Raw genomic sequence first — 70795 nt, 5'->3', positions numbered from 1 at the left:
ATGTTTGCCTCTAGACCTCCCCAGTCTTCTTAGTCCTCCTCCTCACCTAAATGCCTGTGGTCCCTTATTTATTTTTTTGGAGTAATCTCTGGGCCCAAAGTAGGACTCAAACTCACGACCCTACCCCCATCCCCACCCACAGATGGAGAGTCACATGCTCTAGGGGCTCAGCCAGCCAGGTGTCTTGCTTGTAGTCTTTTAAGGGTTCCCTAGCACCTAACACTGTGCCTGGCACATGTAGGCACTCAGAAAATGTGTGTAACGGGACATGAAAAAGAACTTTCAAATAAAATATGTGATCATCTACCTAGGTTGCTTAAGATGGAGGTCAACAGGATTACCTGATCCCCCATTTTTTCAATTATTTCGACTGTGATGCCTTTTTCAGTTCGAGAAACTAAGGCATCAAAATGCATCTTATCAAAGGGAAAAAACTGGTGGAAGGTTTCCAGAAGGCCCCTGTCTACGCCCCTTTCCCTCTGGCTCCAACATTTCGTAAACGACTTGGTGTTTGTGTGTGTGCGGTAAGAGAAAAGGTAGGAAAATAGCTCTAGGGGAACGAGGATATCATCTCAGGGCCTGTTTTACTCTTTAACCTGATAATAAATCTCTTTAAAGCTCCCAAGGTATTCGGAATATCCTGTCCATGGCAAGGTCTTCGCACTGTCGTGAAAGAAATTCAAGTTTAATAGGTGGACTGAGCGTTGAGATCCCAAAGGCACAGCCTTGCTCTTTCCGACCATTTGTTAATTATGAGGCTAAATCTGCGAACTCTCTCAGATGGGTATGCTGAATAATAGGAGGGAGAGTGCGGGAAGAGGCAGGACCGTACCGAGAAAAGCTCGGCAGTTCCAGAACTCAGCACAACAATCAAAGGATAAAGTGGTAATTAGGCCTGATTATCATGCAAGGCAGCCCCGGTTAAATTGGAATGTAGCCGGAGAGACGAAAGGCTGGTTGGAGAGTTTGCTATGCAGGAGACGTGCTTTGATGTCTGCAGGGAAGGTTGTGTTTCATTCAGCCTTCCAACCAAAAAAATGTTGCAGGAGCAATATGAAACCTTCTAAGATGCAGCAGACGGCAAGCAGAAGTGGAGAGCAAGTGGCTGGGTCCGAGTTCTCCCGTGAGTGTGTGTGTGTGTGTGTGTGTGTGTGTGTGTGTACTTATATGCTGCTTTTCTCAGATTTACTGCTCCAGCCTCTTGGAGATGTCAGAAGACAGGAAAACAGAAAGGAATACACTCTCCAACTATTAACTCACCGTCCTTGGCTTGGCAGGTTCTTAGGACAGGGGAGAGAATGTGTCGAAGCTTGGGGCAGCCTTGTTACCTGCTGTGGGGAGAAAAGCAAGAGGAAATGGAGGTAAATGACTCTGTGTGTCCCGGAGAGGCCCTGAACTATGCTGACAGATGCAGATGGAGTCATCTGAGGCTGCCAGCTACCGCAGCCTTTACACCAACTGATGTAGGAAGAAGAAAATGAGCCAAGAAAGTAGGTTAATCTCCCAGAGAAACACAAAATAGGTAGCAGGTACCATTTTTACACCTTTCACTCTGTAGTTGCTTCCAACCCAGAGCTGTGAAGCCCAAGGAATTCCTTTTGTGTCCTTACCTTACCTTTTAGGGGTATCTCTGATCTAATAATGTTGTTTCTGTACCCAGGCTCGTTGCTCAGCTAGATGCACTCCCCAAACCAAGCCACAACTTTCATTTCCACGCAAGGGATTTTCAGTACAACTTGGTATTGGGAGATGATCAACTCTGTACTAAATCACGGACAGGAAAACAATAGTCAGGTTTGTAGTAAGATGTCATATTATCGCCTTACTTATTCACGGGGTGTTCACCAGAGGAAGTGAGATGTGAAATCTTGATGTTGCTTTAAGACAGTGCGTGAAAATACAGAAATCCGACGTGGAAGACTAAATGCAGATTCTTTTTCTCACAGGTTTCCTCTCACCACTATGCTCTACCATCCAGCCACACAGTTCAATATTTCTTTTCAAAAGGGATGGAGTAAGTTGCTGATCATGTTATCTTGAAGGAACCGAAAGAGCGTGTATTACATATCCAACACATTGCTTCTTCGGTTTATCTCAGATTTTTCCTCTGCTTTTGCAATAAACAATCCACAAAATCAGCTGTTTTTGCTGTGATTTCTTCTGTACTTCAGTTTACTGTTAAGAACTGTATAAAATAGGGATTCCTGGGTGTCTCAGCGGTTTGGCGCCTGCCTTTGGCCCAGGGTGCGAGCCTGGAGTCCCGGGATCAAGTCCTGCATCAGGCTCCCAGCATGGAGCCTGCTTCTCCCTCCTCCTGAATCTCTGCCTCTCTTTCTCGCTATGCCTATCATAAATAAATAAGTAAATTTTGGGATCCCTGGGTGGTGCAGTGGTTTAGCGCCTGCCTTTGGCCCAGGGCGCGATCCTGGAGACCTGGGATCGAATCCCACGTCGGGCTCCCGGTGCATGGAGCCTGCTTCTCCTCCCTCTGCCTGTGTCTCTGCCTCTCTCTCTCTCTGTGACTAACATAAATAAAATAAAATTCTTAAAAAAAAAAAAAAAAGTAAATTTTTTTTCAAAAAAAAAAAAAAAGAACTGTATAAAATAATAATGATGCAGACTTAACCATACAGGAAAGAGACCATGAATAACTACAGGTACAACCCTATTGTTTCTATTTTTTTTTTAAATTTTTATTTATTTATGATAGTCACAGAGAGAGAGAGAGAGAGAGAGAGGCAGAGACATAGGCAGAGGGAGAAGCGGCTCCATGCACCAGGAGCCCAACGTGGGATTCGATCCTGGGTCTCCAGGATCGCGCCCTGGGCCAAAGGCAGGCGCTAAACCGCTGCACCACCCAGGGATCCCCCTATTGCTTCTCTAACTTTTTTTTTTTTTTTTGCTTCTATCACTATTGACATTGCAACAATACTTTAAAATCGTGTAAGTGAAGGATGGATGCTTTGATGTAACAAGCTGTCCCCCTCCCCGCCCCCCTCCCCCGCCACCGCCCAGAGTGTCACTTGATTTAGGAGAAACTCTACTACACCCCTTCTATAAAATTCCCTGAAATTACTCTTGTGTGCAGCATAAATTTAGCATAAATAAATTGCACAAGATTGAAAATACCCTTTCAGCTATCTTATGTCGTATAATAAATGAAAATGAATTGTGGAGTTTTGTTTTTACTCAGCATTAAAAGAAAAGAGAGGGGACAGGGAGGAAGAAAGAGTCTTAGCAGCTGTGTGTGTGTGTGTGTGTGTGTGTGTGTGTGTGTGTGTTTAATAAGAAAATAGCATTCCCCAGAATTTCCAGTAAAACCCTTAAGATTTAGGCAGTTCATCCCTAAAGTATGTGTGGGATGCTGGGAGCTCCCTGGCTTTTCCAGGCAACCCCACCCCCCAAAAAAAACACCCCACAAAAAAACAAAAGCAGATGGGTTGCATCTGAACGAATCAAAATCCCCAGGGGCCAGAGCTCTCTGCTCTAAATGCTAATAGAGTGAGTAATCAGAAACCTACATTTGGTAAATTATTTATCTTATCTCTGGAACTCAGCAAAGCATAGAAGACAGCAACTTCTGTAGAAAGATGTTGTTAGTCAAGAACTCCAGCTGGAATTTGTACTTTTACTAGAAAAGGGAAAAGTTCAGAGACTAGTGTGGCTCATGAAGCAAGACTTTTTTTTTTTTTTAAATGACCAAAAGCAAAGCCAAGGAAAACTGACATCACAGTTCTGTGGAACAGGTCTGGTTCATGTTTTGTCTAATGGGCTTTACGTTCCATCTGTATTAGGGTAATGGCAAAGCAAACCAATAGATATTAAGGATCGTTGAAGAGTGGGGAATAGGTTCCCACACTCCCCATCTCAGCTGTTCCCTTCACAAAGAGCCAGAGTAACTAGAAGCAGTGGCTCTGAAACTTGAGCTTCCTGCTTCAGAATCACCTGGAGAGCTTTTAAAACTCAGATTACCAGGCCTCACCCTCAGAATTTCTGATTCCGTAGGCTTGCTGGGGTGGGGCCTGATAATTTGCATTTCTGCACTTCCTGAGCAAATCTCCAGGTCTGCTACTGCTGGCTCAGGTACCATATTTTGAGAAGCACTGGCCTGGAAGGTGGAGTCTTTCTGCAATCTGGTTTGGTTCCTGTAGAATGTAAGCACCCTTCCTCAAATGAAATATGTAGATTTGCAAGTATAAAGGCTAGGATTGAGATTTTGACAGTGGAATTAACACTAGTAATGAATCCTAGCCCTTTCACTTATCTTACAAAATATGTTATCTTGATAAATCAATTCCATCCATGATGAACATACTGATAGCATATACACTTGCTTTGTGTCCTCCGTAGTCCCAAGTACTTTGGGGTTCAGTAGAATTGAGCAAATAAAAAAGTAAAGGCTTGGGGTACGTGGGTGGCTAAGTTGGTTAAGTGCCTGCTTTCAGCTCTGGTTATGATCCCAGTGTCCTGGGATCAAGCACCTCATTGGACTCTCTGCTGAGCGAAGGGTCTGCTTTTTCCTCTCCCTCTGCCTCTCCCCCTGCTTGTGCTCTCTCTCTCTCTCAAATAAATAAAATCTTAAAAAAAAAAAAGTAAAGGTTTCATTTGAAAAAATATGGTTGTATAATTCACATTCATACTTATAAACATTTTAAGTTTTGTTTTGTCTCCGTACAATTTTAACAGTTTATCCACACTGTGAACTCAATTCCAATAGATTGAGTCGTGCAATCATAGGAACTCAAACAATTTCTTTGCCTTTGCTTCTTTCCTTCACACAACAAATATATTTGGAGCACATATTGTAGGTATGAATAACATACAACAAAAATAGAATACAGGGTATTGAATCTAAGGGGAGATGAGACCAAATGATACAAAGCACGTGGGTTAAAGGAATTCGCCACCAAGTGTGATAGCCAGGTAATGCTTTTTATAGAAGGAGGCACTTGAGTGATTGTGTTCAAAATCCTTCTATGGCTTTTAGTCAGTCTTCAGATAATATTCATCCTCGACAGAATGGCACAAGCAAATGGTTATGATCACCTATGGTTACCTGTTCAGTTAGATTCCTCTCTACTCCTTTTACCTCCCAGGGGCCACACTCAGCAACAAAGGAAAAGTCTATGATAATCTGAAGCACCTGGCTACCCCCACAGAAGGGCATGTGACTTGTTCTCATGGTCATGAGTTTGAGCTCCCTATTGGGTGCAGTGATTACATAAATGAATAAATAATTTTTTTAAGTTTTAAAAAAAGTCTGTGATAATGTAACTTTCAGATGTAACTGCAATTAACAAGTGGTCCTCTACTAAGCGCCTCCCACTTTCTCAAATGGGGGCAGACTAAAGAGCTCTTCCAAAGGAGTGTTTTAGGGGGCAACTGGAGATGACTGCCTCATGATCCTTTGAACTTCGCTTAAATGACCAGGCAGTTGTGTACACAACGAGTTTCACCATCCTCACTTTGTGTGCTTTTTGTGGACAGCATGATCCAACTGAAAAAAAACAAAACAAAACCATTTTTCTTTAACCTCAAGGTAATGCAAACCATACTTCTATTTTAAGTTTCTAAAATTTTGGACCCTGCTTACGATATGGTGGGGTTTTTTTTTTTTTCTGTCATGCAAATTCGTGACTCTGGGTGTTTACAATGCTGTTCCTTCTTGCTGAAATTTGAATTTCCCTATCCTGTCCTTTGACTGTTCAACTCTTCTCTTCCTATTTATGTTTCAAAACCCACATCAGGTGCTACCTCCACTCTGAAGGCTTCCTGGACCCTGGAGATAAGGTCTAGAGGGTGTCATAACTTTCTTTGCAGACTATGTCTTAACTCTAGTCACTGCAGAATAAGTGTTTGTGTGAGAGGTGCTTATTAAATGTGAAGAAATGAGCCAAAACGGAGAGAAGCAATGTATACATAAAGAAAGATGGGAAAATGCAACTCTCACTCTGGGGACCACAAGTTCCATCCTGCCCTTACCCTCTCCTCACATCATCGGAAAAGAAAGATATGCAATTATGAGCAGAAGACCTCAGAATGTTTGAGTCTTAGTTTCCTCATCTGTATAACTGGGATAATGACAATACCTGCCTCATGGAGTGGTGGAGTTGGATGTGGGGAAAGTGTTTATAAGGCACTTAGCACTGTTCTTGGCACATAGGAAGAGCTCAATAAATGTTAGCCATTATTTACTCTATTAGATGAATTCCATACTTTCATGGGGGACTCAAATGGCTTAACTAAACCGATATTTCATAGGTACCTTAAGTAAGTAATTGGGATCACACCTATTACCCAAATTAGACCCAAGATATAGGTGGCACTTTGGGGCTTTTCTTGTTACTGATGAGTCTGAGAGTGAACAGTTCAACAGTGAGATCTCCTGAACTGAGACTACTCCAAAGATGCGGGTGGGAGAAGGAAGTGGTAGTGCATGATCTCTGTCTCCAATCCAAAATGGCATCATGGAAAGAAATAGCTTTGTTTCAAGTTCTCCAGGAGGCATGATTAAGACCAAATGAAGGGGTGATGCCTGGGTGGCTCAGTGGTTGAGCATCTGCCTTTAGTTCAGATCTGATACTGGAGTCCCAGGATGGAGTCCTGCATTGGGCTCCTTGCAGGGGACCTGCTTCTCCTTGTGCCTGTGTCTACCTCTCTCTTTGCATCTCTCACAAATAAACAAAATCTTAAAAAAAAAAAAAAAAAAAAAAAAAGACCAAATGAAGAGAAGTTACAGAGAAATCAATTTTCATTTAACATTTAAAGGCTTCCCAATGAGTATAGCTGTATGGCACAGGCTGCCGTGTGAGGTAGTAAACTCCTTTTTAGCAGAGGTAACCAGGGGCTGGATAATTAAAAAGGATGCTCTAGGACCCTCAGCTTTAAGATTCTTTATCTTATCTTATCTTATTTTATTTTATTTTATTTTTTGTTTATTCATGAGAGACACAGAAAGAAAGGCAGAGGCATAGGCAGAAGGAGAAGCAGGCTCCCTGCGGAAGCTCTGTGCAGAACTCATCCCAGCACCCCAGTATCACGGTCTGAGCCAAGGGCAGATGCTCAACCACTAAGCCATCCAGGTGGCCCCCCTTTTTTATATTAAGATTCTTGATTCAGTAATATGAAAGACTGTTAAGTTTCTGTCCCAACCATGAACTTGAGAGTTCAAAGACTTGGCTTAAAATCTCATTTCCCATTGGACTGTGGGATAGTTGCTTCAGTTTTGCCTCAGTTTCTTTATCTGAAATGGGAATCACAACCCTTATTTTCCTCAGTGTCAGAGGATTAGATCTTTTTAAACTTGTAAATACTTTAGCATGGCTAATATAGTTCACACCTGATTAAAAAAAAACAGCTATTTTTATGATTAGGCTCAATGTTCTCTCATGTGTGTGCTCATATAAATTCATATCGGTGTCTAGGATCTTTTTACCTGTGAAGCTTAACTGTCTATTACCAGTCCTTTCTTGGTGTTTGCATGTCCCAACCCACTCATTTTGGCTAATCTAGGCACTAGTCATTCAACCATCCCCAGAGATGAGGTAGAGAAGAGTTCACCTCTAGGCCCAGGAAATGAGTGCTTTCTGGGTAAGTTCCAGAGTAAATGGCCTTTCCTTTACATGACATAAATAGTCCAGTCACTGTTTCCAAGCTCTATTAAGAAGAGGAATAGACCTGTTTCCTCTAGTGTTCCATGAGTGCTGATAACTGGATGCCAAGGAGTTGGCTAGATCATGTGGGATAGGCAGCTGTCTACATGGTGTAATTTGAGGGGTTTGAGGAAATCCCCCTGCTTAAAATATCTTCCCACAATGGCTGGGACACATGCTTGAAATGTATGACTTACACTTCCCAATAAGGTGCTGCTGAAATCAATTGTTATCCAGGAGTAGACTGATGTTCAACCATTATCATTCTTTAGCACCTCAGTTTAAATTAACTTATCAGATTAGTTAGTTGAGTATCCCAAAGATAAGCAGGCACAAGACAAAATAAGTTTTAATGAGGGAAGCTGATCCCAAAGGGTCTGAAGTATGGGGCACTGGACCACTCATGTGAGGGGCTGTGAGGATGGTTGCAACAGTTTGGGACAGCAAGGGAGGGCTGAGGGGGAAAGGCAAGAGAGGTGAAATGTAGATGGGGTTGGAGAGGCTCCAAATGCTATCCCAGGATTTCTCTATTTTGAGTATTACTTCAGCTGAAGACATTTTTGTTATTTATTTGTAAAGATTTTTTTAAAAATATTTTATTTATTTATTCATGAGAGACACAGAATGAGAGAGAGAGAGGCATAGACACAGGAAGAGCTAGAAGCAGGCTCCATGCAGGGAGCCTGATATGGGACTCAATCCAGGGTCCCCAGGATCACACCCTGGGCTGAAGGTGGCCTTAGACTGCTGAGCCCCCCCGGGCTGCCCTGAAGATTTTATTTTTAAGTAACCATTACACCTAACATGGGGTTCGAACTCACAGCCCCCAAGACCAAGAGTCACATGCTCCACTGACTAAATCAGCCAGGTGCTCCAAAGACATTAAAAACAAAAAACAGGGATCCCTGGGTGGCGCAGCGGTTTAGCGCCTGCCTTTGGCCCAGGGCAGGATCCTGGGGACCGGGGATTGAATCCCACGTCGGGCTCCCGCTGCATGGAGCCTGCTTCTCTCTCTGCCTCTCTCTCTCTCTCTCTCTGTGACTATCATAAATAAAAATTAAAAAAAAAAACACACACAACAAACTTTTTTTCTTTAGGATTCTTTTCTTTTTTTTAAGATTTATTATTATTATTATTCATGACGGGGGGAGAGAGAGAGAGAGAGAGAGAGAGAGAGAGAGAGAGAGAATGACAGGCAGAGGGAGAAGCAGGCTCCATGCAGGGAGCTCGATGCAGACTCGATCTAAGGTCTCCAGGATCACATCCCAGGCCAAGGGCGGTGCTAAACCCCTGGGCTACCCTAGGATGGTTTTCTTAGGTTATTTCTGCAATATGAAATTCTCAGATTAAAAATTAAAACTCTGGGGATACTTGACTGGCTCGGTGGGTGGAGCATATGTCTCTTGGTGTCTGGGTGCTGAGTTTGAGCTCCAAGTGGGGTGCAGAGATTACTTAAAAATAAAAATTTTAAGGGCGCCTGGGTGGCTCAGTCGGGTTAAGCATCTGCCTTTGGCTCAGGTCATGATCCCGGAGTCCTGGGATCAAGCCCCACATCGGGCTCCCTGCTTGGTGGGGAGCCTGGTTCTCCTTCTCCCTCTGCTGCTCTTTCTGCGTGACCTTGTTCTCTCTGTGTCAAATAAATAAATAAAATCTTAAAAAAAAAAAAAAAAGATAAAATCTGGTGATCCCTGGGTGGCTCAGCAGTTGAGCATCTGCCTTCCACCCAGGGCATGATCCTGGAGCCCTGGGATCGAGTCCCCACTTCAGGCTCCCTGCATAGAGCCTGCTTCTCCCTCTGCCTGTCTCTGCCTCTCTCTCGTGTGTCTCTCATGAATAACTAAATAAATTCTTTAACAAAATAAGATAGGGATCCCTGGGTGGCGCAGCGGTTTGGTGCCTGCCTTTGGCCCAGGGTGTGATCCTGGAGACCCGGGATAGAGTCCCATGTTGGGCTCCCGGTGCATGGAGCCTGCTTCTCCCTCTGCCTGTGTCTCTGCCTCTCTCTCTCTCTCTCTCTCTGTGTGACTATCATTAAAAAAAAAAAAAAAAAAGATAAAATCTTTAAAATAAATGAAATTTTTTTTTTTTTTTAAATTTTTTTATTTATTTATGATAGTCCCAGAGAGAGAGAAAGAGAGGCAGAGACACAGGCGGAGGAAGAAGCAGGCTCCATGCACCGGGAGCCCGATGTGGGATTCGATCCCGGGTCTCCAGGATCGCGCCCTGGGCCAAAGGCAGGCGCCAAACCGCTGCGCCACCCAGGGATCCCAATAAATGAAATTTTGATTGCATGATGCCAAAATGCTATAGAACCATCAGTTCTATTTAAGTGTACTTGGGCTAAAATGTCTTTGTATAATCTACATAATTGTCCTTGCAGAAGGCCATTCATTCATTCAACCAAAAGTTGTTGAGGTCACAGTAGATCCCAGATGCCATTTAGGCACTGCACACAAAACAAAATCAGCAATACCTACCTTCATACAGTCTACTTACTCATCAATTTGAGACAATTTAACTATTCCTGGGTGTTGCCTCTTTTGACTGCATTCCAGACATTCTTATCCTTTTATTCCTCATGACTCTTCAAATTGTTTCTCTTGAAAAAATACTTAATCTGTCATTTTATATCTTCTAAAGAGGCATCATAGTACTATGTTTGTTAAACTGATTCAAGCGTTACAGTAAAATTCTACTGTAATTCTATCTCTCAGAGAAGGCCAATCTGAATTATTTGGTTAATTATCATTTTTAAGTCACCATATACTGAGTGCCTACGATATACTTGCCAATTATTGAATTATGTCTAGGAGGGAGCTATTATGAGCCCCAAATTACAGACAAGGAAACTGAGTCTTTAGAGGTTAAGATTACACAACTTCTAAGTGGCTGAGTCAGGACTGAAACCCATCTCCGTCTGACTCCAAAATCTGTGCTCATATTGAGCATGAAAGAGTAATTTCTTAAACAAACACTCTAATGGTTAACATCTAAAGATGGTTATAGAGTCATCTAAAAATAAGATTGTTTTGTCATAGGCTTGGATGGGAGTTCCTGGATTTCAGAGCTAGTATTTTTGTAAATTTTTTTACAAAGCATATTAGTTGAGAGGCGTCTGGCTGGCTTAGTCAGTAGAGCGTGCAACTCTTGATCTCAGGGTTGTAAGTTCAAGCCCCACGGTGGGGGTAGGTTTTCCTTAAAAAATAAATTTAATTTAATTTTTAAAAAAAGGAATTAGTTGTCTAGGGCTGTCATAACAAACTACCATAATCTGGTGACTTAAGCAACAAAAATTCATTTTTCTTACGATTCTGGAGACTAGAAGTCTGAGATCAAGGTGTTGACGGTGTTGGTTTCTTTTAAAGCCTTTTTTGGCTTGTAGATGGCCCTCTTCCCTTTGTCTTCATGTGGTCTTCTTTCTGTGCCTAGGTCCTTAACTCTTCTTAGAAGGACACTAGTCATATTGGACTAAGGCTTACCCACATGGCCTCATTTTACATAATTACCTCTTTGAAGATCCTATCTCCAAATACACATTCTGAGGTACCAGGAGGTTAGGAGCTCAACATGTGAATTTTGATGTGGGGGAGACACTATTCAGGTCATAACATAAGATGAACTAAAGGTACTAATCATTACATGAAAAGAGGTGGGTAATGGTATGCTTACCATGCCTTTTATCTTGCCTTTCCGTGTTCACTCCTATAGTTGTTTAAGAAATATTTATAAACACCCACTATGCTCATAAATTGGTACTAAGCTAAGAAAAATAAAACTGTGGAGGACATGGTCCCTGCCTTCAAGGAACTCTCAATCTCTCTGAAGAACCATTTAGAGACCAGAGGTTCTCGAGCTCAAAAACCCATCAGTGTCACCAGGAAGGCTTATTAAAATACAGATCACTAAACCCCGCCCCTAGAGTTTCTGATTCAGTGAGTCCAGAGTGGGCCCAACACTTTGCATTTTTACCAAGTTTCCAGGTGCTGCTGGTCTGGAGAGACCACACACTTTCAGAACTACTGAGCAAGACATATCAAGATCACACGTGATGTATATGATTGAGGTGGCACAGGTGCTCAGAGGGCATGGAGGAGGGGCCATTTTCTGTTTTCATGCTAAAACAGCTGAGGAGACAACTGGGAAAGTCCCTTTGCACCTGAAAATTAGAAAAAGTTTTAGCATTCAGACCTTGACCTTGGAAACATATTATGGTAAGAAGCAGTGCATTGTCTATACCATTAATTTGCTAGTTGGTAAGTATTACCTGTTATTACTAATTATATCTCTATAAGAAAAGGGAAAGTGTTTGGGAGTAGCAATCAAACCCAAGCCTTATCTTTGCTCTGAAAATGCTATGGGAACTTTGGCAAAGTTCTTGTCTCTGAGATTTGGTTTTGGTCATCTATAAAAGCAAAAAATCAAATGGGTAGGTATTTAAGTTTCCCTACAGTTCAATCTTTATGATTCTCTATCTTGCTTTATCAGTATAAAAAGATCCTGTTTAGGAGCTAGGACCATGCTTTTTGTCTCTGTGCATCTTGGTAATACTTAACACAGTACCTAGAACATAGTAGCTGTTCAGCAAATGTCCATTGACTAATTGAATCACTCAATACCAATGCAAGACACAAGAGATTCTTGTCTCACTGCTATAAAGATGATAGCTTCCCCATTACCCTAAGGCTAACCCTTACCACACAAGCTTAGCTGCCAGAAGCTCTGGTTTTCAGCAGCTATTCCTCTTTGCACAGGGTTAACTTTCAATGTTTCAATCCCCATTCATTTCTCTTGGGCACAATATTGAAGGAAATTATCCACTGATTTCGTTGTCTTTCCATTCATTACCTTGTTTCCTGATTTTATTTAATCTGGCTCATGTCACTCAGTGCTCTGAGCATTACCTCTAACACACAAAGAGCTACCCCTAACATTGTCTATCCTCTTAATCAATATATGTTCCATGAATTATGGCTTGTGCCTCTCTCACCTGTGGACCTTGGACAAGTTATAAAAATTCCTGGGTATAATAATTAAGGGGATTAAAGAAAAAATATATGTGCCATATGAATATTTATGATACATAATATGTGTGCGCCATATACATGGCATATGCAGTGATTAATTAGAATAGTGCTTAGTACATAGTAAATGCTCAATTAATATTCGATGTTACTTCCATAAATTTGATGATTGTACCTACTTCTTTAAGCCTTTAGTTTACGAACCTACAATCTTATTTATAAAAGTACTTTTCTGAGAGGGCACTGGGGTGGCTCAGTCAGACATTCAACTCTTGGTTTGAGCTCAGGTTGTGATCTCAGGGTTGTGGGATGGAGTCCTGAGCCCTACACTGGGCTCCGTGTTCATCAGGCAGTCTGCTTGAGATTCTCTCCCTCTCTCTCTGCCCCTCTTCCATGCTCTCTCTAAAGTGAGTGGACAGATCTTTAGGGAAAAAGATGGTTTTCTAAGAAAGGCAAAAATGTAGTCTGAAGTCTATATTCTCCAAAGAGCAAATAGTCATTTGTCTTTTCATTATTATACATAGTAATACAGTATAATACATAATAAAGGAGTACCTGGGTGGCTCAGTTTGTTAACTGTCTGCCTTTGGTTCACATCATGATCCTGGGGTCATTGGGATCAAGCCCTGTATCAGGTTCCCTGTTCAGTGGGGAACCTGCTTCTCCCTCTCCCTCTGCCCCTTCTCCAGCTCGTTCTTTCTCACAAGCACTCTCAAATAAATGAGTAAAATCTTAAAAAAAAAAAAAAAAGTAAAATGTGCCAAGGGCAAAGATTAAGGCAGGGGAAATTCACAGGATCTTATGTGTTCTCTTTTGGGTTTAATTCAACTTAGTTTTTTTTTTTTTTTTTTTTTTTTTTTTAAGATTTGATTCATTTATTCATGAGAGACACACAGAGAGAGAGACATAGACAGAGGGAAAAGTAGGCTTCTCACAAGGACCCCAATGTGGGACTCAATCTCAGGACTCCGGGATCATAACCTGAGCCAAAGGCAGATGCTCAACCTTGCTGAGCCACACAGGCGCCCCCAATTTAGTTTTACAGGGGCACCCGGTGGCTCAGCAGGTTAAGTGTCTGCCTTTGGCTCAGGTCATGATTCTGGGGTCCCCAAATTGAGTTCCACATCAGGCTTTCTGCTCAGCAGGGAGTCTGCTGCTACCTCTCCCTCTGCTCCTCCCCTACCTCATGCTCTCTCTCTCTCTCTCTTGCTCACTCTCTCTCTAAGAAAAATTAGTTTAAAAAACTTGTCTGTTTAGTGCCTCCCAAAGGGAGCTTCATGGTCTTAAAAAGTTTACAATATAGTCTTTGCACTTGAAGAGCTATGGTTTCATTGGGGAAACAGATTCTTTCATGGCAGACAGTCAAGGCCTGCTGCTCCGTTTTTTTGTTTTTTTTTTTTTTAAGATTTTATTTATTTATTCTTGAGAGACACAGAGAAAGAGGCAGAGACACAGACAGAGGGAGAAGCAGGCTCCTTGCAGGGAGCCTGATGCAGGACTTGATCTTTGGACTGGGATCACGCCCTGAGCTGAAGGCAGATGCTCACTGCTGAGCCACCCAGACGTCCCATGGCTTGCTGCTTTTAAAGATGACGCTATGGGTATGCCTTGGTAGCTCAGTGGTTTAGTGCTTGTCTTTGGCCCAGGGCGTGATCCTGGAGTCCCTGGATTGAGTCCCACATCGGGCTCCCTGCGTGGAGCCTGTTCCTCCCTCTGCTTATGTTTCTGCCTCTCTCTCTCTCTGTGTTTCTCAAGAATAAATAAATATTTTAAAAAAGATGATGCTATGACGACAATCAATGCTTAGATAAAAGAATATGATTATGTCATATTACTAGTACACATAATTGGTGTGAGTTTAAAAACTATTGGCTAGAAGATCAAGAAAAACTGCAAGAAGTCCAAATGGATTTGAGTCAGTTAGAAAGGACAGGCTGAACTTGAGGATATGTATGTAATTTGGGCAAAGTATGCTATCCACATTGTCTTTACAGCTCTGCACAAGAGGACTAGCTATTGGCCAATATAACTCCCACTCATAAGAGTGACTTCAGAGATAACCCTAATGACTGCCTATGATATGTTTGATTCTCATTTAGTCAGTGAGTAGCTATCTAATAAAGTAGCATCACCGAACACAGAAGCAAGCTTAACCTATCCAGGAGAAAGTAACATAATTTCTGTAAAGACAACAAAGCTGGGTTACCTGGGTGATGCAGTCAGTTGAGCAACCAGCTCTTGGTTTGGCTCAGGCCCTGATCTCAGGGTCATGTGAGTGAGCCCTGAGTCAGCCTCCACGTTGAGTGTGGAGTCTGCTTAAGACTTTCTCTCCCTCTTCCTCTGTCCCACCCCCCATTTGTGCTCTCCACTTCTCTAAAATAAATAAATAAATAAATAAATAAATAAATAAATAAATAAATAAATTTTTTTTAAAAAGGGGGGTGGCAACACAGTTCATCCTAGAGTGAATGAGACTGTACTTAGACATTAAAAAGAATCTTCGGACGACTGGGTGGCTCAGTCAGAAAAAACAAGATTCTTTTTTTTTTTTTTTTTTTAAGATTTTATTTATTTATTCATGAGAGACACACAGAGAGAGGGAGAGGCAGAGACACAGGTAGAAGGAGAAGCAGGTTCCCTGCAGGGAGCCCAATGTGGGACTTGATCCCAGGACTCTGGGATCACGCCCTGGGCGGACGGCAGGCACTCAACAGCTGAGCCACTCAGGTGTCCCTAAAAAGAATCATTGACAAAATTATACATTGAAGGCCATAAAAAATGGTTCCATGTTTGTAGTATGCTGGTTCTGGCTGTGGTGAGCTGTTCATGTTTGTTTTAGTAGCACCCAACCCAGAAAAGAGAACTAAGACAGACTTGGAAAAGAGGAAGTATATGTTGAAAATGTAAGTTTCTCCAAATTATCAAGTGGATTTCATCCAATCATGTTAATGCATGTCTTCTTTGTCATTTGGATCTTGAACACCCTATGTGTTAACCACAGCATTATTATTCCTAAATTGTTAGCTTCAAGACATGATTTCAATACTTTGTTCTTCAGTAAAGACTGATGGGTGGCTCAGTCTGTTAAGCATCTGCCTTTAGGTTGGTCATGATCCCAGGGTCCTGGGATCAAGCCCTGCATCCAGGTCTCTGCTCTGCAGGGAGCCTGCTTCTCTCTCTCCCTCGGCCTGCTGCTCCCCCTGCTTGTGCTCTCCATGTCTGTGTCAAATAAAAAAAAAAAAAAAGACTGAACTAAAACCTACATCTTTTTCATTTCTCTTTCAAATTTTGTGTCATATTAGGAGGCCCTACTGATTTCTCCTTTTGGCTTCCTGCTTTTGATTTATTTAAAGAAACTTTCCTTTTGTGTGTGTGTGTGTGTGTGTGTGTGTTTGTTTATTTGAGAGAGAGACAGAGAGTATGAACAGGAGGAGCAGAGGGAGAGGGAGAGAATCTCAAGCAGACTCTGCTCTGAGCGCAGAGCCCAAAGCAGGGTTGATGCCATGACCCTGAGATCATGACCTGAGCCGAAACCAAGAGCTGGCAGCTTGATTGACTGTGCCACCCAGGCACCCCTTATTTATTTAAAGAAACTTCTATTAGTTCATTTCTCACATTATAGGGAATGCAAAAGAACATAATACAAAGCATCTTTTGCTCCAATTCTTGACATTACTCAGCCCATTCCCTCTCTCCTTTCTACCTGTTCATATCTCACTTATCCTTTAAGGTCCACATTGAGTTCTGCTTCCTCATGGAGCCTTCCTTGACTTCTGCATCCTCTAAACCCTGTCCCTGTGGATGTTGCTCTCAGAACTTAATCATAGAATACCTTGTTAAATCTCTTAAACTCATCTCATATTCCTTGGAAAAGTGGAATGTCTTGGTGAGTAGGAGACAGCTCTACCACACAGCCTTGGGCAAATTATTTCTCTTAGTTTGTTTATCTGTAAACCACTGGAGGTAGTAAAACTGCCCATGCTGTAAGATTTGTATGAGGATCCACATAAAGTGCTTAAAAAATGCCTAAGACATCTTTGATGCTCAGTTAATGTTGGCTCCTACCACAGTGTCTCTTCTGCCCCTTTTACCAGACCCATGCTCAGCGCTTAGCCTCTATGTCCAATGAAAGGATGGTTTCTGCTCTTAGTATGTTTATAATCTAGTTGTAGAGACTGAACACATACAGAAAAGTAAAGCCGTTTTCTATTAAATGACAAATGAGATATACAATAAACACATGTTTTCACTGGCATCTTTTTGATTGCCTAACGAGAAGTGTCACAAAATCTTTTTGAGCATTTTTTCTTCACTTACTTAGATGCACTCTGTGGCTTTTCCAAGTTTTCAGGTCAGCAATTAAAAAAAATTTTTTTTACCTTATTTATTTATTTATTTATTTATGAGCCACAGAGAGAGAGAGAGCGAGCAACAGACATAGACACAGGCAGAGGGAAAAGCAGGCTCCATGCAAGGGCCTGACCTGGGACTGATCCTGGGTCTCCAGGATCATGCTCTGGGCTGAAGGCGGCGCTAAACCGCTGAGCCACCGGGGCTGCCCTCAGGTCAGCAATTTATTTTGAAAGATGGCAGGCAATCCCCTCACTCCCCTCACCAACATCCTAATACATGACATTCTTTCCCTCTTTCTGTCACACAGACTCACACACACACACGATGGCCCCTTTTCTTTATCAGTTACAACACTCAGGTTTTTTTTTTTTTTTTTTTTAAGTATTTTATTTATTTATTCATGAGAGACACAGAGAGAGGCAGAGACACAGGCAGAGAAGTAGGCTCCACGCAGGGAGCCTGATGCGGGACTCGATCCTGGGACTCCAGGATCATGCCCTGGGCCGAAAGCAGATACTCAACCGCTAAGCCACCCAGGCGGCCCTCACTCAGGGTTTTTATTCATATGCCTGGTCCTTTTGTTCTGAGACATACATTTTTATAACAGTCTCCAAGCTTCCTGTAGTCTTTTTTTTTTTTTTTTAACTTTTTAAATTTATTTATGTTAGTCACACAGAGAGAGAGAGGCAGAGACATAGGCAGAGGGAGAAGCAGGCTCCATGCACCGGGAGCCCGACGTGGGATTCGATCCCGGGTCTCCAGGATTGCGCTCTGGGCGGAAGGCAGGCGCCAAACCGCTGCGCCACCCAGGGATCCCCTCCTGTAGTCTTTATGTATTCTTCGTTATTCTTTTTTGTTTTTACCTATCCAATAAGTATCCAGGAACTGTAAAATCTTTGTGTACAGTGCCTTCAATAAATATTGATTATTTTTACTCAAATTTTCAGTGCTGAATGTGTAAAATTCCAAAAATAAATCTAGGTTATTTTTCTTTAAAAAAAAAAAAAAAGAATTGGTAATGAACTTAAATATACTTTGCCAGATAATAAAAACACTTTTTCTTCGGCTTTGCTGAGGAAACTGAAAACCAAGATATTTATAAACTTGAAACAAATGTCACATCTTATCAAGGACAAGAACCAGTTCTAACTTGACTATATAGATTCCTTGACCATTCTGAAGTTGAGACACTGGATTTCCTAGCTGTCCACCACTACACTACACCACTGTGACAACTTTAAAAAGAGGTTCACTTCAGTCTTTTAAAATTTAGACTGTTTTGTGTCTTACAGTTTGTAGTGGATTTTTATGCATATTCCACACATAGGAACTATATGTGAAAAAATTTTTTTAAAGATTTTATTTATTTATTTATTCATGAGAGAAAGGCAGAGACACAGGCAGTGAGAGAAGCAGGCTCCACGCAGGGAGCCCGACGCGGGACTCGATCCCGAGTCTCCAGGAGCACCCCCTGGGCGGAAGGCAGGAACTAAACCGCTGAGCCATCCAGGGATCCCCTATATGTGAAATTTAAATTTTTCTAAGCAACTTTACAACTATTGAGATAATTGGGAGTTTTTTGTTTTGTTTTCTTAAAATATTTTATTTATTTATTCATGAGAGACAGCGAGAGAGGCAGACACAGGTAGAGGGAGAAGCAGGCTCCATGCAGGGGGCCCGATGCGGGGCCTGATCCCATGACCTGTGGATCAGGACCTGAGAAGGCCGATGCTCAACCACTGAGCCACCCAGGTGCCCTGATTGGAGTTATTTTTAAGGTATAGGAAGCGGTTGGCTTTCTCCAAATTTTCTTTCTTTTTATTTCACCAAAACAAAGAGAGAGTAAAATAAAAAATAATGAATGTTTCACAGTTAAACTTAAAAAAAAAATACAGTAATTTGTACGCCTGAAACTAATGTAACATTGTCTGCCAACCATACTTCAATTAAAAAAAAAAAATACAGTAATTCTTTTTTAGGAGAGAAATAAGAGATGCAGTTCCAAATTATTTCCACCCAATTAATTGCAAATAGCTTATAGAGAAAATGCTATACGGACCTACTTATTATATGAGTGCATCAACTAGACTCAGAGGTACTTTATAAAAGGGTACAGGCATCCCTTTCAAACTTACTTCTTCTAAACTTCTGGGATTACAGAAATTGCTTAAATCATTCTTTTGACAAGGACTTGATTAAATCTGTATCAGGTGGAATATGGAAACCATCTAAGGATTAATATGGCTATTGTTCAAATTAACATCAACAAATTCTTTCCTTTCCAGAGAATTATAAGCATGATTATGGCCTTTATCTTTCCAAAAGCACTTGTCATTTAATTATTAGCGTGATTTTTCCAATTCTTTTTGTTAGATCCTTTGAACAGCAAAGGCAGTGATTGTTTTTATTAAAACTACATTTTGATGAATAAAAACATCAAGTTCCCTACCCTTGAAGAATAACTTTTAACACAAAACATACTTGAATGTTTAATAATTATCTTTAAAAGCAGTTTTAAGTAAATAAAAGCTCTTTGCCAAGCAAGGTCCATGTTTTGTAACTTCCAGCTGTGAAGCAGCCACCATATAAAGCAGACATATTAAATGTTAATCACTTTAGCTCTGCCTAATTAAATATTTAGCCCTACAAAGATCTAGAGAAAGTGAAAAAGGTTGAACTTGATTTAATGTATACAATTATTTTGGATCACATTCTCTCCCTGGATGATTACAATCAAGTGATGTACCTAGTATTTCAACTTTGGAGCCTCCAAAAAGGTGCAAGACCATTCCAAAATCATTATTGTCATAATCACAATCATCATTATTGCTATCACAGCTAATATTTATTAGAAGTTTAGTCTGTGCTAGGCTACGTGCTTTACATGCAGACTTTTATTTGCTCCTTACAACAGCCCTATGAGGTGGGTACTATTATCTTCATTCAGAGTCTAAAGCTTAGAAAGGTTAAGTAACTAAAAAAAAAAAGGTTAAGTAACTTGATGAATGACACATAAGTAGGTGCCAGATCCCAGATTTGAAATCAAACTAACTCGTTAAACCCCTTGCTCCAGATCGAACTCCAATAAAAAAATATACAAAAAAACCCCCTTGCTCCTCCTAATCTTGCTTTTTTTTTTTTTGCTATTTTTTTTTTGCACTAACCTTTCTTTTATTTTGCCCAAGCCCTCTTAATTCACTTAAATTTGGTATAAAATGACTTTAATCATGACCTTTTTGTTGTGACTCATTTTGGTCTTCCCCTCCAGTAACGCACATTGTTCAAGAGATGCTGGACAACAGAAGAATATGTGTCAAGGAATAGGGCAGCAAGGTATAAATAATTGATAAGTTAATTAACGAAGAGATTTTAAGAAGTAAAAAGCCAAACACATGATTGCCGGATGAGCAGAGTGGACAGTGAAGAATCCTTGGAGTCATCTAACAGTCGGGTCCTCCTGAAGGCTAGGAAAGCTTTAAATAAAAGTGAAGAGGGGAGGGCATCCTCAGAACAGGCTGACTGCCTCTGCAAAGGCAGTGTCTGGAAAGCGATAGGTGAGTGGGAGCATGTGGAGAAGCAGGACTTGAAGGAGAGAAGGTAAAGAGCATTGGAAGTGCTGGGTCCCCTCCTTTTACCCTTGTTGTCTTACTCAGTACCAAGGAAAGTTTGAGATCTTGATTAATGGGAAATCTTTAAATACTCTGGGTTGATTTGGGGCCGTTTCATCTCTTCCTCCTTTAGCTGTTGTGTGACCCCGTGTCATCCGACTTACGTTTCATTTTCCCATCTGTGAAAAGGGAATCCTCCTTCTCTTGGGTTTTCTCCTAGTCATCAAAAATGAAGAGTTAGGCCCCAGGACACCAACAAAAAGAAAATGCAGTATTTTATAAGACAGGTTCACAAAAGCTGTGAAATACGGGGGCAACATCTTTCCGCAACAGGCACCGCAGAAAACTTTTAATGAAATATTCACATTCATTAACGACCACAGCTCTAGCAGACCCTGGAACCTCATTTCTCTTTACGTGGTAGGAACTTGGAAACGATGAAAATGGGACGCAGTTAGCTTTCAAGGGCTCAGGCCACTGACAGCTCAATTTATGGATTACACAGAATTTTAATTTACTCATTTCACACGTCGTTATCAACTCTACGTGAAGTTTAAAAGGACAAAGGATGGAAGTGGACTTGGCCAGTTTTCCGTGTTATTTCCACGGTGGGGCAGAGAGTGTGTGTGTGTGTGTGGGGGGGGCGATCTCCTTTGAGACAAGACTCGGTGCGGCCAATAATTGCTAGTATTGCCAGACTGGTAATAACAGGCTGATGAAAGGTGAATACAACGTGAAAACTCTGATTAAACCAAGCGCACCCTCCCACCCTCGTTCTCCTCTCTCCCGCCCTCACAGAAGCGGCTGAGACAGCATCTGGCATCATAATACCAACATTTGTTTCGTGATTCCTCCTCACCGGGCGCTCTCCGCACACATCACTTCTGAGGGAGCGGGATTCACTGGTCCTTCCCTGCGTTTTTCACACGACCGGCGGCTTGAGAATCTGGGGGCTGATTTTTTTTTTCACCGGCTGCAGGAACCGCGATCTGGAACCCCCCCGCCCCGCCCCGCCCCAGCCGAGCTCCCCCCGTTTCGTTCCAGGCCTGTGACACCTCCACGCCCTCGGCGAAGCCGCCGTGACTCACAGCGCGCGGCTCCTGCGCCCCCCACGCGCCCCCCCCCGCGCACGCCCCGAGGAGGGCCCGAGCCGAGCCCGCAGCGCCTCCGGAACCCGCCCCGGCCGACTCGGAGGTCTCGGGCTGAGTCACACACAAGGACCACCCTCGTCGGCACCCCCCGGCCCTCACACCCCGGCGCGCCCGCCGCTCTCCCCGCCTGACACACCGACGCCCGTCGTCTCTGCGCAACTTGCTATGCTCCAGCTCGAGCCGTGACCCAAAAACCTCCGAGAAACAGAGAGCCGCAGAGCCGGCCTCGGGCGGCCTTTGATGGCTTTGTTATTGTTTGGGTTTGAATCGATACGCCCCTCCCCATCCTTCCTCCCTCCCTCGCGGCTCGACACCCAGCTCGCACCTCCCCTCACGCCCCGCGCCCCTCCCCCTCCATTTTGGCGCCTTTTCCTTCCCGCCACGTCGTGGCGGCGTAGAGACCATTCTGACCGCGAGAGCGGGGCGGGGCGGGGGCGGGGCGCGCCGCGTTATGCAGATCAGTCGGCTCGTGGTTGGCTGGAGGCGCGCCGGCGGGGGCGGGGCCGGGGCGCGGCGACGGAGCGCGCGGGGCGGGGGCCGAGGGGAGTCGCCCCGTCCCGCCGCCTCCCCACCCCCTCTCCTCCCTCCGCCGGCCCGGCAGCCCGGCTCCCCGCCTAGGCCTCCCGGAGAGGCCCCGCCCCATCCCCGCCCGCCCGCGCGCCCCCCCACCCGCCGGCGCGCTCCGCCCCTTTACTCCTGGCGGCTGGGCGAGCCGGGCGTCTGCTGCAGCGGCCGCGGTGGCGGAGGAGGCCCGAGAGGACTTGGCGGCAGCGGCGGCGGCGGCGGCGGCGGCGGCACCGGCAGCAGCAGCAGCAGCTACGAGCTCCCAGTGCCGCGGCGCTGCCGCACGAGCCCCACGAGCCGCCCACCCTGCCGCCCTCGGCGCTGCCTGACCTCGCCGGCGTGTCCGCCCGCCGCCAGCCCCGGCAGCGCCCCCAGTCGTCCTCCGACTCGCCCTCGGCCTTCCGCGCCAGCCGCAGCCGCAGCCGCAACGCCGCCCGCAGCCTCAGCCCCAGCCGTAGGCACAGCCCCCGGCGCAACCCCAGCCCCGGCCCCTGCCGCAGCTCCTCCAGGCACAGCCCCTTCGCCGCCACCCTGGAGGTTGGGATGCTCTTGTCCAAAATCAACTCGCTTGCCCACCTGCGCGCCGCGCCCTGCAACGACCTGCACGCCACCAAGCTGGCGCCCGGTGAGCGTCCCCCCGGACTGGGAGGGCGAGGCGGCCGGACCCCCAGGGTGGGCGCTGGGAGCTCGCGGGCCGCCGCTGAGTCCCCCGTGCCTCCCCCTCTCCTAGGCAAGGAGAAGGAGCCCCTGGAGTCGCAGTACCAGGTGGGCCCGCTACTGGGCAGCGGCGGCTTCGGCTCGGTCTACTCAGGCATCCGTGTCGCCGACAACTTGCCGGTGAGCGGGCGCCCCGCCGCGGGGAGGGTGCACTGGGCGGGGGTCTGGGGGCGCCCGGGTGTGTTTCGGCCCCGGCGAGGGGATCTCATGGAGACTCTTCGGGGGGGATGGTTTCAGGTGGCCATCAAGCACGTGGAGAAGGACCGGATTTCCGACTGGGGCGAGCTGGTGAGTGCCCTGGAGGGAGCGACCCCTAGGATGGGTGGGGTGAGGGGCCCCCTCCGACTCGCGCGCTCACGCAGCCCCCTCGCCTCTGCAGCCCAATGGCACCCGGGTGCCCATGGAAGTGGTCCTGCTGAAGAAGGTGAGCTCGGGCTTCTCCGGCGTCATTAGGCTGCTGGACTGGTTCGAGAGGCCCGACAGTTTCGTCTTGATCCTGGAGAGGCCCGAGCCGGTGCAAGATCTCTTCGACTTTATCACGGAAAGGGGGGCCCTGCAGGAGGAGCTGGCCCGCAGCTTTTTCTGGCAGGTGCTGGAGGCTGTGCGGCACTGCCACAACTGCGGAGTGCTCCACCGCGACATCAAGGACGAGAACATTCTCATCGACCTCAATCGCGGCGAGCTCAAGCTCATCGACTTCGGGTCGGGGGCGCTGCTCAAGGACACGGTCTACACGGACTTCGATGGTGAGCCAGCCAGTTCCGGGCGGGAGTTGCCGGGGAGGGAGCTGCCCAGGTGACTCGGCCTTGCCTGGAGGCCTCGGCCGGCTTCCCTCTCCGGCCCTTTGTAAAGGTCATCGGGCCGTCTGGCTCGATGCTGGCAGGGGTGGGGCGAGGGAGAGCTTCCCAGCGTAGTAAAGCCGGAGATTTCCAGCCAGCTGAACCTGTCATGCTTCTGGCATGATTTTATTTTTTAAGTGGAATTCAGTGGGTTCCAAGCTTTCCCGATGAATAAGAGGTTGTGGGCAACCCGCCGTAGCCCAGATTTCTGAAGTCTGACCCAGTTTCCCCGCCAGTAAAAGGATAGGGTGGGGGGAAAGGGAGGAGAGAGCTGGAGAGATGAAAATCTGATGCCGGTTTTGTAATTTTTGTTTTGTGTTCCAAAGGAGTTTTCTGTAAGGTTAGTTTGTAGAGCTGCAGTTTTTTTTTTTTTTTCTCCCCTTTGATCTAGGGACGGATAAAGGAATAGAAAAACAGTAGTTTACACGAAATTATTTTGTAGTGTGTCGCCTTTTTTTTATTTATTTTTTTGGCGTTGCGGGGTGAGAGTGGGGATGAATGTTGTGAAAGAAGATCTCTTGCTGGTTTGAAAATTAGTTGGGTGTCTCCGCAGAGAGGATGAAAACCTATCCTAGGGAGGGGCTTGAAGCGGGTTCTTTCTGAAAAGATGGAATTGGGAGCCTGAGATCAAAGCAAAGGAGGGTGGGTCATCATCTGAGCGGCTTAACCTAACAAACGACAGCCTTTCAAAACTTGTGACTGGGGCTTGTGGTTTGTGTTTATTTGCCCTTGGAGGACGCTGGGTTGGGCTGCATTTTTTTGTATTTAACAGTTAATGGCTGGCCGGGTCCTCCCTTGTTTTTTCCTCCGAGTCTTTGCTGCCCCCTGGTGAGCACAAGCGGGATGGCCCTGACCCTTTTTTTTTTTTTACAACCCAAAGTTTGTAAACAGGAATCACGTGGTCTGAAACCCGCTCTGCAGCTCTACCTTTGCTGCGAGGGGAAGAGAGGGTGTGGGTGTCTGCCTCTGCACGCATAGGGTGGGGAGGAAGGCCTCCCGAAGGGCACCCTGACTTAAGATAGAGTTTATTGGGTAAGGGCCCTCGAGTGGGTCCTAGGTGAGACTAGAATCTCACCCAGGCTCCAGCCACGTTAATGCATTTTAAGGATAGTCTGTGGGATACTTCCCTTGCTTGTGCAGACATTCATCCATTCATCCCATTGTGGGTGGTCCTACCACATACCCGCCTCAGGCTTTGGGTTTGTGGCCAGCCCTGTTTGTTTCTTGGAGCAGTTTGTAAAGAATTTTGATTTATGGTCTGCTGGTAGAGAGGTGGGTGGGTAATGCTTTGGGTTGGAAGAGATGCTGTAAGCCACTCATCCACTCCTTTTAGCCTGGGGGTGGAGGGATGGAGTTAGCCCAGCTCTTGTCCTGGGAGAAGTGGAGTGGTGTTTTTTGTTTTAAGGAGTCACTCAGTATTACTCAGTATGTTAGTTGCTTTGTTTTATTTTTGCCAAAAGTGTGTTTTCCTTTTCAATTCCCCCGGCTCACAGGGACCCGAGTGTATAGTCCTCCAGAGTGGATCCGCTACCATCGCTACCATGGCAGGTCGGCCGCCGTCTGGTCTCTGGGGATCTTGCTGTATGACATGGTCTGTGGAGATATTCCTTTTGAGCATGATGAGGAGATCATCCGGGGCCAAGTTTTCTTCAGGCAGAGGGTCTCTTCAGGTAACTTTTGGGAAGCTCTTTTGTTGAGAAGCAGGAGTCAAAGAGTCTTCAGGGGGGACAGTTTGAATTTTGGAGAGCTCCACCTCCCCAGGGGATGCCCCACAGTCCTTGCTTATTAGTAGAGTCCTGGGCCCATGACTGGAGAACTGGCTCTCAGGAATTGAATGATTTGCACTGAGCATTCTTTGAGAGGTCAGTAGAAGAGCATGTGTGAGAATATTAAGAAAAGACCATGTCTTTTCGTTGAAAGTTTTTTTTTTTTTTTTTTTTGAAAGTTTTTTTTTTTTTTGAAAGTACGAGCAGTCCTGACTCCTCAACTCTCCTGGCTGGTGAAAAGTTGAGGGTTCTTTCAGCCTTCTCCCTTAAGGCAGACTCTCTAAATATTGTGGTTCCAGTGACCTCATTGTGGGTGGTGTTCATATTTGTAAGTTGTAGGTGAATTGAATCACCTCATCATGCTCACTGATGTCTCATCAAAATCCCTTGTCATCATTCTTCCTATTTCTAGTGAGTGGGTGTCGTGGGAAAGGCCTCAGCTATTGAAGTCTGAAAACCACAGGTTTAAGAGGGGAGCTGTTTTTTTTTTTTTTTTTAAGCTCAAACCAGATTAGAGGATCCAGATCTTAGTTAATACCTTACCATTGAAAAGTAGAGTTCTAGAAGGTTCCTAGTCTCCTTTGGGTCCCTGGGAAGCAAATTAGCAAGACCTTTGCATTGCAAAAACAAGTTGAGTCATTCATAACCTCTGTATCTCCTGCTTTCTGCAGAGTGTCAGCATCTCATTAGGTGGTGCTTGGCCCTGAGACCATCAGATCGGCCATCCTTCGAAGAAATCCAGAACCACCCATGGATGCAAGATGTCCTCCTGCCCCAGGAAACAGCTGAGATCCATCTGCACAGCCTGTCACCAGGGCCCAGCAAATAGCAGCTTTTCTGGCAGGTTCTCCCCTCCCCATCAGATGCTCGTCAGATGCTAGAGGGAGGGGAAGCGTCTGTTTCCAGCTTCCTGAGTACCAGTGACACTTCTCGCCAAGCAGGACAGTGCTTGATAACAGGAACAACATATACAACTCATTCCAGACCCCAGGCCCCTGGAGGTTGCCTCCCAACATGGGGGGGAAGGAGACTCCACTCCAGGTGTCCTAGACCTCAACTCTTCCCGTAGATGCTCTGTTCTTCTCACAGATGTCCAGCGTCCCTGGACTCTGCAAAATCCTGGGGGTGGGGGGAGGGGGGGTCAGAACCCTGCCATGGAATTGTTCCCTTCATCACGAGTTCTGCCGAATGCCGCGATGGGTCGGGTAGGGGGAAAACGGGTTGGGGTGGGATATAGGACTAGCACCATTTTAAGTCCCTGTCACCTCTTCCGACTCTTCTGAGTGCCTTCTGTGGGGACTCCGGCTGTGCTGGGAGAAATACTTGAACTTGCCTCTTTTACCTGCTGCTTCTCCAAAAATCTGCCTGGGTTTGGTTCCCTATTTTTCTCTCCTGTCCCCCTCCCCCATCCTTCATATGAAAGGTGCCATTGGAAGAGGCTACAGGGCCAAATGCTGAGCCACCTGCCCTTTTCTGCCTCCTTTAGTAAAACTCCCGAGTGAACTGGTCTTCCTTTTTGGTTTTTACTTAACTGTTTCAAAGCTAAGACCTCACACACACACACACACACACACACACACACACACAAAATGCACAAACAATGCAAATCAACAGAAAAAAACTGTAAATGTGTGTACAGTTGGCATGGTAGTGTACAAAAGGATTGTAGTTGATCTAATCTTTTTTAATTTTGCCTTTAAGTTATTTTACCTGTTTCATTTTTGTTTCGTTTTTTTTTTTGTTCTTGGGTTTTTTTTTTTTTTTTTGAAAGATGCGCATTCTAACCTGGAGGTCAACGTTATGTATTTATTTATTTATTTATTTGGTTCCTTTTCCTGCTCCAAGCTTCCACAGCTGCTGCCATAGTTTTCTTTCCTCCTTTCCTCCTCTGACTTGGGGACCTTTGGGCGAGGGCTTGCTCTGAACGTAGGGTGACGGGACTCAGGCGGGACAGCTGCTACAGATCCCTGACTGCTGCAGGGGCCCCTCACCAACTTTCACCAGAGTGGGGATGGGTTCCGTGGGGTGTGGGGGAGGGGCATCGCTGACTAGTGTACATAGGATAGATATATGAAAAGCAGTTCTGGATGGTGTGCCTTCCGGATCCTCTCTGGGGCTGTGTTTTGAGCAGTATGTAGCCTGCTGGTTTTATCTGAGTGAAATACTGTACAGGGGAATAAAAGAGATCTTATTTTTTTTTTTTTTTATACTTGGCGTTTTTTGAATAAAAACCTTTTGTCTTAACTCCGTGGCTTCGAAGTGTCCGTGCAGAGGGCTCACTTGATTTAACTCTTGGGAAGTGCCTAGATCCTATCCTGGGAGAAAAGAGAACTTGAAGCCTCAACCTGGTTTCCTTCCACAGGACTCACGGAATAGCCACCCTTCTGAAGTAAGGATGTGGACAAAATTTGGCCTGAGAGCTCCAACCTCTATTCCCTGATGGCAACTTCTAGAGCTGCACTAACGCAGCATGTGTGACTGGTTGCCTGGTTGCGCTAGTCACATTTCACGGGAGAACCGCTTGTGACTAGGGGCAGTGGAACTATAGAACATTTCCATCATCGCGGAAAGTTCTATCAGACGGCTGACCCAGAGATAGCAAACAGGTCTGTTGCTAAACTGACAATGGAAGCTTTTTTCCAGCGGTCTTTCCCACCAGCGTAACGTGTTAAGCTTACTGAAAAACCAGATACCTGTATTACTCTTCAGTTCCCCATTCAAGTTCCCTTCACTTTTTGTGTGGGGTTGAGTCATGAGTAGCAGATGGGTGGAAATGTTTTTTTTTTTTTTACCTAAGCAGCCTTGGGTTTTCCCCACCAATGTGCTCTACACAGAGCTTATGATGGGGGGTAGATGAAATGTAGCCGTGCCATCTTCCTGCTTGTGCTGGGATTAATGTTTTTAAATCTGTGGTTTCTTTACAGGAGTCTGCTTAAGCCCCTTCCTTGTTCTTTTTTGTTACAGTCATTTAATTTTTTTTAAGTCAACTACCCCTGACATGGGGCTCGAACTCTCAGAGACCAAGAGTCACAAACTCTACCAATCCAGCCGGGGTGGGGCTGCTGTGAGAGTTGAGTTTAAATTGGATGGTGGAACCTATGAACCCATTTGGGATACATGGTGTAAAGTCATCCTGATAGGCAGCACGCTGGAGCCTGTGCTGCTAATTTGCATATTAAGTATTAGTAAATGTTGGTTTGTTTTTTCTAAATAAGCATCAGCAGCAGTTCTAACATTATTCCTTCCTCATGGGTCATCTTTGCTCCTTCCCCTCAATGCACACACACACCCTTTGGACACTGGTTAGATGCTGTCTTGTCCAGTTGCTCGAGGGGCCAGGCCACGACACTTCTCCCTTGATGTCTGTCCTTAAGTTTGGACCAGATCCCAAGCCCTAGCTCAGCGCCCTTGTGGCTGCGGGATAGAAAGGAAGGATTTCTGGGTTTGGGGGGCTGATTTCTTGAGTTCCTCTTTTCTCCCTACCCCCACCCAAACTCTCAATCTCGTGGAGCATGAGTGTTGTATGCCTCATCCTTTCCAGTAAAGTTGACATTTGAACACAAGTTGCTCCAAACTTCTAATGAAATCTTGCAAAGCCCCACCCACCTCTGCCTTGAAGTGAACTTCTGGCAGTTTCCCCATCCTCTATTGACGTTGTTCCAGGGGTGATGGAAGACAGTGTCTTTTTGAAGAAATACTGTGCTCCTTTTGGATGCAGGATATTAGGGGTTGTATGGGAAGGGTCGAAGCACGTTTAATCTCTTCTCACAGGCAGCTGATGATCTAATGTGGAAAGGGAGTCGATGACTAATACCACTGTATGGCCACAGGAATTCGGGGGGCGTGATAAGGGGAGTGATGGTTATAAACATCAGCTTGGGGACTCAGCCTTGAGCTTTGATTACCACCATGGCTTGGGTCCTTCAGACAAGTTCCTAGAGCCTGTGAGACTAATTTCTAAATAGAGGTATTCCTTGACTGGATTTTTAGGAAGATAGGATTAAATAACAGGTGTGCTACTTGCGAACAAACACGACCATCTGCTGCTTAGGGATGCATATAGATGTGGTGAAAGTACTGAAACAGAGTGGGCAATAGATTTCCAGAGCTAGAACAGTGGTCATTACCTCTGGGGAGGAGGAAGGGAAGCTATGATTTGGGGATGGGTATCTGCACAGAGGCCTTTGACTATCTGGGCAATGCTTTATTTCAGAGGCTAGTTGATAAAGACTAAGGTGTTCACATTCTTTCTGTTGTTGTTGTTGTTGTTTTAAAGTAGGCTCAAAGCCCAACGTGGGGCTTAAACTCATGACTCTGAGATCAACAACTGAGCCAACTAGGCACCCTGTTTTATTCTTTGTATCTTTTTGGTTTGTCTTAAATATTCCCTGATAATTTTTTTAAAATTTTAATTTAATTTATGTTTAAAAGTAAACCCTACACCCAGTGTCAGGCTTGAACTCATGACCCTGAGGTCAAGAGTGTTGTGTTCTACCAACTGAGGTAGCAAGGGATCCCCATGAGAAATTTTAAAAAGTAACAAACAGATTTGTGTTTATCACATAGGAGGCAGGAGGTGCGGTTATTACTGCCCTTGACTAGGTGATCTGGGAAAATTTCAGAGAAGAAGCACCATTTCAACTGGCCGTGAAGGATAAGCCTTTGTTCATCTGCAGATTGAGCTAAGAAATCCAGAGAGGCTAATTTTCCCCCTATTCAACCAAGGATCAGCAGACTATGGCCAACTGACCGAGTCTGACACAGCACCTGGGTTTGTACAGCCTGCAAGCTAAGACTGGGTTTTTTGTTTTTAAGAGGAACAAAAAAACTGTTTTTTTGTTTTTAAGATTTTATTTATTTATTCATGAGAGACACACACAGAAAGAGGCAGAGACACAGGCAGAGGGAAAAGCAGGCTCCTCGCAGGGCACCCGATGTGGGACACGATCCCGGGACCCCGGGATCATGCCATGAGCAAAAGGCAGACGCTTAACCGCTGAGCCACCCAGGCATCCCAAGACTGGGCTTTATATTTTTTAAGTGGTCGAAAAAAGATTGAACGAGGAGTAATATTTTATAACATGTAAAGATTATATGAAATGTAATTATCAGCACTCATAAATAAAGCTCATCTGTTTATATGTCCTCTAAGGCCGCTTTTGTGCTACAATGGCAGAGTTGAGTAGTTGTGACAAAGTCCTTGTGTTTGGCAAAGGGAAAAATAATTCACTATCTGGCCCTTACAGAAAAAGTTTGCTAACCCCTGCAGTCGACCTACATGTTTCATAACATTTAGGGATAAAAGCTGACATTCATTTATTACCTCCTGTGTGCCGTGCGCTGTTCTTTGTGCTAATCTTACAACTCTCCATGAGGTAGATCCTATTTATCCCCATTTTACACATGAGGAAAACTGAGGTGTGGAGCGTCCAGTACCATGTCAGAGGTCACGCACCTAAGAACTGGCCAGGTCAGAGTTTGTACCCAAGCAGTCCATGTTCATTACCACTCTGATACAGTGCCACTTAAAAGATGTTTGTGTGGGTTAGTCATCTCAAGTTCCCTTCAGGATCCAGGATCTGGAAGTCAAGACGGTCTTTCCCCAGACTTCAGAGAGTCGGGGAAGCCGTTCCATTCTGTAGAAATACTTATTGTTGGCTCTAGTTTGCTATGCTTCACTTGAGCCAGGCTGAAGAGGAAGAGTTGGAGGCGGTAAAGGGAGGAGAAAGGGGAGGAGGGGGGAAGGAGGGTTAGGGGTGGGGCAGGGGCACATTTCTTGTAAATGTTGCTTAGCTCCTTCAACTGCTCGGCTGGTTCTTGGAAACCCTCACCACAAAGGACCTATCGACAACAGTGTTAAAGCAGATATGGCCTCAGCCCCCAGTTCACTTCCTGCCCAGCCTTGCGCTAGTAACCCCGATTGCCAAGAGCAAGGTTGCAGTGACCCCTCAGCATCGCTGTGGGAGGAAGTGCAAAAATAAGCAGAACTGGGGTCAAGCTTTATTTTTATTTATCATTAACAGGATATCCGATGCACGGAATTGGATTAATCATTATCCTTGGTTCATGATATATTCTCAAGGTCCAAGCATGGCCTCCTGTTATTATTAGATTTCATTCTACTGGGTGAACCACCACCCAACTCGAGAAGCAGACAGACAAGTGTCTATCTAGGTGCTCCTCTCTTCGTCTGCTCCTTGCCTTTCCCAGATGCAATTTGCTGTCTGAAATTTTGCTTAACATTCTCTTACATCTTTAAAAAAGTTAAAAAAAATAAAAATAAAAATAAAAAAAATAAAAAAGTTTTCTATTTTATGAGCACATGTTCCTAAATTATGACATGTCTAGTTTTAGCTCTTGAACTTTATTAAAAGAGTATCATTTGTGTATGTATGTAGTGAGCTGGGACTTGCTCTTTTCACTCAATGTAGTGTTACAAAGACTCATGTACATTGTAGCTCATGGTTTATTTCACTCTAGAATATTCCATTTTACGGACAAGACTTTGGATTGTGGATTGGATGGTGGAGGCCACCCTTTTGTTGTTTGTATGTTTTTGTTTTATTTTGTTTTGTTTTAAGTAGGCTGCATGCCCAGCATCATGGGGTTTGAACTCATGACCCTGAGATCAAGACCTGAGCTGAGCCAGGTGCCACCAAGTGGAGGCCACTCTTTAGGGGAGCCCTGGGTTAAATCACTTAGGAAGTCAGCACACACAGCTAGGTGTAGACCTTGCTTAATACACTAAGGTGAAAGCCAGTGACTGTGTAGCCATTCCAGATTTATCCATGGAGTTGTACCCGGCACCATGCTGAGAACTCCCTCCTTATGCATAAGTAGATAGGACCAGACTTTCCTTGTTTGCCCCCTTCAGCATTCAACATAATGCCGCAAATAGGCAAATATCACAGCAAAGGGAAGATCTGATGTTGTATGGGATCCTGAGGAGATCTTCGGATTTAGTAGTGACTGTTGTGCATGTAGTGATGTGTGTGTGGTGTGTGTAGGGGAGTGAATCTGGTGGTGTGTGTATCTGGCATGGTGTAGGAATGATGACATGGTGTGGCCATGGCCGAGTGCAGATAAATGTATCTTTGGTGTGTGTGGTAAAGCATGGTGGTGTATATGTGGGCGTGTTGGTGTGTACATGGAGTACAGCGTGTACATATGGACATGCCTGTGCCACTGCCCATCCACACTCATTCCTGCAGCTGCTACCTGCTTGCCCCACCTGGACCAAAGTCCTATTCCTTCCCTGCGTGGCCGCTGTCCTCCCTGTCCTGCCTCTGCCCTGAATCCCTCTTCTGCCCCACTCCTTTCTCTCACCACTCTTCCTCTCCTGTCTTCTCCTCTTCCAGAACCACCCACCCAATTCTCTTCATTCTTCTTCCCGGCTCCCCCTCCGGAGGGCCCATCTCAATCCCCCTTGGAGATCCAGCAGCCTCCATAACCCTCCCTCCTCCGCCAGACTCCTCCTCTGATTTCATAACCCCTGGTTTGCCTTCGACTTCTTCGCGGCTTCCGCCCAGTTTCCTCTCCCTCTCCTTGCCTTTGAACTGGGGTGTTCTTTCTCTTCCTCTCTCCCCCACCCCCCAAGTCCCTGTGTGGGTCAGGACCCTGGCCAGAAACAGACCCCACCTGCGCACACTGGGTAATGCGGGCAGAGCGCGAAACAGAGCAATTTCCAAAGGTGTGGGGCAGGTGTTGGCAAAGCTGGGGGGCAGTGCTCTACCCTGGCCTGGAGGGGAGAGGCGCGCCGGCGCTGGAGCCACACCGGCGTGGAGAAGCCCGCCTGGCGGGCGCTGTGACCTTCACTCAAGAGAAGCAGTCTGCCTTAGTGACCCCACAGGCTGGAGTGGGAGTGGGGGTGGGGGTGGGGTGCGTGCGGGTGGGTGCCTGGGTGCGTGGCTGGGGCAGAGAAGTACATACTCCCGAGGCTCTGTCCTTGACCCTCTGATCTCCTCCCTGGGCGTCCCACTGGCTGGACTCAGGGGGTGAGGGTGGGGAGTCTGCTGTGGGGCCGGCCACATAGGTCAGCCTCTGGGGGCGCAGAGCGACCTGGAGAAGCGCCGGGAGCGGTCCTGGAGGGGCAAAGGGAAGACTCCAGCACATTGGGGCAGCATTGTGCTTGGCCCCGGGGCTTCACCCAGCATCTTCTCCATGAGGAGTCCCATGAAGTCAGCACAGACCTCCTCTGAGCTCCAGGCCGGGGATCGATTGTTTCCTGCGTCCACTGCCAGGGGCTCCCGGGAGCCTGGAACCCAGGATCACTCATGTGACTGCAGGAAGACGGTGGATACCTTTCCAGCCTCTGAATCCTATCCTGCCTTAGCTTGTCTCTCAGAGCCACTCATGAAGTTCCCAAGAGACACAGATGCACACGTTTTCCAAATGAAAAGGTTTTTTTCCCTTCCTCTTATAAAAATGATGAATGCTTTTTATTTTTTAAAAGATTTTATTTATCCATGAGAGACACAGAGAGAGAGAGAGAGGCAGAGACACAAGCAGGGGGAGAAGCAGGCTCCATGCAGGGAGCCCGACATGGGACTCGATCCTGGGACTCTGTGATCATGCCCTGGGCCAAAGGCAGACCCTCAACCGCTGAGCCACCTATGCGTCCCTGAGGCATGCTTTTTAGTAAAAATAATGGTATAAAGTGGATTAAAACTATGTGATGAAATCATTTTTAGCACACCCAGGTGTCACATATGTATCCATCCATCGATCCATATATAATATTTTTATATATACATACATATTTTAGATTTATTTATATATCTTAGAGAAAGAGAGGTGGGGGAAGGGCAGAGGGAGCGGGAGAGATTCTTAAGTAGAGCACAAAGCCCGACCTGGGGCTCCATCTCATGACCCTGAGATCATGACCTAACCCAAAACCGAGTCTGATGCTCAACTGACAGTGCCACCCAGACGCTCCTATATATGCACACATATTATCTATATATACTTCTACAGAACAGAGCTTAAATTTTAGTAACTTGTTTCTCCCCCTCCCCCTTAACAATGTATTAATGAAAAGTTTCCATTTCAAGAACTATACATAAATATAATCATTTTGATATGGCTGTGATATGGAAGTACATTATTAATTTGTGTAATTTGTAATTTTCTACCACTATATATGAAATATTCTATTACTAGATAAGGCTTTGGGCAGAGATTAATTGTTGCCTAGGCCAATCCATTATCCTTTCTTCCTTGGTATTTTTAGCTCATCATATGGCCTTCTTTAATATTTATTTAAAAAAATGTTTTTTAAAGATTTTATTTATTTATTCATGAGAGACACAGAGAGAGGCAAAGACATAGGCAGAGGGAGAAACAGGAGCCCTGCAGGGATCCTAATGCAGGACTCAATCCCAGGACTCTGGAAACAAGTCTTGAGCCGAAGGCAGATGGCTCAACCACTGAGCCACACAGGTGCCCCTATATTTTAAAAATTTAATTAAATTTATTATTATTATTATTATTTTAAAAGTAGACCCTGTGCCCAATGTGGGGCTTGAACTCATGACCCTGAGATCGAGAGTCACATGCTCATGCTCCACCAACTGAGCCAGTCAGATGCCTCAATATGGTCTTCCTTAAGAAGGAAGACTAAATTCTTCAGATTTTCCTGCAGCTACCTGTAGACACATAACAAAGTTATGACCAATGAGCAGATTCCAGGGAAATTCCTTAAAAGACATTTGGTGTGTTCCCCCTCTCTCCCCACCATAGAGGAACAGAGGAGTCATGTGCCAAGATGGAGGATGAAGGTGGCAGTAGACACCCATGGCAGGCTCCCTTAGGCCACTCCATTTGCCAAGCCCTCATTGCTTTTATTCCACCAGAAAATATTTTCCCTTTGAAGCTGGTGATTTTTGGAAAACATGTGGTAGTTCAAGTATCCTTTCACTGTGTCTCAGTGCCAGTGTCTGCATTTACATCCCTTGTGACATGTCCCTCCAACTTCATAGTACAAGTCAGTTAAAAAGAGAGATTTGAGGGGCGCCTGGGTGGCTCAGTTGGCTGAGCATCTGACTCTTGGTTTTGGTTCAGGTCATGATCTCAGGGCTGTGAGATCGAGCCCCTCCCCACTTTTGTTGGGCTCTGTGCTCAGTGAGAAGTCTGCTTAACTTTCTCTCTCCTTTTCCCTCTGCCCCTCCATTCTCCCTCTTTCTCTCTCTCTCAAATAAATAAATAGATAAATAAACAAATATTTTTTTAAAAAGAGAGAGAGATATTTGAAAAGAAAAGATTTGATACCAAACCCATTCTCATTTATTTACATCAGTCCATGGAGGAAAATTATATTATAATATGAATTATCTATTTTTTTAAAAGATTTTATTTATTCATTCACGAGACACACACAGAGAGAGAGGCAGAGACATAGGCACAGGGAGAAGAAAGCCCCTCACAGGGAGCCCGATGTGGGACTTGATCCCAGAACCCCAGGATCATGCCCTGAGCTGAAGGCAGACGCTCAACTGCTGAGCCACCCAGGAGTCGCAATATGAATAATCTAGAATGAAAAATGTAAAATGCATATTTGGCTCTGGAATGTGTCCCTTTTAAAAATTAATTGATTAATTAATTATTAAAAATATGTATTTATTTTTGAGAGAGTGAGCGAGCAGTGGGGAGGGACAGAGGAAGAGGGAGAGTGTGTCTCAAGCAGACTCCTCATTGAGCACAGAGTCCAATGCAGGGCTTGATCTCATGACCCTGAGATTATGACCTGAGCTGAAATCAAGAGTTGTTTGCTTAACCAATTGTGCCACCCAGATGCCCCAATTAATTTATTTTTTAGAGAGAGACAGAGAAAGAGAGCAAGTGAGTGAAGAGTGGGGTAGAGGGAGAGCACCTTCAAGCCGACTCCCTGCTGAGTGTAGATCGGTCATAGGGCTCAATCCCATGAGCCATGAGATCATGACCTGAGCTTCGACTGACTGAGCCTCCCAGGTGCCTCTGGGATATGTTCCTTAATCTAATACATTTTCATTGGTGGAGAAAGGAAAGGAATGAACTTTTTTTTTTTTTTTTATAGATTTATTTGATAGAGCGAGCACGAATGGGGGAAGGAGCAGAGGGAGAGGGACAAGCAGACTCTGTGCTGAGCGTGGAGCCTGGCATGGGGCTCGATCCTACAGCCCTGAGATCACAACCTGAGCCGAAATCAGGAGTGTGTCACACTCTTTTTTTTTTTAAACCAACTTTAGTGAAGGATCATTTACACACACTAAATAGCACCATTTTAAGTGCATGGTTGGACATATTTTGAAAAACATACACATCCATGTAACCACCATCACAATTAAGGTATAGAACATTTCCACCACCACTCCCCAAATGTTCCCTTGGTCTTTTGCAGTCTATCTGTCCATCTCACCCCCTCTGGCCCCAGGCAACCACTGATCTACTTTCTGTCGCTATAGATTAGTTTTGCCTGTTCTAGAATTTCATTTAAATGGTGTCATAGAACATGGGCTCATTTGTGAGGATAACCGTTTGTTGGGTGTCTAGCATGTGACAAACACTTTACAAGTGTATAATCATTTCCCTTTCAGAAGTGAGAAAACCAAGACTCAGGGATTAAATAATTTACCAAAACGTCACATGGCTAGGAAATGGCAGAGAATAGGATTCTAAGTTTATCTATCTCCTAGTCTAGGACCTTCCCTTATACACTATGCTGCCACTGCCCTTGGTTTTATAGAGATCCCAAAAGATGAATAGTTAGGGACAGATGTAAGGTCAAGATTTTACAATCTTCTGACAAAGCAAGAGTGAGGCTCATGGGACATCTGGAGAACAGACAAGACGATACATAATCAAATGCTAAAATCATCCGTAACCAAGCACCAAAAATATGTTGTCTGCAGTGTACAAATACAAATAGTGACTAGAGGTCTAAGAAGAGAAAGTTGACAGGGCAGGTTCTCCATGAGGAGGATTATCTATCACCCTAGGCGTTTACTTTAGAAAAAAATCATGGAGCTGGGGTGGGAAAATCTGACTCAGGTGGGAGGCCAGATCTCAGGTCTTCATCCTTCCTGTCTGGTCAGACCCATGCTGGAATTTGAAGTGTAGAAATCATCATTTAATAAGGTAAACACAGACTTGTCCCCAAATCCCAGAGCAGTGGCAGGAGGAGTGTAGCTGGGACACACCAAGGAGTTTAAGGACAAGTAAAAAGAACAGACAATTCTCCAGCTTCTCTAGGGTCATGTTTCAAAAGTTTGTTTGTGTATCGTTAGTTTGAAATTCAACCCATCTTCCCAGAGAAACCGCATTACAAATGGATGTTGGGCACTCAGATCCACCCTCAAATGCTGAGTTAACACATGAGGTGGCCAAAATACCACACAACCACCATGAAAACAATGCTGGGCCCATTCTAGAACTCAGACAAAACAGTAGCTTGTACCCTCACAGACTTGAGCTGTTTGTCTAGACCTTCGTCCTATCTGGTCTAGGGATCAGCTCCACCACGTTCCTGCCCATATGCATTTTTGCAAGACAGAAAATTCTTGCTTGCTTCAAGCTGAAGTTTGCCTTCTGCACAGCCCCGGTGGCTCAGCGGTTTGGCGTCACCTTTGGCCCAGGGCGTGATCCTGGAGACCCGGGATCGAGTCTCACGTCGGGCTCCCTGCATGGAGCCTGCTTCTCCCTCTGCCTGTGTCTCTGCCCCTCTCTCTCTATGTCTCTCATGAATAAATAAATAAAATCTAAAAAAAAAAAAGTTTGTCTTCTGCTACCTTCCCATCTTTGGTCCAAGCTCCATTGTTAGACTCTGTATGACTCTGATCACTTTTTTAAAAAATATTTTATTTATTTATTTCTTCATGAGAGACACAGAGAGAGAGAGGCAGAGACACAGGCAGAAGGAGAAGCAGGCTCCCTGTGGGGAGCCCAGGACCCCGATATCAAGACCTGAGTCAAAGGCAGATGCTCAACCACTGAGCCACCCGGGCATCCCTGATCACTTTCTCATGCGACAAATCTTCAAAGAGTTTGGGAATGTTCATTTCACTATTTCTTCGACTTTTCTGTATGCTTGATGTTTTTCATTATATGAAGTTGTAGGAGATTTGGGAACAAATTTCAAGGGAGTAAGTATTTTCTCTTTGAAACTGGCAAGGACAAAATACAGTCATCGGGGAAAATTATTGGCCTCCTTGAAAAAAATGTGACCACAAAGTACCCAACTAATCAGACATCTATCAGGGGTAAGAACGTGGTAGAAGAACCAGCCAACTTCAACATGTACATGACTGATAGAGACCCAAGACAAAAAGTTTTTTTCTAGGATATTGTGAGGAATATTTGAGACCATTTCAAAGAAAGTCATAGGGTGGGCCAGACATACAGAAGGCGCTACTAACAGTCAGCTCTCATGATCCACAGTAGCTATGTTAATAAAGTCGCTGGGAACGCTGAACCACCGCCGTAGGTGAATACAGGGTTAGGTCTTGAGAGCCTTTGGTCACCAACGTTCTATGTGTGTTTCTGTTTATAGACATCTTATTTAATATATATAGTAACTCATTCACATTGAACTCATGGCCAACAGCCTTATAACTCCCGTCTGAGGGAAGCTTATCTAACACATGTATTTTCTCTGTGAGGCATGTCACTTATGGACCCTTTATCACCACAGCTGGGGCAGTTTTAAACAGCAAAGTCACCAATAAAAAGCAGAAAAATGTGAAAAACACAGCACTAAATATATCACAAATACTGATATGTTTGCATTTAACCTTTATTTCATGTCTGTGTCTTTGGAAAAACATGAGGTAGGCAAGGGAAACGATCCTCCCCCCCCTTTTTTGTTTATTTTCTTTTTCTTTTATTCTTAAAACAATTTTTTTCCTTAAAACAATTTTTTAAAATTTTATTTATTTATTTATGAGAGAGACACAGAGACACAGGCAGAGGGAGGAGCAGGCTTCATGCAGGGAACCTGACGCAGGACTCGATCCTGGGTCTCCAGGATCACGCCCTTGGCTGAAGGCAGCGCTAAACCGCTGAGCCACCCAGGCTGTCCTCTTTTATTCTTTTTAAAGTAATTTCTATACACAACATGTGGCTGGAACTCATGACCTTGAGATCAAGAGTCACACACTCCATTGATTTAGCCAGCAAGGCACCCCAAGGGAAATGGTCTTTCCCCATTTTATAAATGCTTAGGGTCACAAGCCTTGGGTGGCAGAGATAAGACTAGTGCCAGGACTTTACTCTTCTGTCCCAGGACTTGTCCACTACAAGTGGGTTTTGGTTTCAGTTACCACAAAGTGTCATTATCCAGGCCTACCCAACTGAATTTTGAAATCTCTCTATTTCCAGTCATCGAGATATTCAGTTAAGGAAGTCATTTGTTTCTGCAGTGATTGATTCATATAGATATGGACTCATGGGTATTTATTTTTTTCTACGGGTTATGAAGTCCAGTACCTTTGTTACTTACTTTGTGGCTCACACTATTCCAGCTTTGGCATTGGGAGTGCTTTCAGTTGGTTCTTGTGTCTTTTTCATGAGCACCCATCCTTTCGTGAGCACTGTCTTTCTATCACCACAAGATACTCCAGGCTCATCTGGTGCTTTCTCTTCCCAGTCCCGGAGTCAACCACAGGTCCAAAGAAGCTTGTTTTTTTTTCATTGGAGAAAGATATTTAAAAACCAAATCTGAGCCCTAGATGTGCTCAATTGCTACTGCCATTTCTACTGCATCTACTGGGGTGTCCATGGTTCTACAGCTTCTCAGGGGTCAGAGCCAGGGACACATGTACACATGATCATCCATGCATGAATACAGATCCAAACTTACTTCGGTATCCATCTATAATACTAATTTTTAAAAATATTTTATTTATTTATTCATGAAAGACACACAGACAGGCAGAGACACAGGCAGAGGAAGAAGCAGGCTCCCTGCAGGAAGCCTGATGTGGAACTCGATCCCAGGACCCCAGGATCACGACTTGAGCCAAAGGCAGACACTCAACCACTGAGCCACCCAGGCACCCCTATGATACCAATTAAGGAGCTTTTCATGAAGGTCCTTTCTGTCTTTACAATTTATTATATAACAGGTTTACAATAAATATTTTCTGATTTGAATTGAATTAGAGAATAATGTGATGCAGAAAAATGTTTGAAGACTGAAAGAGTAAATGAATCTTTATTGACTGGTGACAATGAAGGGGCTTAGTCTGGGGGTGCCTGGCTGTCTCAGACAGTTGAGCACGTGATTCTTGGTCTCAGGGTCATGAGTTCACCCCCACATTGGGTGTAAAGCTTACTTTAAAAAAAAAAAAGTTTGAAGGGACCCAGTCTTGAATGAAGGGATCAGAGTTCAAAGACCAGCTCTTGCCACTCAGCCCTGGGACCTTGAATCAGTTACCTAACCCCTGGGGGGCCTAAGTTTCCCTATCGGTTAGAAGAGAGAACAAGTGGGCTAAGTGATCTTCAGATTCTTTTTAGCTTGGGAACCCAAAACTTACCATATTTCTCACTTGCTTAAAACAGCTTTTAAGGACAGGCAGTTTCTCTCTCTCTCTTACTACAATCCATAGTAATAATAATTTACAATATAGCCTGGGCTGTGTGTATAAACACATATGCATATATGAACACAAGCATACATGCATTTATTCACACATATGTCAACTAGGGATTGGTCTGAGATAATGTAATAGCAATGTTAGCATACCTTAAATAAGCTAGATGTTAACTTCTCTTTCACATGACTCCTCTTTTATAGTCTGGAGGTGTGCTTCTGATTCTGAGCCCAAGGTGACTACTCCAATTCTGACCATCACATCCGTATTCCAGTTAATGGGAAAAGACACAAAGAAGTGCACTCTTTTTAGGAGCATGACCCAGAGTTGACACTCACCACCACTGCTTATGCTGCATTGGCCAGAACTTACTAACATGACCACACCCTACTGCCAAAGGAGGCTAGAAAATACAGTCTTTCACTGGGCAGCCAAATGTCAACACTTGAGGATCTGATATTAAAATTAAAATAGGAGAATGCATTGATGGAAAGCTTGCGGTATCTGCTACCCTGCATATAATTGAAATAACATTTTCACAAAATGGTACTTACTCTTTTAAAACATTTTTATTTATTTTTTAAAACACTTTTTAAAATGCTCCCTTTATTTATTTTTTAAAGTAAACTCTACCCCCAGTGTGGGGCTTAAACTCACCATCCCAAGACCAAGAGTTGTATGCTCTGCTGACTGAGTCAAACAGGCACCCCTAAAATGGTACTTACTTTTTTTTTTTTTAGTATTTACTCTTTTATTTTAAGAGAGAGAGAGAGAGGAGTAGGGAGAGAGGCAGAAGGAGAGGGAGAGAGAGAATCCCAAGCAGACTACCCACTTGAGTGTGGAGCCTGACTTGGGGGTGAATCTCACCACCTTGAAGCCATTACCTAAGCTGAAATCAAAAGTTGGACTCTGGGGGACCTGGGTGGCTCAGTGGTTGAGCATCTGCCTTTGGCTCAGGTCATGATCCTGGAGTCCTGGGATTGAGTCCCGTAGCGGGCTCCCTGCATGAAGCCCGCTTCTCCCTCTGCCTGTGTGTCTCTCTCTGTGTGTGTCTCATGAATGAATACATAAAACCTTAAAAAAAAAAAAAGTTGGAAACTTAACTGACTGAGCCACCCAGGTGCCCTGGTACTCTTAATACAAATAGTATTATGTCTCTTTATTCTTGTCTGTTCCATTCAATTTTCTTTTCCTTTTTAAAAATATCGGTCCTGACCTACTAAACTGATTTCACATACTCAAGTGGGTTACAACCCATACTTTGCACACCTCCCCAGGGCGCAGAGTGCAAATTCCTTGGCACAGTGCAGTGATCTCTTCCAGATCTGGCCGCTGCCACTAGCATCATGGCAGCCCAGCTGGGCTCCCACACCCTCAGACACATCATCGTGTTCCCCACCTCCTTGTCTTTGCACTTGCTGTTCCCTCCATCTGGGATGCCTTCTGCCCTTCCCTCAATTGTCGCCCACGCCAACCCCACCCAAATTATCAGCCTGGCAAACCATCTTCATTGTTCAAAGCCCAACTTGTACGTCCCCTCCTCAAAGAAGCTTTTGCTTACCGGTAAGTCCCCGGCAGGGTTGACACCCTCCTTGATGCTATCTCTGCCTCCCCCTGCTTAGAAGCCCTTCTTATTCCACATCACAATTAATGTTCTTAGCTGTCAGCTTCCCCTCCTGCCTATGAGCCCCTCAAGGGCAGGAAGACAGGTTTGGCTCACCTTTCCACACCCAGCACCCTGCTCAAGGACCAGCACAAAGTCCAGGTCCCATGCACGTCTACCGAACTGACCAGAAGACGGAAGACTTTTTTCTGAGGGGAAGCCTGCCCTGATCCCCTTGGGCTGAGTTACTTCTGTCTTTGCTTTGCTCTTGCAGCACATTCACAGAGCCTCCCACACTGCCTGGATGCGATCGGCTGCAGAGGCTCTGGAGCCAGGTTACCTGGGTTCAAACCCCGGCAGTGAACTCTACGTGTGACTCCTAGAAGAGTGACTTAACTTTCTTGGGCCTTAGTTTTCTCATCTGTGACATGAGGAAAACAATGATTTATTTCACAGCATTGTTGTCAAAGTTAAATTAGTTCATTCATTCGGAGGAGTGCTTGGAAGACACCCAGCATTTGTTATTTGGTCTATCTGTGCGTTTCTTCCTCACTAGACTCTCAGCACCTGGAGGGAAGCTCACATCTCCCTTGGTGCTTTTTGTACAGGCTTCCTTATGGTAACACTCCAAAAGTGTTGACTGTAATTGGCAAGTCACCGGGAAATTCAGACCAGTATCATTTTCTTATCTGGGTAGCCTGTGGGGATTGTAATAAAGGGCAGGCCTATGAACATCTGGCCAAGTATAACCTACTCAGGGAAAGATAGCCAGAGGAAACCAAGCCTGCCACATCTACCCACATTTTTAAAAAAGATTTTATTTATTTATTCATGAGAGACACACAGAGAGAGAGGCAGAGACTCAGGCAGAGGGAGAAGCAGACTCCGTGCAGGGAGCCCGATGCGGGACTTGATCCCAGGACCCTGGGATCATGCCCTGAGCCAAAGGTAGACGCTCAACCACGGAGCCACCCAGGTGCCCCATGTGTTTTGTTTTTGTTTTTAGCAATTGGACAAGCATGGCAGACAAAAGGAAACTTGCAGACTTGTTATTAAGACTGCCAACAATTCTTGGACCAAGCATGAACTATCCTGAGGTAGTGAGGGAAGATGTTTTGTTACAAGCAGGGAGTTGACTCTGCACTGGTAAACAGGAGGCAGGGCAGACAGACACTGGCCTGTGTAATGGAGGGGTCTCTCGAAGGTGAGTGCTGGGTCTCCCAAACCCCCAGCTCACTCAGGACCAGCTGCAAGAAACCGCAGACCACTACAGGCATTTGAGGCATTTGAGTGCACAGAAGGAATTGGTTCCTTTCCAATCCTTGGAAGGGTGCAAGAGGTTTTGTGCTGGGCCCCTGGGAGTAACACTGCCGACCCGCCTGCCAAGGGAGCAGCTGCTGCTGCTGCCCCCTCAGAAAAGTGGGAATCAAGAGGCCATGCTCGGAACTGCTGAGTTCTAGAAAACACAACCATAACCCAGGGATCAGGAGGTGACGACTGGCAGCAGAGCTAGTGACCAAACACTGGAAGGTGGCTGCAGAGAAACAGGGCTGGTTTCTCCGTAACTTAGTTGGCCAGCAGCAAACTCAAAGACATCAGGAAGATGGCCTCTGCTTCACTTCATTCATTCATTCACTCATTCATTCATTTATGAAATTTAAGTGTAGTTGATGTAATATACCAATGTCATATTAGTTTCAGGTGTACAATATAGTGATTTGACAAGTTTTACATTATGCTGTGCTCACCACAAATGTAGCTAACCTCCATCACCGTACATTGCTCTTACATTATCATTGATTGTCTTCCTTGTTCTGTGCCTTTTTTACCCATGACTTACACCATCACTGGAAGCCTATACCTCCCACTCCCCTTCACCCATTTTGCCCAACCCCCCAGCTTCTGTCTCAGTTCTGTCTTCCCAAGTTCATACTCCATGTCCAGTCTCCAGGACTGGAGCTGCAAGGGAGTCTGGAACACTGGGTTTTAGGGTTCCACTCTGAGATGCAGGAAGGCACTTCAGAGCAGTTGAAAGGAACCCAAGACCAGTTAAGCCACCATATCCTCCAGGCCCTCACTCATGAAGCTCCAGTCACTGGCTCTCTGACTGGTCTTTGAATGCTTTACACTTGTTTCCCCTTGCTTAGAATTTTGCACTTGCTGTTCCCTGTGGTTGAAATGTGTTTCCCACAGACCTTCCCAGTCTTGTTAAGCATCACCTCTTCAGAGAGACATCCCTTATCCGAAGGCCTCCTAGATGCCCATCTCTACTGGGTCTCAGGGCTATTCTGGAAACAATCTCGAGGCAGCAATTATTAGGACTGGTGAAGTCTCACTATCTGGGATGAAGCTCTATTATATCACCTTGTTTCATTTTCTTCTTAGCATTTATCACTAGTTGAAACTATTATTTTTATTTTTTTTAAGGATTTTATTTATTTATTCATCAGAGGCACAGAAAGAGAGGCAGAGACATGGGCAGAGGGAGAAGCAGGCTCCTCACAGGGACCCTGATGTGGGACTCGACCCCACGACCCTGGGATCATGACCTGAGCTGAAGGCAGATGCTCAACCACTGAGCCACCCAGGTGCTCCTCAAGATTCTGTTTTGAAGTAATCTCTACACCCAACGTGGGGCTCAAACTTATGACCCCAAAATCAAGAGTCGCACACTCTTGGGATGCCTGGGTGGCTCAGCAGTTGCGTGTCTGCCTTTGGCTCAGGATGTGATCCCGGAGTTCCAGGATCGAGTCCCATATCGGGCTCCTGCTTCTCCCTCTGTCTATGTCTCTGCCTCTCTCTGTGTCTCTCATGAATAAGTAAATAAAATCTTTAAAAAAAGTCACACACTCTGGGCTGAGCCAGGTGCCCCTGAAATTATTGGATATACTTACACATTCATTAACTTTCCCTCCTTAGAACACAACTTTCATGAGAGTAGGAACTCTGTTTTCTTTTCCCCTGAAGCTCCAATACCTAGAACAGGACCTGATGTAGAGCATGTGCTTAATATATATGGGTTGAATGAACCACTGAGAAATAGAAATAACATAGCACTTTGCACTTACCTCCATTACCTGATTTGTTGTATAATATCATAATTACTTCCTCATATGTCCCCTTTCTTGATTCAGGGCCAGGACTGCATCTCATTTTTATTTTTGCCTCACTTTTCCTTTATGACTTTATTTTCTTTTAATTTTTATTTATTTGTTTTTAAGATTTTATTTATTTATTTAACAGAGAGAGAGGGGGGCGGAGAGAGAACAAGCAGGTGGAGAGGCAGAGGGAGAGGGACAGGACCCCAGGATCATGATCTGAGCCAAAGGCAGATGCTTAACTGACTGAGCCACTTAGGTGCCCCTTATTTATTTTTTTAAAAGATATTATTTATTTTTATTTGACAGAGAGAGAGAGAATGAGCGAGCAAGCAGGGGAAGCGGCAGATATAGGGAGAGGGGAAAGCAGGTTCCTTGTTCAGTCAGTGTGGGACTTGATCTCAGGACTTTGGGATCACAACCTGAGTCAAAGGTAGACACTTAACCAACTGAGCTACTCAGGCGCCATTTGCCTTGCTTCTTACCACAACGCCCAACATACAGTCAGTAAGCCATGCATTTTGATGAATGAATAAAAGAAGAAAAAATGAAATAAAGAAAAAGAGAGAGAGGGGAAGCATGAATGCACATGTTTAGGGAGCGTGGGTGTGTTCCATGATGTCCAAAGGTGAGGAAGGAGGGTGGTTATTGTACAAAGAATGCTTTAAAAAACCATCTCAGGGATCCCTGGGTGGCGCAGCGGTTTAGCACCTGCCTTTGGCCCAGGGCGCGATCCTGGAGACCCGGGATCGAATCCCACGTCGGGCTCCCAGTGCATGGAGCCTGCTTCTCCCTCTGCTTATGTCTCTGCCTCTCTCTCTCTCTGTGATTATCATAAATAAATAAAAGTTAACAACAACAACAAAAAAAACCCATCTCAACTAGGGCCACCTGGATGGCTCAAAAAAAAAGACGTCTTTCTAGTGTTGGCCCTTTTGGGATGTATTTCTGAAGAGGAAAGACAGCCATGGTAGGTAGAAGCAAACTTTGGAAAAGAATAAAGCCTGGCATTTTTTGACCTTTTTATATCTTTATTTTATTTTATTTATTTTATTTTTTAATTTTTATTTATTTATGATAGGCACACAGTGAGAGAGAGAGAGGCAGAGACATAGGCAGAAGGAGAAGCAGGCTCCATGCACCAGGAGCCCGACGTGGGATTTGATCCCGGGTCTCCAGGATTGCGCCCTGGGCTAAAGGCAGGCGCTAAACCGCTGCACCACCCAGGGATCCCTATATTTTATTTTTTAAAGTAGTATCTACACCCAGCTTGGGGCTTGAACTCACAATCCCAAGATCAGGAGTCGCACATTCCATCAACTTCGCCAGCCAGGTGCCCCAAACATTTTTATATCTTTAACATGTAAGTCATTTCTGGGGCGCCTGGCTAGCTTAGTCAGTTAAGTCAATTAGCGGCTGACTTTTTTTTTTTTTTTAAGATTTTATTTATTTATTTGGGAAAGAAGAGAGAGAGCACAAGCAGGGGGAGGGTCGGGGGAGAGAGAGAGAAGCAAGCTCCCCACTGAGCATGGAGCCCAACAGGGAGCTAGATCCCAGGACCCTGAGATCATGACCCGAGCCAAAGGCAGACACTTAACCAACAGGAAGCAGCTGAATCTTGATTTTGGCTCAAGTCATGATCTCAGGGTTGTGAGATCGAGCCCCCCCTCCATGGGCTCCACACTGAGGGTGGAGCCTGCTTAAGATTCTCTGTCTCCTTCTTTCTCTGCCCTCTCATCCCCCTCCAAAAAAAAAAAAAAAGTAAGTTATTTCTGACAATCAACAGATAATTGTTTGACTCAGATTTTTACATGTCCACAGTCACACAAACATGTCATGCAGATGCAGAAATATGCATGTACACACAAACAGATACACAAACACACAATGTCACATGCACAAACACACGCTTAGAAAGCCTTTGTTTGTTCAACAAGATTAATATGGTCAGAAGGCATTTGTAAAGCCAATGTCCAGGGAAGAAACTCCTAATTCATTTAGAAAAAAAAATGTAAGCATTTCTTTAAAAAAATGTTTTATTCATTGAAGTAATCTCCATACCCCATATGGGGCTTGAACTCATGACCCTGAGATCAAGAGTCACAGGCTCCCCTGACTGAGCCAGCCAGGCACCCCAAATTTAAGCATTTAAAGTTGCTATTTTACTAACAACAGATGAGGGGATGGAAGGGATGGGAAAAGAAGCCTAGGAGGGTTCTTTTCACTCACTCACTGAGCAACTAACCTGTGTGAAAGGCTGTCTTGAGAGTCACGGGCTGGCGTCAGAGGCCTTCATTAACCTTTTATCAGGTGGGCAAATGGATTCAAAAAAACAGCAAAGCATCAGACCATATGTAGAGACTGATGGTGGAGAGAGACCAAAGAAAGGAAAAGAGAGGGGCTTCGAGGGGCACCTGGGAGGGCTCAGTCAGTTAAGTGCCTGCCTTTGGCTCAGGTCATAATCCTGGGATCAAGCCCCGCATCAGGCTCCCTGCTTAGCAAGGAGTCTGCTTCTCCCTCTGTATCTGCCTCTGCCTCTCCCCCTTCTTGTGCTCTCTCTCTCAAATAAATAAATAAAATCTTAAAAAAGGGGGGGGGCTTTAAGGGCTGAGGATATTAGTAATTGATGTGGGCATTTTGGGGGGAAAAGAAGCAGGGGGAATGGATACCTAAGCCCTGGGGAAAAAAGAAGTAAAATAGATGGGAACATTTGACACATCTTAAAACCAGCAGGGAGAAGTAAACAAGAACGAATTCTGTCCCCCCAAAGACTCAGCTGCTAGGGGAAACCTGGAGGTACAGGTGACAGCAGTGAGGTGGGAAAGATGCCCAGAAATATTTCATGGTTGTGTGCTGAAGAGCAAACACCTTCCGGGAGCAGCCAGCAGAGACCGTGGGAAAAGGGGAGACCCTCTTCTCTCTGGGGAAGTACGTGTCTGCTTGCTTCCTCTTGACACTATCATCCCCCACACAGATCTCCTTCCTTCACCCTGAGGTAACTCCAGGGGTATCTGAACCTTCTCAGGCTGTCACCTCTCTGTTTTCTCTCCTCCCTTCTCGGGCCTCTTCCAGCTACAGTGTACAGGTCTCCTCCTCCAGGAAGACTTCTCTGCTCTCCAATCTCCAAGAGACTCCTCCTATGGCCCCCAGTGCTTCCCTCAGCACCCATCATATGGGCCCAATGGCCCTGAGTGACTCAGCCCTCCCTAGGCTGGGCACTTCTTGAAATGCAGGCTGTGTCTTACTTTCTAGGATATTCCTCAGGCTCAGGCCCTGCTACACAGTAGACACTCAGCAAACCTAGTGAAGCAAGGGAGGCTGGAAGGGCAGAGACCTTCATGGGGCTGGAGGGGAGGGTTAGGTGGTGACAGCTCTCGGAATATGCCCTTCTCGGGGGCACCTGCACTCTTCGAAAGGTTGGTTTTAAGCTTGATGAGGTGGAGCCAGGAAACGAGGTGGTATGTCTAGTGTCAGCAGCTGGTGCAGAGAAAGAGAGTTAAGGAAGGGAGGGAGGGACAAGGAAGCTGAAATTGTACCCCTTGTGAATATTTCCACCTGTAATGATCTGCTGACTTCAGAAGTGAATAAGAGAAGAAGGGAGAAGGAAGGGAGGCTGAAGAGCAGAAAGACATTGGCTCTCACCAGTCTGCGTACTATAACCACCTGGTGGAAAACAGTCAACAGTCCTTCATTCTATTCTGTGGAGGGTCTGTGTCTATTCATTCCACAAATATTTATCAAGCACATGCTATGTGCCGGGAATTGTTCTAGCTGCTGGGAAGACAGCAATAAAGAAAATATGGTGCTCGTATTTTGGGGGGTAGAGGAGGTAATAATTGTAAAGAGTAAGTCAGGTGATATGCGTTATGAAAAAAAAATAAAGCAGGCTAAGTGGGTTACAGAGGGAGGGCATGGGGAGGGGTTGGGTTCACATAAATTGGTAGGAAAAGCCTCTCCAGTGACTTTTGAGCAGACATCTGAAGGAAATGAGAGGAAGCCAGTGGATACCTGGAGTGAGACCATTCCAGGCTAAAGAAACAACCTGTGCAAAGGCCCCAAGGCTGGCATATACTGGGTGTGGAGGAGGAACTGCAAGGAGGCCAGTGTGGCTGGAGCAGAGGGAGGGAGGAGAGCAGTTAGGAAGGAGATCAGTGGGATGACAGGGAGCATTTCTGATGTCTGGATGTCAGGGAGATGAGGAGGGCCAACAAGGCAGGTGGCGAATGCAGAGGGATGGCCTATGAGTCCCACAGGCCAAGAGAGAGCGCTGTTTGCAGGTCAGGGAAGGATCAGTTAGTTGGTCAACAGCCATGGAGCAGCATGGCAAGAGAAAGCTGAGCTCAGGATTGGGCAGTGTGGAGACCACCTTACCAAGAGCAGACTTGGTGGACTGGAATGGGTTCTCAAGAGAATGGGAAGCTGGGATGGGGAGGCTGACAGGCCACACTTTGAGGAGTCCTAGTGTAGAGGGGCGCACAGCCTTCATCTGATCCTCTTAAGCTTCCTGGCATCAGGTAACTCTTAGCTGATTCTTGGGATTCTGTGTCCCTCTCCACCTCTTCTGCACATGGGTCTCCAGTCAGCCAGCTTCCCCACCATGCCACCCCAGCTGAGATGGGGGATTAGAGCCTGAAGTCAGCTCATGTTTTATTTTTTGTTTCTTGTACCAGACAATGCACGCCTTGTGAGACTAGGGCGGCGACGCACACTATGAGTCCTCAGTCATCAATCAGCTCCAGGCTCCCTAAATCCCTCATCAGCCGCCCCTAGAGGATCTGGTTGGGAAGGCAAACAGCACTAATCAAAAGCTTATTGCTGACTGCCATCTGGTGGTCATTTTAGGTACTGGCCTGCGTCCAAATCTGGTACTCGCAGGGCGGTGGGAAGAATTGAGTGAATTATTAGAATAGCACCGGGCACTTACTATGTGTTTGGTGGGCTACACAGTGGGCTACAGTTTGTACACTGTACAAAGTGGGCTACAGTCACTATGCTCGTGGTTTGGAGGAGTGGGATTAAAATAAATGTGTCCCTTGGTTTCACCTCCAACATTTTTGGAATGAAAAAGAAATATCCTAAAAGGAGGTCCCTCTTTTTTATCTTGGTAAAGATAAGAATGCTTCAGGGAACCAAGATGTTGTGTATATGTATAGTCAGATGATCTAGAATCAAATCCTGCTTTTGCTACCATGCGACCTCAGTCACATCACTTAAGTGCCTTGAGTCTCAGTTTCATCAAGCCGTAAAATTGGAGCATTAGAATTAAAATGACTCGGGCAGCCTGGGTGGCTCAGCGGTTTAGTGCCGCCTTCAGCCCAGGGCTTGATCCTGGAGATCCGGGATCGAGTCCCACGTCGGGCTCCCTGCATGGAGCCTGCTTCTCCCTCTGCCTGCCTGAAGAGCAAGAGCTTCTCTCTCTCTCCCTCTCTCTCTCATGAATAAATAAATAGATAAATTCTTTTTAAAAAAAAAAAGAATTAAAATGACTGGTACTGAATGTAAAGAGCTCTCAGTAAAAGATGCTCTCCTTTAGTTAACAGTAGTGGCATACTAGCTCTCAACACTGGGAGTGTATTGCACTAAATAGTGATTCTTGGAACACCTGGATGGCTCAGTTGGAAGAGCATGTGACTCTTGATCTCAGGGTCCTGGGTTTGAGCCCTACATTGGGTGTAGAGATTACTAAAAAAATAAAAATAAAGAAATATATAATAAAATAGTGGTTCTCAATTGGGGGCAATTTTGTCCTCCCAGGGAACATTTGGCAACACCTGCAGATATTTTTGGTTGTCACACGTGTGAGGGGATACTATCTAGTGGGTAGAGGTCACAGATGCTGCTGCATCCTCTAATGCAGGGAACAGCTCCATACAGGACAGAATTTTCCAGTCCAAAATGTCAATAGTCCTAAAACGGAAAAAAATCCTGGAGCTTTCTTAAATGAGGATTCTTCTTACTATGTTATGGACCAATAGGAGGAAGTGCTTTCCAAAAAGTATGAGAGAAGCAGAGTGATACATGAATCTGGAAAGAGATTCTTTCTGCAATTAAATGCAGGAGCAAAATGAGGCTTCAAAATGAGGCTTAATGTGGTTTCAAAATTTAGAAACTAGGGACATGCAGAGAGGAGTGGATCATGAGAAGTAATAGCATACATCAGTAAGAGGGTTAAGCAAGAACAAAGGCAGTATATAATAAAAAGCTAAAACAAGTCACAAACACATGCACAATAATTGATCCATGCAAACCACCCTCCCCCAAGAATAGTTGTAAATAATACTCAAGAACCCTGAAAAGGTAAGCAAAACCAACAGAATCAACAAGGCAGGAAGAAGGGGAGCTATTGCCGGGAGCATGGTCCCTCTCTTTCTCTTCTTCCTGGCACAGTTCAGTTTAACTTGCGGTACAATGTTCCCATCCCAACAGGTGACCATGAATCGACCGTACAGATGGAGGAGTGCCTGCGGCGGCCTATCTTACTTAAAGTCTTAGGGTCCTTGTAAAGGATGTAGATATGCTTAGAGATGAAAGGCAGGGAGAAGAAGTGCAGAAGCATACGGGAGATTTGGAAGATCAAGTTCAGGTAACTCAGCTCCTTGAACTGCTCTTTGATGATCCCGTTGATGAGTAAGACCATGGAGAAGTTGATGAGCTCATAGGTGATGATCCACACAGCATAGCACAGCAGCCCCACATAGTTGTTCATGCGGATGCAGTAGAGAAGGAACACGCTGAACAGGATGGTCATGGTAGATAAGACAATGCTGATAGACTTCTTCTGGATCATGATCCAAGATATTACCTCTGATTTTGTGTCCATGTAGATGTTGATTTTTTCCTCGTAGCCAATGGATGTAATGTGGTTCAAGTCAAAGATGAGGAACTGGATGGTGTTAAGGACAGAGAAGATGCCCACCAGAAGAGAGATCGTCTTGTTCATTTGATATGTGTTTTACCACAGCATCTGCTACAGAAAAAAAAAATGGAGATGCATCACAAGATGGTAGAGTTAGCCCTAGAGAAATTCCTTGAGCCACTGATGTAAATGGGAAAGCTAAGAGTAAGTTGGTTTATGGACAGGCAATGGGCCCAAGGTCAAGGGACATAGCATCTGGCCCCAGCTCTGGCCTAACTAGCTATGGGTGACCAAGTTACTGGCAAGTGAGGGCATCATTGGCCCAAGACACTCCTTAGGGAGCTCCCAGCTCTGCTATTTCAGAGGCAGCTATGCTTTTTATTTATTTTTTGACCATTATAAAAGTTTAACAAAAAAGTTCACTATGAAAATGCAGGCGGGGCAGCCCCGGTGGCCTGCGGTTTAGCGCCACCTTCCGCCGGGGGTGTGATCCTGGAGACCCCGGATAGAGTCCCACGTCCGGCTACCTGCCTGGAGCCTGCTTCTCCCTCTGCCTGTGTCTCTGCCTGTGTCTCTGCCTCTCTCTCTCTCTCTCTCTCTCTCTCATGAATAAATAAATAAAATCCTTTTTTTAAAAAAAGAAAAAAAATGCAGGCGACCTGATTCTTGTATTGTAGTAAAATAAAACAGATACTATGGACAGGGGACATGTGGAAGCAGTTGATTTCTTCTGATGAACACACCCATTGTTTATACTTGTTCCAAGCCTTCTAACATAATGATGCTATTCCCTCGTATTACCACCATTCCGATATTGTTCTGTTGTCCACTAGTTGCCATCTCCACACATTCATCTACCACAAGATTCATGAATGGATCGAATCCTTGCAATATGCCTTGGACATGTCTGCCACCATTTAATTTCAATGATAATTTCTTGTCCATAAATTTTTTCAACTTGGGAGGTTGAGAGCTTTGCTCATGGCATTTACTCAGCGAGCTCAAAGATCGGCAGCTATGCTTTAAAGTGGCAAAAAGTGTGCGCCCTTCAGTGCCAGGCTTGTGGGAATTAGGAAGCTCCTCTATCTGGAATGATGATGGAATCAGTTCTGGGCTCTTCTCTGGGATATTTGTTTCTCTGAAGTCAGAAAACTAGCATAGCTCCTCAAGGGACTGGAATCATCTCTGATTTTTTTTTGGGGGGGGTCAGGAGTAATTGTTTTATTGTGATAAAATATACATAACATAAATTTTTACTATTTTACCCTTTTCAAGTGACATTAAGTACATTCACATTGTTGTGCAACCATCACCACCACCCATCTCCAGACATTTTAATATTCCCCAAGAAAAAATCCTGTACGTATCAAATGCTAACTCCTCATTCCCCTCTCTCCTGCAGCCCTTGTTAACCACCATTCTACCTTCTATCTCTATGAGTTTCTTTCTTTATTTCTTTTCATGGTTTCTTTCTTTCTTTCTTTCTTTCTTTCTTTCTTTCTTTCTTCTTTCTTTCTTTCTTCTTTCTTTCTTTTTCTTCTTTTGCAGATGTCTCTATAAATGTCACTACTCTCAGTACCTCATATAAGTGCAATCATACAGTATCTGTCCTTTTGTGCCTAACTTGTTTCATTTAGCATTATGCATAATGTTTTTCAAGTTCATCCCAAGTATTTTTTGAAAGACTTATTTATATATACGAGAGAGAGAGGGTATACGAGTGACAACTAGGGGGACGGACAAGGGGAAAGAATCTTCCAGTAGACTACCCACTGAGCACAGAGCCTGATGCAGGGCTCCATCCCACGACCCATGAGATCATGACCTGAGCCTAAACCAACAGTAGAACGCTTAACTGACTGAGCCACCCTGGTACTCCCAATATTCTTATGCTTCATTCCCTACTATCCTCACAACTCTGTGTGACTCCAGAGTTTAGTCCTTGATCCACAAACCTCCTGCTGCACAGCAGGTCCAGGAGGATCCCAGGTGGGGTGTGGAAGAGGCCATGTGTTGGCTGGCAGAGAGCTGCACTGATCCTTCCCTGTCCCCACCAAGCAAACCACACTTTGTCCCTGTTCACAGAGCAGCTTCCAGAGCAGCCACATTCCATGGCGTACCCTCCTTCACCTCTCAGAAAGAGGGCCCCAAACCACAGGGGCTTATTCCTTGGTTTAAGATTGTTTTGCAGATTTCAAGCCATTGTCTTTATAAATCCCATTGGTTCTTTATTGCTGCTGCCCCAGCCTTGGTTTTAGCCTTTCCTGTAACACCGCCCTCCTGGTCATTGTAAAAACTGCCTAAATTCTCTTCCTGTCTCCAGTCGTATTCCTCTGGTGCCTTCTAGTCACCCAGCATTCACTCAGCAAACATCTATTGAGCATTAGCTATGTGCTGGGTACTGAACTTGGTACTAGAAATGCCCAGGTAAAGAGTCTGGTGAGGAAGCTAGATAAAAAAACAACAAAAAAAGCAAAGCAAATGTTTAAAAAGATTTATTTATGCATGAGAGACACAGAGAGAGAGAGAGAGAGGAAGAGAGAGAGAGAGAGGTAGAGACATAGGCAGAGGGAGAAGCAGGTTCCATGCAGGGAACCCAGTGTGGGACTCCTCCCAGATCCTGGGATCACCCCCGGAGCCAAAGGCAGACACTCAACTGCTGAGCCACCCAGGCGTCCCTAAAATTTTTTTAAGGAAAAGAAAATTTACAATGCCTTGTGATAAATGCTGTGAAGGAGGTGATCCAATGGCCTCAAGATGTAGCAAGATCTAATCCAGAATCACTGTATTGTACACCTGAAACTAATATAATATTTTATGTCAATTCAGTAGAATTAAAAGAAAAACTTTAAAAAGAAAAGATCTAATCCAGAATGGGAATCAGGAGGGAGGAGGCAATCATTAAGCTTATGTCTTAGAGGATGTGGCCAATAACCGGGTGGAAAAGGGGGAGACTTCACCTCTAGCAAAGTGGACAGCATCCAGCTAGGCAGAGACAGGCAAAAGCCATTTGGGAAACAGCAAGTTTGATGTGGTTTAAGCAGAGAGGTAGGCTACAGGGGATGGCAGGGTTCAGAAAAGTAAGGAGACTTACCTGCCATGTGGAAGTTTCTATGGAAGGCAATGAGAGGCCTGAAAGTGTTTTACAGATGTGTGTGTATGTGTGTGATGATCTGATTTGCATTTTAGAAAAATCTTTCTTGCTGGTTTAGGGACCATGGGTCAGAAAGGAGGCTGGAATGGAAGCAGGCAGAGCAGTTGAGAGACTTAAAGGAAATAGTGAAGCAACATGAGGTGTTGGGGCACTGCATTCTGAGCCTGGGGCATGGAAAAGGGCAGAGGGAGAGAGAAGCTGACTCCCTGCTGAGCAGGGAGCCCAATGCAGGGCTTGCTCCTAGGACCTTAGGATCATGACCTGAACTGAAGGCAGAACTGAAGGAAACTGGATGAGCACCCAGGTGCCCTGTCTTTACTGTTTAAAAGAGTGTCTTTAGGTTTGAATTTCTCCATGCTCTGTTGTAAATGAATCCAGTTCCTTTGGGAAAAGATTACCAACATCTGTTTTATGGCTTAGTTCTCCCCATCTCAGCCAAAATTTCTGAGCCACAGCTTTGGAACTGTGAGTGGGGAGAATTATATCCTTCTGTCTTAGTGATACTCCTACATTAGGAGCTGAATGCTCTGTTTGGGAGGGAAGAGATCTGGATAAACAAAATGTAGTATACACGTGCAATGAAATATTACTCAACCTTAAAAAGGAAGAAAATTCTGACACATGCTACAACATGGATGAACCTTGAGGATGTTATGCTTAGTGAAATAAACCAGTCAAAAAAGGACAAAAGTTGTTTGATTCCACTTACACGAGATAGCTAGAGTAGTCAATTCATAGAGACAGAAAGTTGGATGTTGGTTGCCAGGGGCTGAGGGGAGAGGATGGGAGCTATTGTTTTATGGTTATAGAGTTTCAGTTTTGCAAGATAAAAAGACTCCTGGAGATCTGTTGCATAACAATGTGAATGGACTTAACACTATTAGACTCAAAACTTAAAAATGGTTATGATGGTAAATTTTATGTTATGTATATTTTACTACAATTTAAAAAATAAAATTATTTACATCTTAAGTGAAAATGAAGTAATCTTTTTCAGACATAGAAAAGCTGAAAGAATTAATCAGCAGTAGCCCTGCATTATGAGAAATGTTAAAGGAAGTCCTTCTGGCAGAAGAAAGATACCTGGTAGAAATCTGGATCTATACAAAGGAACAAATAACTGTGGAAATGGTAATATATGGGTAAATATAAAAATAGAAAAGAAAGATGTTTTTCCTTGTTATTTAAAGCTCTTTGAAAGATAATTTAAGGGCACCTGGGTGGATCAGTTGGTTAAGTGTCTGCTTTCTGCTCAGGTCATGATCGTAGGGTCCTGGGATTGAGTCCCACATCAGGCTCCCTGCTCAGGGGGGAGCCTGCTTTGCCTTCTCCTTCTGCCCCTCCCCCCGCTTGTGCTCTCTCTCAAATAAATAAATAAAATCTTTAAAAAAAGATAATTTAAGCAAAGATAATAACAATATATGATGAGGTTTATAGAAGTGTAATATATAATAATGATAGCACAAATAGGAGAGGAAAATTGGAAGTATACTGTTATAAAGTTCTTTATTATATGTGAAGAGGCATTATATCACCTGAAAGTAGTCTGTGATAAGTTAAGGCTCTTTACATAAACTCTAGAACAGCCACTAAAATACACAATGAAGAATTACACATAGATAATTTGACAAAGGAGATAAAATGAAACCATAGCAACATCAAATTAATCCAAAAGAAGGTAGGGACACCTGGGTAGCTCAGTGGTTGAGTGGCTGCCTTTGGCTCAGGGTGTGATCCTGGAGTCCTGTGATGGAGTCCTGCATTGAGCTCCCTGCATGGAGCCTACCTCTCCCTCTGCCTGTGTCTCTATTTCTCTCTGTATGTCTCTCATGAATAAATAAATAAGATCTTAAGAAAAAATCCAAAAGAAGTTAAAAAAAAGGGGAGGAAAAGAAACAGAGAATAGATAGGACAAATAGAAAACACATAACAAGATGGCCACTAAATGTAAATGACCTAAATACTTCAATAAAAAGCAGAGGTTGTAAGATTGGATAAAAAAGGAAGACCCAGGGACACCTGGCTGGTTCAGTCAGTAGAGTATGCAACTTTTGATTTCAGGGCTGTGAGTTTGAGCCCATGTTGGGGATAAGTTTACTTTAAAAATAGAAAAAGAAAAAAAGGAAGGGAGCCTGGGTGGTTAGGTCAGGTGAATGTCTGACTTCAGCTCAGGTCATGGTTCCAGGTCTAGGATTGAGCCCCCCTATGTTGGGCTCCTTGCTCAGTAGGGAGCCTGCTTCTCCTCCCTCTGCCTGCTGCTCTCTCTGCTTATCCTCTCTCTTTCTCTCTGTCAAATAAATAAATAAATAAATATTTCAGCTAAATAAATAATTGTTGTTTTAACCTCCTAAATAAATAAATAAATAAATAAACAAAAGTAATACATAAAAAAAGGAAGACCCAACAATATACTGCCTATAGGAAGCATACTTTATATACAAAAACATCAATTGCCTGAAAAAAAAAAGAGAGATGGGAAAGATATACTATGTCAACACAAATCAAAAGAATTTGATTTGTCAAATTCTCACTGGAGTGGCTGCATTAATATCAAATAAAGAAAATTTCAGGGCAAGGAATAATCTCAGGAATAAAGAAGTCATTTCATAATGATAAAGGGGTCAATTCATCAGAAGGATATAACAATTCCAAACGTTTATATTCCCACTAATAGACTTTCAAATTACTTGAAGCAAAAATGGATAGAATTATAAAGAGAAATAGACAAATCCATAATTATAGTCAGCAATTTCAATATACCTCTTTCAGTAATTAATAGAACAAGTACAGAAAATTAGAAAAGATATCAAAAGATTTGAACAGTACTATCAACCAACTTGATCTAAATGACATTTGAAGAACACTGCACCTAATAATAGCAGAATAAATATTCTTTCCAGGAGCACATGAAACAGTTACAAGATAGAACTTATTCCGGGTCATAAAGCTATTTTCAATAAATTTAAAATGATTTAAATTATAACTGTAGGGGGATCCCTGGGTGGCTCAGTGGTTTAGTGCCTGCCTTCGGCCCAGGACATGATCCTGGAGTCCCGGGATCAAGTCCCACATCGGGCTCCCTGCATGGAGCCTGCTTCTCCCTCTGCCTGTGTCTCTGCCTCTCTGTGTCTCTCATGAATAAATAAATAAAATCTTTTTTAAAAATCATAACTGTACATTCTCTGATCATATTGAAATTAAATTAGAAATTAATAATAGAAAGCTTTCTGAAAAATCCTCAAATATTGAAACAGGGTAGCACATTTATAGATAATCCATAGATCAAAGAAAAAAATCAAAATGAAATTAGAAAGTATTTTTAACTGACTGAAAATGAAATACAACATAGCAAAATTTATGTGAAGCCATTAAGATAGCACTTGGGGGAAATTTTATAGTACCAAGTGCCTATATTAGAAAATAAGTAAGGTCTTCAATCAATGACCTCAGCTTCTACGTTAAGAAAAGTATAAAAAAGAAGAGCAAATTAAAGTAAGTAGAAGAAGGAAAATAATAAAGATCACAGTGGAAATCAATGAGACATAAGACAGAAAAAGGAAGAGATAAAACCAATGAAACCAAAAGTTGGTATCATTAAAAACCTAAAACCTCTAATTAGACTGATCAGAAAAGAAAAAGAGGAAAAAACACAAATTAACAAAACCAGAAATGAGAGCAGTGACTTCACTGTATATTCTATGGATCACAAGGGAATATTATGAACAGCTTTATGGCAATTAACTTGACAACTTAGATAAAACAGGCAAATTAAAAGACACAAACTAGAGGCAGTTGTGTAGCTCAGTCATTTAAACATCTGCTTTCAGTTCAGATTGTGATCCCAGGGTTCTAGGATAGAACCCTGAGTCCGGCTCCCTGCTCAGTAGGGAGCCTGTGTCTCCCTCTGCCCCTTCCCTTGCTTGTGCTTTCTCTCTCTTTAAAACAATAAATAGAAATAGAAAGAAAGAAAGAAGAAAGAAAGAAAGAAAGAAAGAAAGAAAGAAAGAAAGAAAGAAAGAAAGAAAGAAAATCTTTAAAAAAAGACACAAACTAGTAAAGCTTACTCAAGAAAAAAATAGATGACGCTTGTAGTCCTATATCTGTTTTTGTTTGTTTGTTTTAAAGATTTTATTTATTTATTCATGAGAGACAGAGAGAGAGAGAGAGGGAGAGAGGGAGAGGCAGAGAGAGACACAGGCAGAGGGAGAAGCAGGCTCCATGCAGGGAGCCCAACGTGGGACTGGATCCGGGGTTCTAGGATCGTGCCCCAGGCCGAAGGCAGGTGCTAAACCACTGAGCCACCCAGGGATCCCTATTTGTTTGTTTTTAAATTGAATTTGTAATTTAATACTTCCCACAAAGAAAATTTACTGCTGAATCCCACCAAGTATTTAAGGAAGAAATACATACCGATTATATATAAACTTTTAAAGAAAATTGAAAAGGAAGAAATACTTTCTATTAAGCAATCATGACTCTGATACCAAAATTTGATGAAGACATTATAAGAAAAGAAAACTACGACAGATATTCCCTATAAACATCGATTAAAAAATTCTAACCAAAATTGAACAAATTGAATCTCACACTTTATAAAAAAGATTATACACCATGACCAAGTAGAGTTTATTCTAGGAATATTCATGTTGGCTTTTTTTTTTTTTTTTAAGATTTTGTTTATTTATTCATGAGAGACACAAAGACAGAGGCAGAGACACAGACAGATGTGGGTGGGACTCTATCCCCAGACCCGGGATCAGGCCCTGAGCCAAAGGCAGACACTCAATCGCTGAGCCACCCAGGTGTCCCATCATGTTTGGTTTAATGTTTGAAAATATATCAAAGTAATTTACCATATTAATAATCTAAAAAATAAAAGACCATGTGATCATGTCATGCAGAAAAAACATTTGACAGTATGAAACATTTGTTTGTGATTTTAAACATCTTTAGCAAACTAGGAATAGAAGAGAACTTTCTCAGGAGGCTTGGGTGTCTCAGCGGTTGAGGGTCTGCCTTTGGCTCAAGGTGTGATCCTGCAGTCCCGGGACTGAGTCCCACATCAGGCTCCCTGCCTGGAGCCAGCTTCTCCCTCTGCCTCTGTCTCTGCCTCTCTCTCTCTCTGTCTCTCATGAATAAATAAATTAAAAAAATTTTTTTTTAAACTTTCTCAACTTGATATAAGACATCTATGAAAAGTCTACAGCTAACACCTAAATTAATGGAGAAAGACTGAATATTTCCCCTCTAAAATCCAGAACAAAACAATAATGTCCCTTCTTGGGGTGCCTGGCTAGCTCAGTCAGTGGAGTGTGCAACTCTTGATGTTGGGGCTGTGGGTTCAAGATCATGTTTGGTGTAGAAATTACTTAAAAAATAAAATCTTTAGGGGCAACTTGGTGGCCAGTCAGTTAATCATCTGATTCTTGACCTCAGCTCAGTTCTTGATCTCAGGATTGTGAGTTCAGGCCTAATATGGAGCCTACTTTAAAATCAATTAATCAATCATCTTAAAAAAAAAATAATGTCCCTTCTCTCTACTTCTACTCAACATTGTCCTGGGAAGTGCTAGCCTGTATAGTAAGGCAAGAGGAGGAAGCAGTAAAACTGTCATTATTTGCAGACAATATGATTGACTACGCAGAAAATCTACAAAAATGTTACTTGACCTAATACACGAGTTTAGCAGTATTGGAGGATTAAAGATCAATGTACAAAAAATAATTTTATTTCTATATCCTAACAACAATCAGAATTGAAATTTAAGAAGTAATACCATTTACAATAGCATAAAAGATAGATAAATCTGACAAAAGATGTGAAAGACTTGTGAGCATTGAAAACTACAAAGTATTGCTGAGAGAAATTAAAGAAGACTTAGTGAATGAAGAGAGATACTGCTCTCATGGGTTAGAAGACTCAATACTGTTAAGATGTCAATTCTTCCCCAATTGATCTACAGAGATTTAATGTAATCCCAATCAAATTCCTAGGAGGCATTTAAAAAAAAAAGGTTTTATTTATTTATTTATTTTTTTTGAGAGAGAGACAGAACACAAGCAGGAGGAGGGGCAGAGGGAGAGGGAGAGGCAGACTTCTCGCTGAGCATGAGGCACGATGTGGGGTTCTATCCTATGACCCCAAAGTCAGACCCCCAACTGACTGGACCTCAGCACCCCACAGCAGGTTTTTAAAAAATTTTTTTGAAGATTTAATTTATTTAATTGACAGAGAGAGTGAGCAAGCACAAGCAGGAGGAGCAGCAGGCAGAAGGAGAGGGAGAAGCAGTCTGCCCCCTGCCCCCCAGCAAAGAGCCCATTGCAGGGTTCAGTCCCAGGGTCCCTGGATCATGACCTGAGCCAAAAGCAGATGCTTAACCAACTGAGCCACCCAGGAGCCCCAGGAGGCATTTTTTTTTTTAAATAAAAATTTTAAGCTCATTCTAAATTCATATGGAAATGTAAAGGACCTAGAATAGTCAAAACAATTTTGAAAAAAAAAATACAGTTAGGGGATGCGTGGGTGGCTCAGAGATTGAGTGTCTGTCTTTGGCTTGGGGCGTGATCCTGGAGTCCCAGGATTGAGTCCCACATAGAGCTTTCTGCATGGAGCCTGCTTCTTTCTCTGCCTATGTCTCTGCCTCTCTCTCTGTCTCTCATGAATAAATAAATAAAATCTTAAAAAAATACAGTTGGAGGGATGTGATTTAAAAACTTATAAAGCTACCATAATCAAGGCAGTGTGGCATTCGCATAAAGACAGACAAATAGATCAACAGAATAAAATAGGATCCAGAAATAGATATGTGTATCTGTATCAATTCAGTAGAGAAAGGATAAATTTTGTAACAATTAGTGTTGGAACAATCAGATATCCAGGAGCAAAAAAAGTGAACTTTGATCTATATCTCTCACCATATATAGAAAAAAATAACTCAAAAGAGATTTATAAGGATGTTTGGCTGGTTCAGTCTGTAGAACATGCAGCTCTTGATCTCAGGGTTATAAGTTTGAGCTCCATGTTGGGTGTAGAGATTGCTTAAAAATAAAATCTTTTTTAAAAAGAGAGAAAACCTTTATGATCTTGAGATAGGCAAATATTTCCTATATATGATAAACAAAAGTGAGATCCATAAAAGAACAAATTGTTCAATTGGACTTCATTGAAATTATAAATCTCTGCTTTTCACAAGACACTAAGTAAATGAAAAGACAAGGCACAAATGGGGAAAAAATGTACGAATCATATATCTGGTAAAGAACTTATATCCAGAAAACATAAAGAACTTCCAAAACTCAATAATAAAAAACAAACAACCTCTTTTTTTTTTTTCAAGTAAGCTCCATGCCCAATGTAGGATTTGAATTCATGATCTACTCATGTAGATCAAGGGTTGCATGCTCTATCAATCAAGCCAGTCAGGTGTCCCCACACCCTAATTTTAAATTTGTTTTTATTTTTATATATTTTTAAAATATTTTATTTATTTATTCATGAGAGACACACAGAGAGAGAGAGAGGCAGACACAAGCAGAGGGAGAAGCAGGCTCCAGGCAGGGAGCCTATGTGGGACTCGATCCCGGGACCGAGATCACTCCCTGAGCCGAAGGCAGACCCTCAACCTCTGAGCCACCCAGGTGTCCCAAAGATTTAATTTATTTATTTGAGAAAGAAAGCACAAATGGAGAGGGGCAAAGGAAGAGGGAGAATCAGGCTTCCTGAGCTCAGAGCCCAACATGGGGCTCAATCCCGGGACTCCAGGATCATGACCTGGGCTGATGGCAGATGCTTAACCAAATGAGCCACCCCAGTGCCCCAACCTCATTTTTTTAAATGGACAAAAGAGGAATACCTGGCTGGCTTAGTTGGAAGAGCGTATGACTCTTGATCTCAGCGTTGTGAGTTCAAGCCCCACATGTGTGTAGGGATTACATTAACAAATAAACAAACATGGACAAACAAAAAAAATAACATGGACAAAAGATTTGAGCAGACACCTTACCAAAAAAGATAGGATGCTAAATAAGCACCCGAAAAGATGCTCAACATCATTCTCCATGAGAGGAATGCAAGTTAAGAACTATGATGAGATACCACTATATACCCATTAGAATGGCTAAGATGAAAATTTATTGTCTGTACTAAGTGCTTGCAAAGATGTGAAGGGACTGAAATTCTTATACACTGCCAAGGGGAATAGAAAATGGTACAGCCACTCTGGAAGAAAGTTTGCCATTTTCTTAAGAAGTTAAAATGGTATTCATGCAAGGTAAATGAAATCTTAAGTCCATACAAAGTCTTGGACACAAATGTTTATAGAGTTCTTATTCATAACTGCCCCAAACTGCAAATCAGTAGATGTTCTTCAATGGGCAAATGGATAAATGAACCATGGTATATTCATGCCATGGCATACTACTCAGCAATAAAGAATGAACTCTCAATATACCTAACAACACAGATGAAAAACTTTAAAACATTTTATTTATTTATTTTAGAGAAAGAGAGAGTGAGAACAGGCATGTGTGAGCAGGGGAAGGAGCAGAGAAAGAGGTACACGCTGACTCTGTGCTGAGGACTTGGAGCCTGACAGGGGGCTTGATCCTATGACCCTGAGATCATGACCTGAACTGAAATCAAGAGTCCGACACTTAACAGACTGGGCGACCTAGGAACCCCACAACATAAGTGAGTCTTTTTTTTCTTTAAAGATTTTATTTATTCATAAAAGACACACACAGAGAGGGGCAGAGACATAGGCAGAAGGAGAAGCAGGCTCCCTGCAGGGAGCCTGATGCAGGACTTGATCCCAGGACCCCAGGATCATAACCTGAGCTGAACACAGATGCTCAACCACTGAGCCACCCAGGTGCCCCAACATGAGTGAATCTTACAGGTATCAGGCTAAGTGAAAGAAACCAGACCCCCAACCCAAAAAAAAAAAAAAAGAGTGCATACTATATGATTCCATTTATGTAAGATTTTAGAAAATGCAAACTAATCTATAATGACATCAACTCAGTGCCTTGAGATGGTAGAGGGTGGTTCAGGAAGGGGAGGGAGGCAGGGATTAAGAGGAAACTTTTGGGGGTGATATGTTTAGGAATTCAGTTGTGACTGTTTCACTGGAATATACTTATATCAAAACGTATTAAACTATATATTTTAAACGTGCAGTTTATTATGTTAGATATACTTCAGAAAGCTATTAAATAAACAGACACTTAACATAATGCCTAATGTTTGAAGCAGAAATTTGCTCAATTTGTCTTCCATCCTGGTTTAAACTGCTTCTGACAGTTTCTGAAACTGAGTACAAAGTGATGTTTGATGATCTATGACAATGTGTAGTCTTGTGCTGTCTTATATGATTGGCTTATTAAGTCATCAGTGGGGATTTCATTTCTTCCACTAAACTACAAAATCCTCAAGGTTAGGCTTTGTATCTTGTACTTTTTTGTATTCTCCCACTAAATCCAGCATAGTTACAGACAGAAAAGTTTAACAAATGACTTTTGGTTAACCAAGTGCATTTTGCACTCTTTGACAAATGTGGGGAGGGAGGGAGGACTCAAGAGAGAAAATGAAGAATGATTTTCTCTATTTTTATTCTTTTATTTATCTGGAATATAGCATAGAGGACATAGGGGGAAAGACCATGACACAAAGCTACCCCAAGGCACCGCAAGGTTGAATAAGAGAGCCGACATAAACCAAGGTGAAAGGATTGCCAGACCGCAAAGCAGCCTAATTTTATTCCCTTGCCCTCTTTATTTTGACTTCTAAGGTGGTGCTGACCAGAAAAGCAAGGAGGAACTCAAGGGGCAGCTTGATATATAACAATATCCTTTCACTAAATGCCCTCAATGAGCAGGTGGTCCCAGTTGTGATTATAATGACATTCCTCTCCACATTCCCCCCAAAAGGTGGCAGTTCTCTACAGCTGAACAGATCAGCAAAACTGGAAGAGACAGAGCTAGAACTACCATCAGAATCTGGGATTCCTGTCTGTGTGGGGAGAGACAAGGGCAAACATTATTCGCTATAGCGGTGGGTAAAGTTGACGATCTTTGATTTCAGTCGTAGGAACTCTCCATTGCCTGTAGAAATACGTCTATTGTAGGAGATTATATTGCCCTGGTTTTGACTTTTATAGATTATGTGGGCATAGGAGATGACATAGAATAGCCAGAAACAGTGCATGAATATACGGGACAGCAAGCCAAACCAGCGTACAGCTCTGACCTCTTCAGTGACAGAGTCATTGTTGGTAAGGATTTGTACTACAATGTTTACAGTTTCATAGAAAATGATCCAGATGATGTAGGTCACCAAGCCCCTGTATATTTGGGCATATACTGAGTATAGGAGGAAGCAGCTGATGATGATTGTAACGAAAGACAGGAAGAAGACAATACTGAAAGTCCAGCAGATGATGAACTCGTTTACCGTGACACTTGCACTCTGGGTCTGTAGGTAATTGTCAATGCAGTCATTCCTCCTTATGTACTTCTGTTCAAAGATAAGGTACATCTCGGTGGCCACAATGGTAAAGACCCCTGATAACACGGTGCCCATCCTGGCATTCATCCCAAACCAACGCTGCTGTCTCATGCTGAGATTTTCTGTGAAGGCAAATAGTGTGCAGGAGAATTCTGATTCCTGCCAATGCGGTAAATTATCAGGCTTTCTGCCTCCAGCCCCAAAATTCACTCTGCAAAAACAATAGAGAGAAATAGGGAAACTAGGAAATAAACAGCTTTGGGAAGACAGAAGACTTTAAAAATGCTTGGTAGTGTGAATGAGGAGGAGGGAGTCTGGGGCTGGTGGCAAGGAGCAGATAAATGAGAGAAGTGGTTCTCAACCCTGGCTTCACATTAGAATCGCTGAAAGCACCCATGCCAGGATCCCTGGGTGGCTCAGCGGTTTAGCACCTGCCTTCAGCCCAGAGCGTGATCCTGGAGTCCCAGGATTGAGTTCCACATCAGGCTCCCTGCATGGAGCCTGCTTCTCCCTCTGTGTCTTTGCCTCTCTCTCTCTCTCTCTCTCTCTCTGTCTCTTATGAATAAATAAAATCTAAAAAAAGAAGAAAAAAAAAAAAAAAGAAAGAAAGTGCCCAGGCTCTGCCCCAGAACAATTAGAACATTTCCTGAGTTCGACCTAGAAATCAGTGTTTTTCAAAACTTCCTAGTGATTTTCATATGTAGCCAATATTGGAAAACCTGGAGTAGAAAAGGTAGTTTAAATTATGCTTTTACCTTTTTCAGCATTCCCTTAGGCAACCATTGCTGTACCCTGATGAGGAAAATTGGCTGCACTTGCCAGACCTTGGGTGTCAGTGTCTCAGGAGAAAAATCAGCAGTACGATAGCCCTGCTGGCATGAAGAGTTGGTGAAAACGGGTGGACACCAACTGGCTTTCAGCAATCACTCCTGCACTACATATCAAAACTTAAAGAATACAAAGAAAGGTGTACTTTCAGGGGAAATTTAGAGCTGCAAGTATGGAATAGCCTAATAATAGAAAAGAAAAAGCAATAGTGAGCTACGGGTTCAACTAAAAAATTTAAGGAAAAACACCCAACCCAATAATAAGAACAACAAAAAATATTAGGGAAAAAATGAATAAGAAGAACAGGAATCATTGAAAAGGAAATAAAGTAGAGGGATTTCTGATTGGTTAGGTTAGGGGCCAACTTGCTTAAAACAACTAAAAATTCTTAATAAAATAGTTTTAAAATATTCTTTTTTTAACAGAGAGTTTACGTATTTATATGACACAGAGAGAGAAGAAGCAAGCTGAGGGAGAAGCAGGCTCCCCGCTGAGCAGGGAGCTTGTTGCAGGGCTAGATCCCAGGACTCTGGGATCATGACCTGAGCTGAAGGCAGATGCTTAACTGTCTGAGCCACCCAGGTGCCTCTTAAGATATTCTTAAAAGCACAGAAGAGCTGACAAAGTACAAGGTAAGAAACCAATCTATCGGAGATGAGAAATGGGAGAGGTAAGCAAGCATGGAAGTCAGTTTTGCTCTGAGATATTTACCAATCTGAGGAAACTCTGTAGGCTAAGGACAAATGAAATCAAAGCGCAGATCCACCAAGGTGGGGAATCTATTAGAAAGCCTTCCTTGTATTAGTCGTGGCTCTCTGTGATTAAAGGTGAATCAGAAGTAAGCCTGACTCGCATCATCCCCTCAAGAGACTCAAGAAAGAGAACTTAATGCTACACTGAACATAAGGGGAGAAACTCTCTTTGAGGAATTGGACCATAGCTAGCCTTTTTGTGGATTTGTAGCCCAAATTATATGAGGTATTCAAAGAAGCTTTTATGGGGCACCTGGGTGGCTCAGTTAGTTAAGTATCTGATTTTTTTTTTTAAGATTTTATTTATTTATTCATGAGAGTCACAGAGAGAGAGGCAGAGACACAGGCAGAGGGAGAAGCAGGCTCCCCACAAGGAGCCCAATACAGGACTTGATCCCAGGACCCCGGGATCATGACCTGAGCCAAAGGCAGATGCTCAACCACGGAGCCATCCAGGTGCCCCAAGCATCTGACTCTTTATTTCAGCTCAGGGACAAGGGATCCAGCCCCATGTGGGACTCTGCCCTCCCCCTCTGCCACTCGCTCTCTCTCTCTCTGAAATAAATAAATAAAATTGTAAAAAAAAATTTTAAGTTACAAATCCAGTTTAAAGTAGTCCAGAGCTGAAATTGTCTCTAAGTTCCTGACAGAAGTAAACTCAAATCTTCTCTGGAGGAATTCATCTTTGTGTTGGTCCTCAAAGAATCTCCATCAGCACATTTTCAGGGATGATGACTACTACACAATAAAGAAGAACCAGCACACAAGGAACAAGGCACTGCAAATGAGAACCAGCAGAAATAGTGGACAGCAGAAACAGAACTGCAAACATATGAAATTATTTAACAATTACAGTTAATACATTTTTTACATTAAAATTTTAATTTTATTTTTGATTATGGTAAAACACACATAAAATGTATCATCTTAACCATTTTTTAGAAGTTCACTTATTTATTTTAGTAATCTCTACAATCCAATGTGGGGCCATCCAAAAATCAAGAGTTGCATTCTCTTCTAACAGAACCACCCTGGTGCCCCACCATTTTAATCATTTTGTAAAAAGATTTAATTAACTAATTAATTTTTTGACAGAGAACGAGAGAGAGAGAGAGAGAGCACAAGCAGGCGGAGTAGCAGGCAGAGGGAGAAGCAGACACCCCACCCCTGGCTGAATAGGGAGCCTGATGCAGAGCTAGATCGCAGGACTCTGAGATCATAACCTGAGCTGAAGGCAGATGCTTAATCTACTGAGCCACCCAGGCACTCCCCTCCCCCCTCCCTTTTTTTTTTTTAATATTTCTTTATTTCTTTTAGATAGAGAGAGCACAAGCACATGGGGTGGGGCAGAGGGAGAGAGGGGAGAGAAAGAGAGAGAAGCAGACTCCCCACTGAGCACGGAGCCCCACGCAGAGCTTAATTCCACAACCCCGAGACCAGGACTGGAGCCAAAATCAAGAGTCAGATGCTTAATTGACTGAGTCACCCAGGCTCCCTTAACCATTTTTTTAAGTGTGCAGTTCAACAGTGTTAACTATATTCACATTGCTATGCAGCCAATTTCTAGAACTTTTTCATCTTGCAAAACTGAAACTCTATACCCATTAAACAACTCCCTGTTTCCCCTCTCCCACAATCTCTGGCAACCACCATTCTACTTTTTTTTTTTTCCTGTTAAGTTGGCTCCACACCCAATGTGGAGCTTGAACTCATGACCCTGAGATTCAGAGTCATATACTTTACTGACTGAACCAGCCATCTGCTTTTTGTTTCTATGCATTTTACTACTCTGGATATAGTATGTAATATACCTGGATGTGATAGATCCGAAGTAGTAAAGTGAAATGATACAGTATTTGTCTTTTTGTTTCTGGCTTATTTTATTTAGCATAATTTCTTCAAGGCTCCACTATGTTATAGCTTTTATCAGAATTCCCTTTGATTACAACATTTACATAAGTAAAAGGCAATATTGAAAATATATGTGGAAATAGGAGACCATAAAAAATAACCTAGCAGAGAGAGAACCAGACAGAATTTCTAGAGATGAAAAACTTAAGACCTGAAATTAAAATTTCCATGGGCATATTTGGTAGCAGATTGGACACAGGTGAAACTGTAATTAGTTAAGCAGAAGACAGGTCAGGAGACTTTATCCAGACTGTAATACAGAGAGACAAAAACATAGAGAAAGTAGATGAGAAGTTAAGAGACATAAAGAATATAATAAGATGGTCTGATGAGAGAGAGGAAGAGAGGGAGAGAGAGAAGAAGGAGGATGAAGAAGAGGAAAAGGAGAAGGAGAAGAAGGGGAAGACAGGAGGAGGAGGAGGAGGAGGAAGGGAGGAAAGGGAAAAATAGGATAGCATATTTGAAGAGGTAATACCTGAGAGTGATATTGTGATTTATTATAAGAAATATATATTTAAGGTGCCTGAGTGGCTCAGTTCGTTAAGCGTCCAACTCTTGGACTCCTGGTTTTGGCTCAGGTCATGATCTCAGGGGTGTGAGATGGAGCTTAAGATTCTCTTTCTCCCCCTCCCTCTGCCAAGCCCTGTCTCTAAAATAATGACTAAATAAATCTTAAAAGAAATATATATTTGGTCTTCATCCCTGGTCCTGGCTTACAGTTCTCCAAACCATTGGAACTTCCTAAGTGCTGAGGATGATAAAAGTGTCTTTTGTTATGTTAACAAGTTGACTCTTATACCTCCCTATCTCTCTTCTACATCCCAAAACATAAGTTCCATCTCCTTCTTCTCCCCCA

General features: G+C 43.7%; 4 protein-coding genes and 2 long non-coding RNA genes across 6 annotated transcripts; 2 read left to right on the top strand and 4 right to left on the bottom strand.

Moving 5' to 3' along the window:
* The first annotated feature begins 981 nt into the window (after positions 1-981).
* LOC121473407 lies at positions 982-2138 on the top strand. Its single transcript, XR_005983150.1, has 4 exons — positions 982-1123; positions 1278-1361; positions 1661-1794; positions 1947-2138. It is a non-coding gene; the product is annotated as an uncharacterized LOC121473407 (long non-coding RNA).
* Positions 2139-18497: 16359 nt separating this feature from the next.
* Positions 18498-22321, bottom strand: LOC121488736. The gene is made up of 3 exons (XR_005987204.1): positions 21470-22321; positions 20799-20850; positions 18498-18543 (listed from the first exon to the last, which is right to left on the bottom strand). It is a non-coding gene; the product is annotated as an uncharacterized LOC121488736 (long non-coding RNA).
* Positions 22322-22420: 99 nt separating this feature from the next.
* On the top strand, positions 22421-27871 carry PIM1 (Pim-1 proto-oncogene, serine/threonine kinase). The gene is made up of 6 exons (XM_041726407.1): positions 22421-22974; positions 23080-23186; positions 23304-23354; positions 23446-23812; positions 25399-25575; positions 26343-27871. The coding sequence occupies exons 1-6, from the start codon at positions 22893-22895 to the stop codon at positions 26498-26500; spliced, it is 942 nt and encodes a 313-aa protein (XP_041582341.1). The 5' UTR covers positions 22421-22892; the 3' UTR covers positions 26501-27871.
* Positions 27872-52323: 24452 nt separating this feature from the next.
* On the bottom strand, positions 52324-52875 carry LOC121486823 (transmembrane protein 217-like). The gene has a single exon (XM_041748164.1). The coding sequence runs from the start codon at positions 52873-52875 to the stop codon at positions 52324-52326; it is 552 nt and encodes a 183-aa protein (XP_041604098.1).
* A 666-nt stretch (positions 52876-53541) lies between these two features.
* Positions 53542-53751, bottom strand: LOC121473049 (small nuclear ribonucleoprotein G-like). Its single transcript, XM_041724960.1, has one exon. It carries the CDS (start codon positions 53734-53736, stop codon positions 53542-53544), a length of 195 nt encoding a protein of 64 aa, XP_041580894.1. The 5' UTR covers positions 53737-53751.
* Positions 53752-65980: 12229 nt separating this feature from the next.
* Positions 65981-66559, bottom strand: LOC121486820 (transmembrane protein 217-like). Its single transcript, XM_041748149.1, has one exon. The coding sequence runs from the start codon at positions 66557-66559 to the stop codon at positions 65981-65983; it is 579 nt and encodes a 192-aa protein (XP_041604083.1).
* Positions 66560-70795: the final 4236 nt, after the last annotated feature.

This window comes from Vulpes lagopus, chromosome 1 (assembly GCF_018345385.1).
Source record: "Vulpes lagopus strain Blue_001 chromosome 1, ASM1834538v1, whole genome shotgun sequence".
In the NCBI taxonomy this organism is placed as follows: domain Eukaryota; kingdom Metazoa; phylum Chordata; class Mammalia; order Carnivora; family Canidae; genus Vulpes; species Vulpes lagopus.
This window is presented reverse-complemented; position numbering and strand designations above follow the sequence as displayed.

What these genes read in the sequence shown, in the direction of transcription:
- LOC121486823 (XM_041748164.1), bottom strand. Translation starts at nt 52,875, where the DNA reads ATGAACAAGACGATCTCTCTTCTGGTGGGCATCTTCTCTGTCCTTAAC.
- PIM1 (XM_041726407.1), top strand. Translation starts at nt 22,893, where the DNA reads ATGCTCTTGTCCAAAATCAACTCGCTTGCCCACCTGCGCGCCGCGCCC. An exon ending in GTGTCGCCGACAACTTGCCG is followed by an intron (nt 23,187 to 23,303) that starts GTGAGCGGGCGC and finishes GGATGGTTTCAG; the next exon opens with GTGGCCATCAAGCACGTGGA. An exon ending in GGTCTACACGGACTTCGATG is followed by an intron (nt 23,813 to 25,398) that starts GTGAGCCAGCCA and finishes CCCGGCTCACAG; the next exon opens with GGACCCGAGTGTATAGTCCT.
- LOC121473049 (XM_041724960.1), bottom strand. Translation starts at nt 53,736, where the DNA reads ATGGACAAGAAATTATCATTGAAATTAAATGGTGGCAGACATGTCCAA.
- LOC121486820 (XM_041748149.1), bottom strand. Translation starts at nt 66,559, where the DNA reads ATGAGACAGCAGCGTTGGTTTGGGATGAATGCCAGGATGGGCACCGTG.